The sequence below is a fragment of the Petromyzon marinus genome, unplaced genomic scaffold, assembly GCF_048934315.1.
Source record: "Petromyzon marinus isolate PM22_M1 ecotype Great Lakes invasive population unplaced genomic scaffold, UKy_Petmar_22M1.pri1.0 PM_Scaffold_117, whole genome shotgun sequence".
NCBI lineage: Eukaryota > Metazoa > Chordata > Hyperoartia > Petromyzontiformes > Petromyzontidae > Petromyzon > Petromyzon marinus.
Genome location: NW_027423077.1, coordinates 204,045 through 276,133, shown reverse-complemented (window position 1 = coordinate 276,133; position 72,089 = coordinate 204,045). Strand labels below are relative to the sequence as shown.

The window sequence follows — 72,089 nt, the reverse complement described above, 5'->3', positions numbered from 1 at the left end:
CTTCCTCACACCTACACTCACTCACACTTACACTCCCTCACACCTACACTCCCTCACACCTACACTCCCTCACACTTACACTCACTCACACTCACACTCCCTCACACCTACACTCCCTCACACCTACACTCCCTCACACCTACACTCCCTCACACTTACACTCCCTCACACACTCACACCTACACTCCCTCACACCTACACTCCCTCACACCTACACTCCCTCACACCTACACTTCCTCACACTTACACTCTCTCACATTTACACTCCCTCACTCCTACACTCACTCACACTTACACTCCCTCACACCTACACTCCCTCACACCTACACTCCCTCACACTTACACTCACTCACACTCCCTCACACCTACACTCCCTCACACCTACACTCCCTCACACTCACACTCCCTCACAACTACACTCCCTCACACTTACACTCCTTCACACCTACCCTCCCTCACACTTACACTCCCTGACCTACACGCCCTCACACTTACACACCCTCACACCTACACTCCCTCACACTTACAATCCCTCACACTTACACTCCCTCACACCTACACTCCCTCATACCTACACTCCTTCACACCTACACTCCCTCACACCTACACTCCCTCACACTTACACTCCCTCACACTTACACTCCCTCACAACTACACTCCCTCACACTTACACGCCCTCACACTTACACTCCCTCACACCTACACTCCCTCACACTTACATTCCCTCACACCTACACTCCCTCACACCTACACTCCCTCACACCTGCACTCCCTCACACTTTCACTCCCTCACACTTACACTCCCTCACACCTGTACTCCCTCACACTTACACTCCCTCACACCTGCACTCCCTCACACTTACACTTCCTCACACCTACACTTCCTCACACTTACACTCCCTCACACTTACACTCCCTCACACCTGCACTCCCTAACACCTACACTCCCTCACACCTACACTCCCTCACACCTACACTCCCTCACACTTACACTCCCTCACACACTCACACCTACACTCCCTCACATCTACACTCTCTCAAACTTACACTTCCTCACACCTACACTCCCTCACACCTACACTCCCTCACACCTGCACTCCCTCACACTTTCACTCCCTCACACTTACACTCCCTCACACCTGTACTCCCTCACACTTACACTCCCTCACACCTGCACTCCCTCACACTTACACTTCCTCACACCTACACTTCCTCACACTTACACTCCCTCACACTTACACTCCCTCACACCTGCACTCCCTCACACCTACACTCCCTCACACCTACACTCCCTCACACCCACACTCCCTCACACTTACACTCCCTCACACACTCACACCTACACTCCCTCACATCTACACTCTCTCAAACTTACACTCCCTCACACCTACACTCCCTCACACCTACACTCCCTCACACTTACACTCCCTCATCTACACGCCCTCACACTTACACTCCCTCACCTACACTCTCTCACACTTACACTCCCTCACACTTACACTCCCTCACACATACACTTCGTCACACCTACACTTCCTCACACCTACACTCCCTCACATTTACACTCCCTCACACCTACACTCCCTCACACCTACACTCCCTCACACCTACACTCCCTCACACTTACCCTCACTCACACCTACACTCCCTCACACCTACACTTCCTCACACACTCACACCTACACTCCCTCACATCTACACTCCCTCACACACTCACACCTACACTCCCTCACACTTACACTCCCTCACACCTACACTCCCTCACACCTACACTCCCTCACACCTGCACTCCCTCACACTTTCACTCCCTCACACTTACACTCCCTCACACCTGTACTCCCTCACACTTACACTCCCTCACACCTGCACTCCCTCACACTTACACTTCCTCACACCTACACTTCCTCACACTTACACTCCCTCACACTTACACTCCCTCACACCTGCACTCCCTAACACCTACTCTCCCTCACACCTACACTCCCTCACACCTACACTCCCTCACACTTACACTCCCTCACACACTCACACCTACACTCCCTCACATCTACACTCTCTCAAACTTACACTTCCTCACACCTACACTCCCTCACACCTACACTCCCTCACACCTGCACTCCCTCACACTTTCACTCCCTCACACTTACACTCCCTCACACCTGTACTCCCTCACACTTACACTCCCTCACACCTGCACTCCCTCACACTTACACTTCCTCACACCTACACTTCCTCACACTTACACTCCCTCACACTTACACTCCCTCACACCTGCACTCCCTCACACCTACACTCCCTCACACCTACACTCCCTCACACCCACACTCCCTCACACTTACACTCCCTCACACACTCACACCTACACTCCCTCACATCTACACTCTCTCAAACTTACACTCCCTCACACCTACACTCCCTCACACCTACACTCCCTCACACTTACACTCCCTCATCTACACGCCCTCACACTTACACTCCCTCACACCTACACTCTCTCACACTTACACTCCCTCACACTTACACTCCCTCACACATACACTTCGTCACACCTACACTTCCTCACACCTACACTCCCTCACATTTACACTCCCTCACACCTACACTCCCTCACACCTACACTCCCTCACACCTACACTCCCTCACACTTACCCTCACTCACACCTACACTCCCTCACACCTACACTTCCTCACACACTCACACCTACACTCCCTCACATCTACACTCCCTCACACACTCACACCTACACTCCCTCACCCCTACACTCCCTCACAACTACACTCCCTCACACTTAAACTGCCTCACACCTACACTCCCTCACACTTACACTTCCTCACACACTCACACCTACACTCCCTCACACCTACATTCACTCACACTTACACTCACTCACACCTACACTCCCTCACACCTACACTCCCTCACACTTACACTCCCTCACACCTACACTCCCTCACACTTACACTTCCTCACACCTACACTCACTCACACTTACACTCCCTCACACACTCACACCTACACACCCTCACACCTACACTCCCTCACACTTACACTCCCTCACACCTACACTCCCTCACACCTACACTCTCTCACACTTAAACTCCCTCACACCTACACTCCCTCACACTTACACTCCCTCACACACTCACACCTACACTCCCTTACACCTACACTCCCTCACACCTACACTCCCTCACACTTACACTCCCTCAAACTTACACTCCTTCACACCTACACTCCCTCACACCTACACTCCCTCACACTTACACTCCCTCACCTACACGCCCTCACACTTACACTCCCTCACACCTACACTCCCTCACACTTACACTCCCTCACACTTACACTCCCTCACACCTACACTCCCTCACACTTACACTCCCTCACACTTACACTCCCTCACACCTACACTCCCTCACACTTACACTCCCTCACACTTACACTCCCTCACACACTCACACCTACACTCCCTCACACCTACACTCCCTCACACCTACATTCCCTCACACTTCCAGTCCCTCACCTACACGCCCTCACACTTACACTCCCTCACACCTACACTCCCTCACACTTACACTCCCTCACACTTACACTCCCTCACACCTACACTCCCTCACACTTACACTCCTTCACACTTACACTCCCTCACACCGACACTCCCTCACACTTCCTCACACCTATACTCACTCACACTCACACTCCCTCACACCTACACTCCCTCACACCTACACTCCTTCACACCTACACTCCCTCACACTTACACTCCCTGACCTACACGCCCTCAAACATACACTCCCTCACACCTACACTCCCTCACACTTACACTCCCTCACACTTACACTCCCTCACACCTACACTCCCTCACACTTACACTCCCTCACACCTACACTCCCTCACACTTACACTCACTCACACGCCCTCACACTTATACTCCCTCACACCTACACTCCCTCACACTTACACTCCCTCACACTTACACTCCCTCACACCTACACTCCCTCACACTTACACTTCCTCACACCTACACTTCCTCACACTTACACTCCCTCACACTTACACTCCCTCACACCTGCACTCCCTCACACCTACACTCCCTCACACCTACACTCCCTCACACTTACACTCCCTCACACACTCACACCTACACTCCCTCACATCTACACTCTCTCAAACTTACACTTCCTCACACCTACACTCCCTCACACCTACACTCCCTCACACCTACACTCCCTCACACGTACACTCCCTCATCTACACGCCCTCACACTTACACTCCCTCACACTTACACTCCCTCACACTTACACTCCCTCACACTTACACTTCCTCACACCTACACTTTCTCACACCTACACTCCCTCACATTTACACTCCCTCACACCTACACTCCCTCACACCTACACTCCCTCACACCTACACTCCCTCACACTTACCCTCACTCACACCTACACTCCCTCACACCTACACTTCCTCACACACTCACACCTACACTCCCTCACACCTACACTCCCTCACACACTCACACCTACACTCCCTCACCCCTACACTCCCTCACAACTACACTCCCTCACACTTAAACTGCCTCACACCTACACTCCCTCACACTTACACTTCCTCACACACTCACACCTACACTCCCTCACACCTACATTCACTCACACTTACACTCACTCACACCTACACTCCCTCACACCTACACTCTCTCACACTTACACTCCCTCACACCTACACTCCCTCACACTTACACTTCCTCACACCTACACTCACTCACACTTACACTCCCTCACACACTCACACCTACACACCCTCACACCTACACTCCCTCACACTTACACTCCCTCACACCTACACTCCCTCACACCTACACTCTCTCACACTTAAACTCCCTCACACCTACACTCCCTCACACCTATACTCCCTCACACTTACACTCCCTCACCTACACGCCCTCACACTTACACTCCCTCACACCTACACTCCCTCACACTTACACTCCCTCACACTTACACTCCCTCACACCTACACTCCCTCACACTTACACTCCCTCACACTTACACTCCCTCACACCTACACTCCCTCACACTTACACTCCCTCACACTTACACTCCCTCACACACTCACACCTACACTCCCTCACACCTACACTCCCTCACACCTACATTCCCTCACACTTCCAGTCCCTCACCTACACGCCCTCACACTTACACTCCCTCACACTTACACTCCCTCACACTTACACTCCCTCACACCTACACTCCCTCACACTTACACTCCTTCACACTTACACTCCCTCACACCGACACTCCCTCACACTTCCTCACACCTACACTCACTCACACTTACACTCCCTCACACACTCACACCTACACTCCCTCACACCTACACTCCCTCACACCGACACTCCCTCACACTTCCTCACACCTATACTCACTCACACTCACACTCCCTCACACCTACACTCCCTCACACCTACACTCCTTCACACCTACACTCCCTCACACTTACACTCCCTGACCTACACGCCCTCAAACATACACTCCCTCACACCTACACTCCCTCACACTTACACTCCCTCACACTTACACTCCCTCACACCTACACTCCCTCACACTTACACTCCCTCACACCTACACTCCCTCACACTTACACTCACTCACACGCCCTCACACTTATACTCCCTCACACCTACACTCCCTCACACTTACACTCCCTCACACTTACACTCCCTCACACCTACACTCCCTCACACTTACACTTCCTCACACCTACACTTCCTCACACTTACACTCCCTCACACTTACACTCCCTCACACCTGCACTCCCTCACACCTACACTCCCTCACACCTACACTCCCTCACACTTACACTCCCTCACACACTCACACCTACACTCCCTCACATCTACACTCTCTCAAACTTACACTTCCTCACACCTACACTCCCTCACACCTACACTCCCTCACACCTACACTCCCTCACACGTACACTCCCTCATCTACACGCCCTCACACTTACACTCCCTCACACTTACACTCCCTCACACTTACACTCCCTCACACTTACACTTCCTCACACCTACACTTTCTCACACCTACACTCCCTCACATTTACACTCCCTCACACCTACACTCCCTCACACCTACACTCCCTCACACCTACACTCCCTCACACTTACCCTCACTCACACCTACACTCCCTCACACCTACACTTCCTCACACACTCACACCTACACTCCCTCACACCTACACTCCCTCACACACTCACACCTACACTCCCTCACCCCTACACTCCCTCACAACTACACTCCCTCACACTTAAACTGCCTCACACCTACACTCCCTCACACTTACACTTCCTCACACACTCACACCTACACTCCCTCACACCTACATTCACTCACACTTACACTCACTCACACCTACACTCCCTCACACCTACACTCTCTCACACTTACACTCCCTCACACCTACACTCCCTCACACTTACACTTCCTCACACCTACACTCACTCACACTTACACTCCCTCACACACTCACACCTACACACCCTCACACCTACACTCCCTCACACTTACACTCCCTCACACCTACACTCCCTCACACCTACACTCTCTCACACTTAAACTCCCTCACACCTACACTCCCTCACACCTATACTCCCTCACACTTACACTCCCTCACCTACACGCCCTCACACTTACACTCCCTCACACCTACACTCCCTCACACTTACACTCCCTCACACTTACACTCCCTCACACCTACACTCCCTCACACTTACACTCCCTCACACTTACACTCCCTCACACCTACACTCCCTCACACTTACACTCCCTCACACTTACACTCCCTCACACACTCACACCTACACTCCCTCACACCTACACTCCCTCACACCTACATTCCCTCACACTTCCAGTCCCTCACCTACACGCCCTCACACTTACACTCCCTCACACTTACACTCCCTCACACTTACACTCCCTCACACCTACACTCCCTCACACTTACACTCCTTCACACTTACACTCCCTCACACCGACACTCCCTCACACTTCCTCACACCTACACTCACTCACACTCACACTCCCTCACACCTACACTCCCTCACACCTACACTCCTTCACACCTACACTCCCTCACACTTACACTCCCTGACCTACACGCCCTCAAACATACACTCCCTCACACCTACACTCCCTCACACTTACACTCCCTCACACTTACACTCCCTCACACCTACACTCCCTCACACTTACACTCCCTCACACCTACACTCCCTCACACTTACACTCACTCACACGCCCTCACACTTATACTCCCTCACACCTACACTCCCTCACACTTACACTCCCTCACACTTACACTCCCTCACACCTACACTCCCTCACACTTACACTTCCTCACACCTACACTTCCTCACACTTACACTCCCTCACACTTACACTCCCTCACACCTGCACTCCCTCACACCTACACTCCCTCACACCTACACTCCCTCACACTTACACTCCCTCACACCTACACTCCCTCCCACTTACACTCCCTCACACCTACACTCCCTCACATCTACACTCCCTCACATGTACACTCCCTCACACCTACACTCCCTCACACTTACACTCCCTCACATCTACACTCCCTCACACGTACACTCCCTCACACCTACACTTGCGCACACCTACACTCCCTCACACTTACACTCCCTCACACTTACACACCCTCCAATTTACACTACCTCACACTTACACTCCCTCACACCTACACTCCCTCACACCTACACTCCCTTACACTTACACTCCCTCACACCTACAATCCCTCACACCTACACTCCCTCACACTTACACTCCCTCACACCTACACTCCCTCACACCTACACTCCCTCACACCTACACTCCCTCACACTTACACTCCCTCACACCTACACTCCCTCACACTTACACTCCCTCACACTTACACTCCCTCACACCTACAGTAATTGTCTAACTGCCCGTCCAGACGACCGGTGCTCCCTGACCAGACCACAGTGTCCACCACCACCGCTGCTGCTGCTGCATCTCGCAGTCCCCTCCTCCCTACCTGACTTCCAGCTCGTCGCTTCGCCTCCTCCTCCTCGCTGGCTCCCTTCTTCTCGACCAGGAGAAGGGGGTTGTCAGCAGAGGCGTGGGGGGGCTCGCCATCCCCATCGGGCAATGGTCGTCTCTCTCATTAAGTAATGCACATTTAAGGTTTGTGCCACGATCGGTTAGAAGCTGCTGCGGCAGTTACATTAAAAAAAACATGGCCCTTGATGGATGCATCTGCATTCGTTTTGGCTATTTGATCTGACAGGACATAAGTTACGGGCCACCTCGTCAAGCGATTCCATCGCTACTTGAATGTACTTACTGTATCCCCATCGCGGATGTTGGCAACCGACCCAGAATGTCCAAAGCTACCAGCATCACAAACTTCATGAACTCGTGCGACCACCGTAACGGATCGCAACTGCGCCCGCTCGTGCTGTGTTGGTGGCTCGCGCTGAACGTGACCGCCGTACACGGCCACCCCCACTGCTCGACATCGATCTCCATCCTTCGCGAGTGGAATCGTGGCGCGATGGCTTAGAAATAACTCGGCTTTGGGAGAGTGAGTGGAGGTCGCTTCAGCCGGGTTACACGGAGCACGGTGTACCACGTGTCGGCAAGAATAAACTAATACACGTGTTCTGAGTAAAGGTTGTTCGGGGTTAGATAATGTAAATATAAATGCGTCGTTAACCCACCAGCACTGGACACAGCCAATTACTGAGGTTTGTCACCTTCACAAAACGTGCCAATTAGTTACTACGACATCACTAACAGGTTGTGTGTTGGAGAGTAAACCCACAACATTGACAATTTGAGTACGATGTTTCGCTGGTGATTATAACCAGCTTCATCAGGCGATTTGCCATAATTATGGGTGTGTCGGGTAGTGGTGGGTTAACGATATATTTATAGGATCTAAGTCAAAAATATTTATGATGAATAATATTAGTCGCGAAACCGACGAATATAATTAAAAGTGGGGATAATAATGCATGATTCATGTAAGGATTATTAAAATAAAACTTCAAAATATGAACCCAATGTAGGAGGACCCTCTCAGTGTGGCTCTCCTGGATAGATAGATAAGTAAATTATTATCGTGCATTGACGAGGGGCCTAGAGAGGAGGGTGATGCTTCAACCATATACTTGTGTCGACTTGGGGACATTAAAGCGGAGAATCAAACAAGACCGGCAGCAGGCAACAACATGTAATGACGCAGATGTGGCCACAAGCCCACGAGTAACGTTTATATCAGGGGTGTTAGGGTCAGGGGTTTGGGGGGGTTAGTGGTGTGGTTGTGGTTGAGTTACCAACGAGTAAGTTTATATGACGATGGTGAGGGGTCGGAGTTCGCTGTGGTTACCTGTCACCCTCTCGTGGACATATTCAGTACTCTCTTATATACTCACCGTTTAGTGGTCATCGTTCGGGTTTAGGGTCAAGGGTTACAGTCATTAGGGTTAAGGGTTTAGAGGTGAAGGTTAGAGATGAGTGGTTTGGCTATAAGTCGCCCTCTGGGGGACATCTTTGGAGTCCCGGTGCAGTACTGCACTGTACACGGTCACGTGACGCCCACTTCAGGACAAATACAAAGCTACAACAGATACATTAATAAAATAACGAAGTACCGAAGCAGACACGAGCCGCTACATATTTGTCCCTGCACATAAACGATTCAAGTGCATTCTATCAGCAGTATTGGTTGAACAACAAGTAATACTCTGGACAGGTTTTGACCCTCTTTTTATATATTTATTTTTTATATTTTTATTTTATTTTTTCAATTTATTGTTTTCTGTTTTTTGTTTTATTTATTTATTATTTAAAAAAAATGACCCTCAGTTTCATCGCTTGTATCAATGCTTGTAAAGTGCCAGATGTTACAAGCAAGGCTCCACTGTCAGCTATGGGTCCGAGTTGAGTGCAAAACTCCATGCAGCAGTGCCATGGCTCAACACCTGACCCTGTTGATGTTACAATGCAGTACACCTGCACATGATGCCTTCTTGTTCTATTCCAACAGATTATTTGTACGTGCTGCGTTGACAGTGGAGAGCAAGGACAATTAACAACAAACACGACTCAACACAATCGTCAATGACACCGTCTTCAATGGAATATAAACATTAGGCGTCTGTTTCTAAGCAATGGCCGTTGTTGCCCAGACCAGTGGCTGGTCCCTTTGAAAGCGGACACCAAAATCCCCGTGCACGAGGACCACAATCCCCGTGCAGGAGGACCACAATCCCCGTGCACGGGGGCCACAATCCCCATGCACGGGGGCCACAATCCCCGTGCACACTTCCGTAGCAGCTCCTCGCTCTTCGTGCTCAGTCCCCCCCTCCCACCCCCTGTTCCGTAGGGCAACCCATGATCTTAGAAATAGCCGAGCAACGTTTGGGAACAACACTTTACCACACTTGTCCTACTCTAAATCACTTTTGGACCTCCAATCCCTTCAAGTGTACGTGCTCTTCTTTGCACACTTTAAGTTATTTACTTACATATTGTGTTCATCTCGCCTCGTGTTCTGTGTGCTGATTGCGCGTGATGTTGATGCATGACATTGCCATTCGGAACTCAACCTTGTACACTGGACCATTTACACTAGAACCTGCACACTGGAACCTGCACACCGGAACCTGCACACTGGAACCTGCACACTGGAACCTGCACACTGGACCCTGTACACTGGAACCTGCACAGTGGACCCTGTACACTGGAACCTGTACACTGGAACCTGCACACTGGACCCTGTACACTGGAACCTACACTCCCTCACACTTACACTCCCTCACACGTACACTCCCTCACACTTACACTCCCTCACAACTACACTCCCTCACACCTACACTCCCTCACACTTACACTCCCTCACACCTACACTCCCTCACACCTACACTCCCTCACACTTACACTCACTCACACTCACACTCCCTCACACCTACACTCCCTCACACCTACACTCCTTCACACCTACACTCCCTCACACTTACACTCCCTGACCTACACGCCCTCAAACATACACTCCCTCACACCTACACTCCCTCACACTTACACTCCCTCACACCTACACTCCCTCACACTTACACTCCCTCACACTTACACTCTCTCACATTTACACTCCCTCACACCTACACTCCCTCACACTTACACTCCCTCACACCTACACTCCCTCACACTTACACTCCCTCACCTACACGCCCTCACACTTACTCTCCCTCACACCTACACTCCCTCACACCTACACTCCCTCACACCTACACTCCCTCACACTTCCACTCCCTCACCTACACGCCCTCACACTTACACTCCCTCACACCTACACTCCCTCACACTTACACTCCCTCACCCCTACACTCCCTCACACTTACACTTCCTCACACCTACACTCTCTCACACTTACACTCCCTCACACTTACACTCCCTCACACCTACACTCCCTCACACCTACACTCCCTCACACCTACACTCCCTCACACTTCCACTCCCTCACCTACACGCCCTCACACTTACACTTCCTCACACCTACACTCCCTCACACTTACACTCCCTTACCCCTACACTCCCTCACACTTACACTTCCTCACACTTACACTCTCTCACATTTACACTCCCTCACACTTACACTCCCTCACACTTACACTTCCTCAAACCTACACTCACTCACACTTACACTCCTTCACACCTACACTCCCTCACACCTACACTCCCTCACACTTCCACTCCCTCACCTACACGCCCTCACACTTACACTCCCTCACACTTACACTCCCTCACACCTACACTCCCTCACACCTACACTCACTCACACTCACACTCCCTCACACTTACATTCCCTCACACCTACACTCCCTCACACTTACACTCCCTCACACTTACACTTCCTCACACTTACACTCCCTCACACCTACACTCCCTCACACTTACACTCCCTCACACCTACACTCCCTCACACTTACACTTCCTCACACCTACACTTCCTCAAACCTACACTCACTCACACTTACACTCCCTCACACCTACACTCCCTCACACTTACACTCACTCACACTCACACTCCCTCACACTTACACTCCCTCACACTTACACTCCCTCACACTTACACTCCCTCACACCTACAGTAATTGTCTAACTGCCTGTCCAGACGACCGGTGCTCCCTGACCAGACCACAGTGTCCACCACCACCGCTGCTGCTGCATCTCGCAGTCCCCTCCTCCCTACCTGACTTCCAGCTCGTCGCTTCGCCTCCTCCTCCTCGCTGGCTCCCTTCTTCTCGACCAGGAGAAGGGGGTTGTCAGTAGAGGCGTGGGGGGGCTCGCCATCCCCATCGGGCAATGGTCGTCTCTCTCATTGAGTAATGCACATTGAAGGTTTGTGCCACGATCGGTTAAAAAAAAACATGGCCCTTGATGGATGCATCTGCAATCGTTTTGGCTGTTTCATCTGACAGGACGTAAGTTACGGGCCACTTCGTCAAGTGATTCCATCGCTACTTGGATGTACTTACTGTATCCCCATCGCGGATGTTGGCAACGGACCCAGAATGTCCAAAGCTACCAGCATCACAAACTTCATGAACTCGTGCGACCACCGTAACGGATCGCAACTGCGCCCGCTCGTGCTGTGTTGGTGGCTCGCGCTGAGCGTGACCGCCGTTCACGGCCACCCCCACTGCTCGAGATCGATCTCCATCCTTCGCGAGTGGAATCGTGGCGCGATGGCTTAGAAATAACTCAGCTTTGGGAGAGTGAGTGGAGGTCGCTTCAGCCGGGTTACACGGAGCATGGTGTACCACGTGTCGGCAAAGGGTCTTCGTGCACGAATAAACTAATACACGTGTTCTGAGTAAAGGTTGTTCGGGGTTAGATAATGTAAATATAAATGCGTCGTTAACCCACCAGCACTCGACACAGCCAATTACTGAGGTTTGTCACCTTCATAAAACGTGCCAATTAGTTACTACGACATCACTAACAGGTTGTGTTTTGGAGAGTAAACCCACAACATTGACAATTTGAGTACGATGTTTCGCTGGTGATTATAACCAGCTTCATCAGGCGATTTGCCATAATTTTGGGTGTGTCGGGTATTGGTGGGTTAACGATATATTTATAGGATCTAAGTCAAAAAATATTTATGATGAATAATATTAGTCGCGAAACCGACGAATATAATTAAAAGTGGGGATAATAATGTATGATTCATGTAAGGATTATTAAAATAAAACTTCAAAATATGAACCCAATGTAGGAGGACCCTCTCAGTGTGGCTCTCCTGGATAGATAAATAAGTAAATTATTATCGTGCATTGACGAGGAGGGGCCTAGAGAGGAGGGTGATGCTTCAACCATATACTTGTGTCGACTTGGGGACATTAAAGCGGAGAATCAAACAAGACCGGCAGCAGGCAACAACATGTAATGACGCAGATGTGGCCACAAGCCCACGAGTAACGTTTATATCAGGGGTGTTAGGGTCAGGGGTTTGGGGGGGTAGTGGTGTGGTTGTGGTTGAGTTACCAACGAGTAAGTTTATATGACGATGGTGAGGGGTCGGAGTTCGCTGTGGTTACCTGTCACCCTCTCGTGGACATATTCAGTACTCTCTTATATACTCACCGTTTAGTGGTCATCGTTCGGGTTTAGGGTCAAGGGTTACAGTCATTAGGGTTAAGGGTTTAGAGGTGAACGTTAGAGATGAGTGGTTTGGCTATAAGTCGCCCTCTGGGGGACATCTTTGGAGTCCCGGTGCAGTACTGCACGGTACACGCTCACGTGACGCCCACTTCAGGACAAATACAAAGCTACAACAGATACATTAATAAAATAACGAAGTACCGAAGCAGACACGAGCCGCTACATATTTGTCCCTGCACATAAACGATTCAAGTGCTTTATGCATCCCATCAGCCACACAACCTTCTAAGAATGCATTCTATCAGCAGCATTGGTTGAACAACAAGCAATACTCTGGACAGGTTTTGACCCTCTTTTTATATATTTTGTTTATTTTTTATTTTTCAAAAAAATATATGTCTATTTTTTATTTATTTTCTTTCCAATTTGTATTTTTTATTTATTTTATATTTTTAATATTTATTTTTGGCCCTCAGTCTCATCGCTTGTATCAATGCTTGTAAAGTGCCAGATGTTACAAGCAAGGCCCCACTCTGTCAGATATGGGTCCGAGTTGAGTGCAAAACTCCATGCAGCAGTGCCATGGCTCAACACCTGACCCTGTTGATGTTACAATGCAGTACACCTGCACATGATGCCTTCTTGTTCACAAATCTGTTCCAACAGATTATTTGTACGTGCTGCGTTGACAGTGGAGAGCAAGGACAACTAATGACAAACACGACTCAACACAATCGTCAATGACACCGTCTTCAATGGAATGTAAACATTAGGCGTCTGTTTCTAAGCAATCCCCGTTGTTGTCCAGACCAGTTGCTCGTCATTTTGACAGCGGAGACCACAATCCCCGTGCACGGGGGCCACAATCCCCGTGCACACTTCCGTAGCAGCTCCTCGCTCTTCGTGCTCAGTCCCCCCCCTCCCACCCCCTGTTCCGTATGGCAACCCATGATCTTAGAAATAGCCGAGCAACGTTTGGGATCAATACTTTACCACACTTGTCCTACTCTAAATCACTTTTGGACCTCCAATCCCTTCAAGTGTACGTGCTCTTCTTTGCACACTTTAAGTTATTTACTTACATATTGTGTTCATCTCGCCTCGTGTTCTGTGTGCTGATTGCGCGTGATGTTGATGCATGACATTGTCATTCGGAACTCAACCTTGTACACTGGACCATTTACACTGGAACCTGCACTCTGGAACCTGCACTCTGGAACCTGCACACTGGAACCTGTACACTGGAACCTGCACACTGGAACCTGCACACTGGAACCTGCACACTGGACCCTGTACACTGGAACCTGTACAGTGGACCCTGTACACTGGAACCTGCACACTGGACCCTGCACACTGGAACCTGTACACTGGAACCTGCACACTGGACCCTGTACACTGGACCCTGCACACTGGAACCTGTACACGAAACCCTGTACACTGGAACCTGCACACTGAATCCTACACTCCCTCACACTTACAATCCCTCAAACTTACACTCCTTCACACCTACACTCCCTCACACCTACACTCCCTCACACTTACACTCCCTCACCTACACGCCCTCACACTTACACTCCCTCACACCTACACTCCCTCACACTTACACTCCCTCACACTTACACTCCCTCACACCTACACTTCCTCACACTTACACTCCCTCACACTTACACTCCCTCACACCTACACTCCCTCAGACTTACACTTCCTCACACTTACACTCCCTCACACCTACACTCCCTCACACCTACACTCCCTCACAAATACACTCCCTCACACTTACACTCACTCACACGCACACTCCCTCACACCTACACTCCCTCACACCTACACTCCTTCACACCTACACTTCCTCACACTTACACTCCCTCACACTTACACTCCCTCACACCTACACTCCCTCAGACTTACACTTCCTCACATCTACACTCACTCACACTTACACTCCCTCACACCTACACTCCCTCACACCTACACTCCCTCACACTTACACTCACTCACACTTACACTCCCTCACACATACACTCCCTCACACTTACACTCCCTCACACCTACACTCCCTCACACTCACTCACACTCACACGCCCTCACACTTACACTCCCTCACACTTACACTCCCTCACACCTGCACTCCCTCACACTTACACTTCCTCACACCTACACTCACTCACACTTACACTCCCTCACACCTACGCTCCCTCACACCTACACTCCCTCACACTTACACTCCCTCACACCTACACTCCCTCACACCTACACTCCCTCACACCTACACTCCCTCACACTTACACTCCCTCACACACTCACACCTACACTCCCTCACACCTACACTCTCTCACACCTACACTCCCTCACACCTACACTCCCTCACACCTACACTCCCTCACACCTCCACTCCCTCACACTTACATTCCCTCACACTTCCACTCCCTCACCTACACGCCCTCACACTTACGCTCACTCACACCTACACTCCCTCACACTTACACTCCCTAAAAGTTACACTCCCTCACAAATACATTCCATCACACCTACACTCCCTCACACCTACAATCCCTCACACCTACACTCCCTCACCTACACGCCCTCACACTTACACTCCCTGACCTACACGCCCTCACACTTACACTCCCTCACACCTACACTCCCTCACACTTACACTCCCTCACACTTACACTCCCTCACACCTACACTCCCTCACACTTACACTCCCTCACACCTACACCCCCTCACACTTACAATCACTCACACTCACACGCCCTCACACTTACACTCCCTCACACCTACACTCCCTCACACTTACACTCCCTCACACTTACACTCCCTCACACTTACACTCCCTCACACCTACACTCCCTCACACCTACACTTCCTCACACCTACACTCACTCACACTCACACTCCCTCACACCTACGCTCCCTCACACCTACACTCCCTCACACTTACACTCCCTCACACACTCACACCTAAACTCCCTCACACCTACACTCTCTCACACCTACACTCCCTCACACCTACACTCTCTCACACCTACACTCCCTCACACTTACACTCCCTCACCTACACGCCCTCACACTTACGCACTCTCACACCTACACTCCCTCACACTTACACTCCCTCAAACTTACACTCCCTCACACCTACACTCCCTCACACTTACACTCCCTCACACTTACACTCCCTCACACCTACACTCCCTTACACTTACACTCCCTTATACCTACACTCCCTCACACCTACACTCCCTCACACTTACACTCCCTCACACTTACACTCCCTCACACCTACACTCCCTCACACTTAAACTCCCTCACACCTACACTACCTCACACTTACACTCCCTCACACCTACACTCCCTCACACCTACACTCCCTCACACTTACACTCCCTCACACTTACACTCCCTCACACTTACACTCCCTCACACCTACAGTAATTGTCTAACTGCCTGTCCAGACGACCGGTGCTCCCTGACCAGACCACAGTGTCCACCACCACCGCTGCTGCTGCTGCATCTCGCAGTCCCCTCCTCCCTACCTGACTTCCAGCTCGTCGCTTCGCCTCCTCCTCCTCCTCGCTGGCTCCCTTCTTCTCGACCAGGAGAAGGGGGTTGTCAGCAGAGGCGTGGGGGGGCTCGCCATCCCCATCGGGCAATGGTCGTCTCTCTCATTGAGTAATGCACATTGAAGGTTTGTGCCACGATCGGTTAAAACAAAAAAAAACATGGCCCTTGATGGATGCATCTGCAATCGTTTTGGCTATTTGATCTGACAGGACATAAGTTACGGGCCACCTCGTCAAGTGATTCCATTGCTACTTGGATGTACTTACTGTATCCCCATCGCGGATGTTGGCAACGGACCCAGAATGTCCAAAGCTACCAGCATCACAAACTTCATGAACTCGTGCGACCACCGTAACGGATCGCAACTGCGCCCGCTCGTGCTGTGTTGGTGGCTCGCGCTGAGCGTGACCGCCGTACACGGCCACCCCCACTACTCGACATCGATCTCCATCCTTCGCGAGTGGAATCGTGGCGCGATGGCTTAGAAATAACTCGGCTTTGGGAGAGTGAGTGGAGGTCGCTTCAGCCGGGTTACACGGAGCATGGTGTACCACGTGTCGGCAAAGGGTCTTCGTGCACGAATAAACTAATACACGTGTTCTGAGTAAAGGTTGTTCGGGGTAAGATAATGTAAATATAAATGCGTCGTTAACGACGCATTTATATTCATAGGATCTAAGTAAAAAAATATTCATGATGAATAATATTAGTCGCGAAAGCGAATAATATTATGATGAAAAGTGGGGATAATAATGTATGATTCATGTAAGGATTATGGAAGGTTTAAGTGAGATTATGGTTAAAGGTTGGGCATTATTTTAGCCAGTGGAATAACTGCTATCTGTTACCATCAGTACAGGGATAGAGTGTTGCCCCCTTGCGCATGTGGGTTTTCTCCACGTATAATAAACGCTGATAATCAATTGGCAAAATAAAACCTCAAAATATGAACCCAATGTAGGAGGACCCTCTCAGTGTGGCTCTCCTGGATAGATAAATAAGTAAATTATTATCGTGCATTGACGAGGAGGGGCCTAGAGAGGAGGGTGATGCTTCAACCATATACTTGTGTCGACTTAGGGACATTAAATCGGAGAATCAAACAAGACCGGCAGCAAGCAACACCATGTAATGACGCAGATGTGGCCACAAGCCCACGAGTAACGTTTATATCAGGGGTGTTAGGGTCAGGGGTTTGGGGGGGTAGTGGTGTGGTTGTGGTTGAGTTACCAACGAGTAAGTTTATATGACGGTGGTGAGGGGTCGGAGTTCGCTGTGGTTACCTGTCACTCTCTCGTGGACATATTCAGTACTCTCTTATATACTCACCGTTTAGTGGTCATCGTTCGGGTTTAGGGTCAACGGTTACAGTCATTAGGGTTAAGTGTTTAGAGGTGAACGTTAGAGATGAGTGGTTTGGCTATAAGTCGCCCTCTGGGGGACATCTTTGGAGTACCGGTGCAGAACTGCACTGTACACGCTCACGTGACGCCCACTTCAGGACAAATACAAAGCTACAACAGATACATTAATAAAATAACGAAGTACCGAAGCAGACACGAGCCGCTACATATTTGTCCCTGCGCATAAACGATTCAAGTGCTTTATGCATCCCATCAGCCACACAACCTTCTAAGAATGCATTCTATCAGCAGCATTGGTTGAACAACAAGCAATACTCTGGACAGGTTTTGACCCTCTTTTATATATATATTTTTTATTTTTATTTTGTTTAAAAATATATTATTTTTCAATTTTTTGTTTTTATTTATTTATCTTATATTTTAAATATTTTTTTGACCCTCAGTCTCATCGCTTGTATCAATGCTTGTAAAGTGCCAGATGTTACAAGCAAGGCCCCACTCTGTCAGATATGGGTCCGAGTTGAGTGCAAAACTCCATGCAGCAGTGCCATGGCTCAACACCTGACCCTGTTGATGTTACAATGCAGTACACCTGCACATTATGCCTTCTTGTTCACAAATCTATTCCAACAGATTATTTGTACGTGCTGCGTGTACAGTGGAGAGCAAGGACAATTAACAACAAACACGACTCAACACAATCGTCAATGACACCGTCTTCAATGGAATATAAACATTAGGCGTCTGTTTCTAAGCAATGGCCGTTGTTGCCCAGAACAGTGGCTGGTCCATTTGAAAGCGGACACCAAAATCCCCGTGCACGAGGACCACAATCCCCGTGCAGGAGGACCACAATCCCCGTGCACGGGGGCCACAATCCCCATGCACGGGGGCCACAATCCCCGTGCACACTTCCGTAGCAGCTCCTCGCTCTTCGTGCTCAGTCCACCCCTCCCACCCCCTGTTCCGTAGGGCAACCCATGATCTTAGAAATAGCCGAGCAACGTTTGGGAACAACACTTTACCACACTTGTCCTACTCTAAATCACTTTTGGACCTCCAATCCCTTCAAGTGTACGTGCTCTTCTTTGCACACTTTAAGTTATTTACTTACATATTGTGTTCATCTCGCCTCGTGTTCTGTGTGCTGATTGCGCGTGATGTTGATGCATGACATTGCCATTCGGAACTCAACCTTGTACACTGGACCATTTACACTAGAACCTGCACACTGGAACCTGCACACCGGAACCTGCACACTGGAACCTGCACACTGGAACCTGCACACTGGACCCTGTACACTGGAACCTGCACAGTGGACCCTGTACACTGGAACCTGTACACTGGAACCTGCACACTGGACCCTGTACACTGGAACCTACACTCCCTCACACTTACACTCCCTCACACCTACACTCCCTCACACTTACACTCCCTCACAACTACACTCCCTCACACCTACACTCCCTCACACTTACACTCCCTCACACCTACACTCCCTCACACCTACACTCCCTCACACTTACACTCACTCACACTCACACTCCCTCACACCTACACTCCCTCACACCTACACTCCTTCACACCTACACTCCCTCACACTTACACTCCCTGACCTACACGCCCTCAAACATACACTCCCTCACACCTACACTCCCTCACACTTACACTCCCTCACACTTACACTCACTCACACGCCCTCACACTTACACTCCCTATCACCTGCACTCCCTCACACTTACACTCCCTCACACCTACACTCACTCACACCTACACTCCCTCACACCTACACTCCCTCACATTTACACTCCCTCACACACTCACACCTACACTCCCTCACACCTACACTCCCTCACACATACACTCCCTCACACCTACACTCCCTCACACTTACACTCCCTCACACCTACACTCCCTCACACCTACACTCCCTCACACTTCCACTCCCTCACCTACACGCCCTCACACTTACACTCCCTCACACCTACACTCCCTCACACTTACACTCCCTCACACCTACACTCCCTCACACTTACACTTCCTCACACCTACACTTCCTCACACTTACACTCTCTCACATTTACACTCCCTCACACTTACACTCCCTCACACTTACACTTCCTCAAACCTACACTCACTCACACTTACACTCCCTCACACCTACACTCCCTCACACCTACACTCCCTCACACTTACACTCACTCACACTCCCTCACACCTACACTCCCTCACACATACACTCCCTCACACTTACACTCCCTCACACCTACACTCGCTCACACCTACACTCCCTCACACCTACACTCCCTCACACCTACACTCACTCACACTCACTCACACTTACACTCCCTCACACCTACACTCCCTCACACTTACACTCCCTCACACCTGCACTCCCTCACACTTACACTTCCTCACACCTACACTCACTCACACTTACACTCCCTCACACCTACACTCCCTCACACCTACACTCCCTCACACTTACACTCACTCACTCTCCCTCACACCTACACTCCCTCACACCTACACTCCTTCACACTTACACTCCCTCACACACTCACACCTACACTCCCTTACACCTACACTCCCTCACAACTACACTCCCTCACACTTACACTCCCTCACACTTACACTCCCTCACACCTACACTCCCTCACTTACACTCCCTCACACTTACACTCCCTCACACCTACACTCCCTCACACTTACACTCCCTCACACCTACACTCCCTCACACTTACACTTCCTCACACCTACACTTCCTCACACTTACACTCCCTCACACCTACACTCCCTCACACTTACACTCCCTCACACTTACACTCCCTCACACTTACACTCCCTCACACCTACACTCTCTCACATTTACACTCCCTCACACCTACACTCCCTCACACCTACACTCCCTCACACTTACACTCACTCACACTCACACCTACACTCCCTCACACCTACACTCCCTCACACTTACACTCCCTCAAACTTACACTTCCTCACACTTACACTCTCTCACATTTACACTCCCTCACACCTACACTCCCTCACACTTACACTCCCTCACACCTACACTCCCTCACACTTACACTCCCTCACCTACACGCCCTCACACTTACACTCCCTCACACCTACACTCCCTCACACCTACACTCCCTCACACTTCCACTCCCTCACCTACACGCCCTCACACTTACACTCCCTCACACCTACACTCCCTCACACTTACACTCCCTCACCCCTACACTCCCTCACACTTACACTTCCTCACACCTACACTTCCTCACACTTACACTCTCTCACATTTACACTCCCTCACACTTACACTCCCTCACACTTACACTTCCTCAAACCTACACTCACTCACACTTACACTCCTTCACACCTACACTCCCTCAAACCTACACTCCCTCACACTTCCACTCCCTCACCTACACGCCCTCACACTTACACTCCCTCACACTTACACTCCCTCACACCTACACTCCCTCACACCTACACTCACTCACACTCACACTCCCTCACACTTACACTCCCTCACACCTACACTCCCTCACACTTACACTCCCTCACACTTACACTTCCTCACACTTACACTCCCTCACACCTACACTCCCTCACACCTACACTCCCTCACACTTACACTCACTCACTCTCCCTCACACCTACACTCCCTCACACCTACACTCCCTCACACGTACACTCCTTCACACTTACACTCCCTCACACACTCACACCTACACTCCCTCACACCTACACTCCCTCACAACTACACTCCCTCACACTTACACTCCCTCACACTTACACTCCCTCACACCTACACTCCCTCACTTACACTCCCTCACACTTACACTCCCTCACACCTACACTCCCTCACACTTACACTCCCTCACACCTACACTCCCTCACACTTACACTTCCTCACACCTACACTTCCTCACACTTACACTCCCTCACACTTACACTTCCTCACACCTACACTCACTCACACTTACACTCCCTCACACCTACACTCCCTCACACCTACACTCCCTCACACTTACACTCACTCACACTCCCTCACACCTACACTCCCTCACACCTACACTCCCTCACACTTACACTCCCTCAAACTTACACTCCCTCACACCTACACTCCCTCACACCTACACTCCCTCACACTTACACTTCCTCACACCTACACTTCCTCACACTTACACTCTCTCACATTTACACTCCCTCACACCTACACTCCCTCACACTTACACTCCCTCACACCTACACTCCCTCACACTTACACTTCCTCACCTACACGCCCTCACACTTACACTCCCTCACACCTACACTCCCTCACACCTACACTCACACCTACACTTCCTCACACTTACACTCCCTCACACCTACACTCCCTCACACTTACACTCCCTCAAACTTACACTCCCTCACACTTACACTCCCTCACCTATACGCCCTCACACTTACGCTCCCTCACACCTACACTCCCTCACACCTACACTCCCTCACAATTACACTCCCTCAAACTTACACTCCCTCACACCTACACTCCCTCACACCTACACTCCCTCACACTTACACTCCCTCACCTACACGCCCTCACACTTACACTCCCTCACACTTACACTAGCTCACACTTACACTCACTTACACTCCCTCACACTTACACTCCCTCACACTTACACTCCCTCACCTACACGCCCTCACACTTACACTCCCTCACACTTACACTCCCTCACACTTACACTCCCTCACACTTACACTCCCTCACACCTACAGTAATTGTCTAACTGCCTGTCCAGACGACCGGTGCTCCCTGACCAGACCACAGTGTCCACCACCACCGCTGCTGCTGCTGCTGCATCTCGCAGTCCCCTCCTCCCTACCTGACTTCCAGCTCGTCGCTTCGCCTCCTCCTCCTCGCTGGCTCCCTTCTTCTCGACCAGGAGAAGGGGGTTGTCAGCAGAGGCGTGTGGGGGGCTCGCCATCCCCATCGGGCAATGGTCGTCTCTCTCATTGAGTAATGCACATTGAAGGTTTGTGCCACGATCGGTTAAAAAAAAACATGGCCCTTGATGGATGCATCTGCAATCGTTTTGGCTGTTTCATCTGACAGGACGTAAGTTACGGGCCACTTCGTCAAGTGATTCCATCGCTACTTGGATGTACTTACTGTATCCCCATCGCGGATGTTGGCAACGGACCCAGAATGTCCAAAGCTACCAGCATCACAAACTTCATGAACTCGTGCGACCACCGTAACGGATCGCAACTGCGCCCGCTCGTGCTGTGTTGGTGGCTCGCGCTGAGCGTGACCGCCGTACACGGCCACCCCCACTGCTCGACATCGATCTCCATCCTTCGCGAGTGGAATCGTGGCGCGATGGCTTAGAAATAACTCAGCTTTGGGAGAGTGAGTGGAGGTCGCTTCAGCCGGGTTACACGGAGCATGGTGTACCACGTGTCGGCAAAGGGTCTTCGTGCACGAATAAACTAATACACGTGTTCTGAGTAAAGGTTGTTCGGGGTTAGATAATGTAAATATAAATGCGTCGTTAACCCACCAGCACTCGACACAGCCAATTACTGAGGTTTGTCACCTTCACAAAACGTGCCAATTAGTTACTACGACATCACTAACAGGTTGTGTGTTGGAGAGTAAACCCACAACATTGACAATTTGAGTACGATGTTTCGCTGGTGATTATAACCAGCTTCATCAGGCGATTTGCCATAATTATGGGTGTGTCGGGTATTGGTGGGTTAACGATATATTTATAGGATCTAAGTCAAAAATATTTATGATGAATAATATTAGTCGCGAAACCGACGAATATAATTAAAAGTGGGGATAATAATGCATGATTCATGTAAGGATTATTAAAATAAAACTTCAAAATATGAACCCAATGTAGGAGGACCCTCTCAGTGTGGCTCTCCTGGATAGATAGATAAGTAAATTATTATCGTGCATTGACGAGGAGGGGCCTAGAGAGGAGGGTGATGCTTCAACCATATACTTGTGTCGACTTGGGGACATTAAAGCGGAGAATCAAACAAGACCGGCAGCAGGCAACACCATGTAATGACGCAGATGTGGCCACAAGCCCACGAGTAACGTTTATATCAGGGGTGTTAGGGTCAGGGGTTTGGGGGGGTTAGTGGTGTGGTTGTGGTTGAGTTACCAACGAGTAAGTTTATATGACGGTGGTGAGGGGTCGGAGTTCGCTGTGGTTACCTGTCACCCTCTCGTGGACATATTCAGTACTCTCTTATATACTCACCGTTTAGTGGTCATCGTTCGGGTTTAGGGTCAAGGGTTACAGTCATTAGGGTTAAGGGTTTAGAGGTGAAGGTTAGAGATGAGTGGTTTGGCTATAAGTCGCCCTCTGGGGGACATCTTTGGAGTCCCGGTGCAGTACTGCACTGTACACAGTCACGTGACGCCCACTTCAGGACAAATACAAAGCTACAACAGATACATTAATAAAATAACGAAGTACCGAAGCAGACACGAGCCGCTACATATTTGTCCCTGCACATAAACGATTCAAGTGCATTCTATCAGCAGCATTGGTTGAACAACAAGTAATACTCTGGACAGGTTTTGACCCTCTTTTTATATATTTATTTTTTATTTTTTCAATTTATTTTTCTATTTTTGTTTTATTTATTTATTTTATATTTAAAAAATGTTTGGACCCTCAGTTTCATCGCTTGTATCAATGCTTGTAAAGTGCCAGATGTTACAAGCAAGGCTCCACTGTCAGCTATGGGTCCGAGTTGAGTGCAAAACTCCATGCAGCAGTGCCATGGCTCAACACCTGACCCTGTTGATGTTACAATGCAGTACACCTGCACATGATGCCTTCTTGTTCACAAATCTATTCCAACAGATTATTTGTACGTGCTGCGTTGACAGTGGAGAGCAAGGACAATTAACAACAAACACGACTCAACACAATCGTCAATGACACCGTCTTCAATGGAATGTAAACATTAGGCGTCTGTTTCTAAGCAATGGCCGTTGTTGTCCAGACCAGTGGATGGTCCCTTTGACAGCGGGGACCAAAATCCCCGTGCACGAGGACCACAATCCCCGTGCACGAGGACCACAATCCCCGTGCACGGGGGCCACAATCCCCATGCACGGGGGCCACAATCCCCGTGCACGAGGACCACAATCCCCGTGCACGAGGACCACAATCCCCGTGCACGGGGGCCACAATCCCCATGCACGGGGGCCACAATCCCCGTGCACGAGGACCACAATCCCCGTGCACGAGGACCACAATCCCCGTGCACGAGGACCACAATCCCCGTGCACGAGGACCACAATCCCCGTGCACACTTCCGTAGCAGCTCCTCGCTCTTCGTGCTCAGTCCCCCCCCTCCCACCCCCTGTTCCGTATGGCAACCCATGATCTTAGAAATAGCCGAGCAAGGTTTGGGAACAACACTTTACCACACTTGTCCTACTCTAAATCACTTTTGGACCTCCAATCCCTTCAAGTGTACGTGCTCTTCTTTGCACACTTTAAGTTATTTACTTACATATTGTGTTCATCTCGCCTCGTGTTCTATGTGCTGATTGCGCGTGATGTTGATGCATGACATTGCCATTCGGAACTCAACCTTGTACACTGGACCATTTACACTGGAACCTGCACACTGGAACCTGCACACTGGACCCTGTACACTGGAACCTGCACACTGGAACCTACACTCCCTCACACTTACACTCCCTCACACCTACACTCCCTCACACTTACACTCCCTCAAACTTACACTCCCTCACACTTACACTCCCTCACACCTACACTCCCTCACACCTAAACTCCCTCACACGTACACTCCCTCACACCTACACTCCCTCACACTTACACTCCCTCAAACTTACACTCCATCACACCTACACTCCCTCACACCTACACTCCCTCACACTTACACTCCCTCACACTTACACTCCCTCACACACTCACACCTACACTCCCTCACACCTACACTCCCTCACACCTACATTCCCTCACACTTCCAGTCCCTCACCTACACGCCCTCACACTTATACTCCCTCACACTTACACTCCCTCACCTACACGCCCTCACACTTACACTCCCTCACACCTACACTCCCTCACACTTACACTCCCTCACACTTACACTCCCTCACACCTACACTCCCTCACACTTACACTCCTTCACACTTACACTCCCTCACACCGACACTCCCTCACACTTACACTTCCTCACACCTACACTCACTCACACTTACACTCCCTCACACCTACATTCCCTCACACCTACACTCCTTCACACCTACACTCCCTCACACTTACACTCCCTGACCTACACGCCCTCAAACATACACTCCCTCACACCTACACTCCCTCACACTTACACTCCCTCACACTTACACTCCCTCACACCTACACTCCCTCACATTTACACTCCCTCACACCTACACTCCCTCACACTTACACTCACTCACACTCACACGCCCTCACACTTACACTCCCTCACACCTACACTCCCTCACACTTACACTCCCTCACACTTACACTCCCTCACACCTACACTCCCTCACACTTACACTTCCTCACACCTACACTTCCTCACACTTACACTCCCTCACACTTACACTCCCTCACACCTGCACTCCCTCACACCTACACTCCCTCACACCTACACTCCCTCACACTTACACTCCCTCACACCTACACTCCCTCCCACTTACACTCCCTCACACCTACACTCCCTCACATCTACACTCCCTCACACCTACACTCCCTCACACACTCCCTCACACCTACACTCCCTCACACTTACACTCCCTCACATCTACACTCCCTCACACGTACACTCCCTCACACCTACACTTGCGCACACCTACACTCCCTCACACTTACACTCCCTCACACTTACACACCCTCCCATTTACACTACCTCACACTTACACTCCCTCACACCTACACTCCCTCACACCTAGACTCCCTCACACTTACACTCCCTCACACCTACAATCCCTCACACCTACACTCCCTCACACTTACACTCCCTCACACCTACACTCCCTCACACTTACACTCCCTCACACTTACACTCCCTCACACTTACACTTCCTCACACCTACACTCACTCACACTTACACTCCCTCACACCTACATTCCCTCACACCTACATTCCCTCACACCTACACTCCTTCACACCTACACTCCCTCACACTTACACTCCCTGACCTACACGCCCTCAAACATACACTCCCTCACACCTACACTCCCTCACACTTACACTCCCTCACACTTACACTCCCTCACACCTACACTCCCTCACACTTACACTCCCTCACACCTACACTCCCTCACACTTACACTCACTCACACTCACACGCCCTCACACTTACACTCCCTCACACCTACACTCCCTCACACTTACACTCCCTCACACTTACACTCCCTCACACCTACACTCCCTCACACTTACACTTCCTCACACCTACACTTCCTCACACTTACACTCCCTCACACTTACACTCCCTAACACCTGCACTCCCTCACACCTACACTCCCTCACACCTACACTCCCTCACACTTACACTCCCTCACACCTACACTCCCTCCCACTTACACTCCCTCACACCTACACTCCCTCACATCTACACTCCCTCACACCTACACTCCCTCACACACTCCTTCACACCTACACTCCCTCACACTTACACTCCCTCACATCTACACTCCCTCACACGTACACTCCCTCACACCTACACTTGCGCACACCTACACTCCATCACACTTACACTCCCTCACACTTACACACCCTCCCATTTACACTACCTCACACTTACACTCCCTCACACCTACACTCCCTCACACCTACACTCCCTCACAATTACACTCCCTCACACCTACACTCCCTCACACTTACACTCCCTCACACCTACACTCCCTCACACTTACACTCCCTCACACCTACACTCCCTCACACCTACACTCCCTCACACCTACACTCCCTCACACTTACACTCCCTCACACCTACACTCTCTCACACTTACACTCCCTCACACTTACACTCCCTCACACCTACAATCCCTCACACCTACACTCCCTCACACTTACACTCCCTCACACCTACACTCCCTCACACTTACACTCCCTCACACTTACACTTCCTCACACCTACACTCACTCACACTTACACTCCCTCACACCTACATTCCCTCACACCTACATTCCCTCACACCTACACTCCTTCACACCTACACTCCCTCACACTTACACTCCCTGACCTACACGCCCTCAAACATACACTCCCTCACACCTACACTCCCTCACACTTACACTCCCTCACACTTACACTCCCTCACACCTACACTCCCTCACACTTACACTCCCTCACACCTACACTCCCTCACACTTACACTCACTCACACTCACACGCCCTCACACTTACACTCCCTCACACCTACACTCCCTCACACTTACACTCCCTCACACTTACACTCCCTCACACCTACACTCCCTCACACTTACACTTCCTCACACCTACACTTCCTCACACTTACACTCCCTCACACTTACACTCCCTCACACCTGCACTCCCTCACACCTACACTCCCTCACACCTACACTCCCTCACACTTACACTCCCTCACACCTACACTCCCTCCCACTTACACTCCCTCACACCTACACTCCCTCACATCTACACTCCCTCACACCTACACTCCCTCACACACTCCCTCACACCTACACTCCCTCACACTTACACTCCCTCACATCTACACTCCCTCACACGTACACTCCCTCACACCTACACTTGCGCACACCTACACTCCCTCACACTTACACTCCCTCACACTTACACACCCTCCCATTTACACTACCTCACACTTACACTCCCTCACACCTACACTCCCTCACACCTACACTCCCTCACAATTACACTCCCTCACACCTACAATCCCTCACACCTACACTCCCTCACACTTACACTCCCTCACACCTACACTCCCTCACACTTACACTCCCTCACACCTACACTCCCTCACACCTACACTCCCTCACACCTACACTCCCTCACACTTACACTCCCTCACACCTACACTCCCTCACACTTACACTCCCTCACACTTACACTCCCTCACCTACACGCCCTCACACTTACGCTCCCTCACCCTTACACTCCCTCACACTTACACTCCCTCACACTTACACTCCCTCACACCTACAGTAATTGTCTAACTGCCTGTCCAGACGACCGGTGCTCCCTGACCAGACCGCAGTGTCCACCACCACCACCACCGCTGCTGCTGCATCTCGCAGTCCCCTCCTCCCTACCTGACTTCCAGCTCGTCGCTTCGCCTCCTCCTCCTCCTCGCTGGGTCCCTTCTTCTCGACCAGGAGAAGGGGGTTGTCAGCAGAGGCGTGGGGGGGGGCTCGCCATCCCCATCGGGCAATGGTCGTCTCTCTCATTGAGTAATGCACATTGAAGGTTTGTGCCACGATCGGTTATAAGCTGCTGCGGCAGTTACATAAAAAAAAAACATAGCCCTTGATGGATGCATCTGCATTCGTTTTGGCTATTTCATCTGACCAGGAGGCAAGTTATGGGCCACCTCGTCAAGTGATTCCATTGCTACTTGGATGTACTTACTGTATCCCCATCGCGGATGTTGGCAACGGACCCAGAATGTCCAAAGCTACCAGCATCACAAACTTCATGAACTCGTGCGACCACCGTAACGGATCGCAACTGCGCCCGCTCGTGCTGTGTTGGTGGCTCGCGCTGAGCGTGACCGCCGTTCACGGCCACCCCCACTGCTCGACATCGATCTCCATCATTCGCGAGTGGAATCGTGGCGCGATGGCTTAGAAATAACTCGGCTTTGGGAGAGTGAGTGGAGGTCGCTTCAGCCGGGTTACACGGAGCATGGTGTACCACGTGTCGGCACGAATAAACTAATACACGTGCTCTGAGTAAAGGTTGTTCGGGGTTGGATAATGTAAATATAAATGCGTCGTTAACGCCACATTTATATTCATAGGATCTAAGTCAAATAATATTTATGATGAATAATATTAGTCGCGAAGGCGAATAATATAATTAAAATTGGGGATAATGTATGATTCATGTAAGGATTATGGAAGGTTTAAGTGAGATTATGGATTAAGGTTGGGCATTATTTTAGCCAGTGGAATAACTGCTATCTGTTTCCATCAGTACAGGGATAGAGTGTTGCCCCCTTGCGCATGTGGGGTTTCTCCAGGTGCTTGGGTTTATTCCCCACATTGTATAATAAACACTCATAATCAATTGTCAACATAAAACCTCAAAATATGAACCCAATGTAGGAGGACCCTCTCAGTGTGGCTCTCCTGGATAGATAGATAAGTAAATTATTATCGTGCATTGACGAGGAGGGGCCTAGAGAGGAGGGTGATGCTTCAACCATATACTTGTGTCGACTTAAGGACATTAAAGCGGAGAATCAAACAAGACCGGCAGCAGGCAACAACATGTAATGACGCAGATGTGGCCACAAGCCCACGAGTAACGTTTATATCAGGGGTGTTATGGTCAGGGGTTTGGGGGTTAGTGGTGTGGTTGTGGTTGAGTTACCAACGAGTAAGTTTATATGACGGTGGTGAGGGGTCGGAGTTCGCTGTGGTTACCTGTCACCCTCTCGTGGACATATTCAGTACTCTCTTATATACTCACCGTTTAGTGGTCATCGTTCGGGTTTAGGGTCAAGGGTTACAGTCATTAGGGTTAAGGGTTTAGAGGTGAAGGTTAGAGATGAGTGGTTTGGCTATAAGTCGCCCTCTGGGGGACGTCTTTGGAGTCCCGGTGCAGTACTGCACGGTACACGCTCACGTGACGCCCACTTCAGGACAAATACAAAGCTACAACAGATACATTAATAAAATAACGAAGTACCGAAGCAGACACGAGCCGCTACATACTTGTCTCTGCACATAAAAGATGCAAGTGCTTTACGCATCCCATCAGCCACACAACCTTCTAAGAGTGCATTCTATCAGCAGCATTGGTTTAACAACAAGCAATACTCTGGACAGGTTTTGACCCTCAATGTCTCATCGCTTGTATCAATGCTTGTAAAGTGCCAGATGTTACAAGCAAGGCCCCACTCTGTCAGATATCGGTCCGAGTTGAGTGCAAAACTCCATGCAGCAGTGCCATGGCTCAACACCTGACCCTGTTGATGTTACAATGCAGTACACCTGCACATGATGCCTTCTTGTTCACAAATCTGTTCCAACAGATTATTTGTACGTGCTGCGTTGACGGTGGAGAGCAAGGACAACTAATGACAAACACGACTCAACACAATCGTCAATGACACCGTCTTCAATGGAATGTAAACATTAGGCGTCTGTTTCTAAGCAATGGCCGTTGTTGTCCAGACCAGTGGCTCGTCCCTTTGAGAGCGGGGACCAAAATCCCCGTGCAGGAGGACCACAATCCCCGTGCACGAGGACCACATTCCCCGTGCACGAGGACCACAATCCCCTTGCACGAGGACCACAATCCCCGTGCACGAGGACCACAATCCCCGTGCACAGCGTCCCCACGTCGACATGAAAACACGAAACGCCCCCTCCCACTGTCTACAGCGTCCCCACGTCAAAATGAGGAGGCTTACTCGTGGTCGCAGGTTGCTGATGACGGGAAAGAAAGGTGATCCGAACTCTAACCCCCAAGGACAGGTGTGCAGGTTTGTGAAACATTTCTGAGGTCTTAGGGAAAGGGAAATCCCTCAGCCCAGACAACGTCATGGGGGAAAGTCGGGATACCTCTGCTGAGGCTGCCGTGCCTCAAATCTCGGAAGGAGTCGCACCTTGTGAGTGGTTGGCTGTTTCTCTCTCCCACCTGAAGACGATTGCTTGTGGCGATCGAAACGTCGTGATCTAGTATTATTTTTTCTACCTACGTGACTTGACCGAAAGAACCAAAGAGTATGGATTCCTGCAGTCACGAAATCTTCAAATCATGTTTATAGGCAAGGGCCCTCTCTGTTAGACGTGGGTCTCAGTTCACGTAACGTGTCACGGTGGCTTACGGCAGTTGTTGTTGGTTGTGGTGACGGTGGTGCTGTTGCTGGGTGGTGGTTTCTGGTATTGGGTGGCGACTGGGGCCTGGATAGCCAGGCGGACAGGGCCGGACACGTCCGACGTTTCGTGATTTGTGCTGAACGCGCGCTCGTGGCCGCTAGGTGCCGATGGCGACTGACGGTGGAACAGTTTTTGTAAAAATCCGTGCGGTGTGCGCTGTCAAAGCCTTGCCTGAGGGGTGGTGGGGGGGATTCTGCCCCACATGAAGCCAAACTATTTTTGTTTTTATAATCATTTTTGTGACATAGACGAAAATGTATCTGCAAATATCACTGCGTATCATCTCAACGCAAAGTATTGTCATCTTAAGCATGGAAACTTTTGTATCCGTAGAATCCGAAATAAAAGTGATAAACGTGTGACGTGACCGCTGTTGTGTTCTTGGAGTCTGGGCCTAGTAACGTTCTGTGCACTGTAACCCCAACCCATGGCATCAACCGTGGCGAAGGCGACGTTATCTCCCTCGCCTGGCATGGAGGATGTCGTGGGTTCGGTGCTGGAACCTGGCGATGCCTGTTGTATATTTTGAGCTTGCGTGTTCTATCTCCGTCTGGTGATCACGTGGATTTTTCTCTGGGTCCTCCAGCGTTGCTGATAGATTAATGAGGCCTATGATCAGTGGGCATAGTATATTAACGGTTGTTAGTGTAAGCATGGCTATGTAAAGTAGGAGGGGGACAGATAGAGGGGCGACCAATTCACCATGTGTCCTGGTTGAGCCATCCAAACATTTGGTAGCCTTCAGAAAATGACGATGAACACATCGTGGTTAATGCCGCTGTGTCTTCCCATATAAAGGCCCGGTTGGTGTGTCATGCCCAGTGAGTTTTTGTTTTGCTATTCATCTTCGTGTGTATTTGTGCATGTTTTGCAGTTATTTTTTGCTGTTTACACACCAGGAACACAAACCATTGTATATATTGCATACAAGCAACCATGACACAATGTAGCAATTCATGGTTTTTATTTAATTTACGAATAAATGATTTACTGTTTAACACGTAAGCTTTCGCGACTGACGTCATCCACAATACAGGTTTTTTTGTTGTTAGATCGCGTAAATATATGTGTCAAAAAACCTGCCACCACCCGACACAGCCAATTAGTAATGTTTATCATGTAAACAGAACGTGCCAATTCGTTACTAGTAGAGCACACTGCTGTGTTGGAGAGCAAAGCCACAACATTTATAATCTGAGTACGACGTTTCGCCAGTAATAACAACGAGCTTCATCAGGTGACAGCCAGATTGGTGGAGAAATCCTCCTGTTTTGTTAAATAGAGGGGTAGATGTGATGACATCACTTGTGTGCCGTTCTTGCGCGAAGTGGGGGAGGGATGAATTAATGCATATAAATTACTGTGGGTATCCGTTGCCGTTTGAGTTATATATATATGGTAATCAATGTACATTATGCATGCGCATTATGCAAGGCCATTGTTATTGTACCTGCTGCTGATTGTGTATACTAAAATAGCCATACCAACGGTAATCACTATTGAAGCATGCTGACCTGCATTTAAACATTTTATTATTTGATGGTTCGCTTACAAAGCAGCAATTAGATACATTATTTATATACATAAATTATATACATAAATTATATACATTAATTATATACATTAATTATATACATTAATTATATGCATTATTTATATGCATTATTTATATACATTGATTATATACATTATTTATATATATATTAATTATATACATTAATTAATTCCCCCCCCCCACTCCGGCACAAGAAGAACACACAAGTGTTTTCATCACATCTACTACCCCTCTAGTTAAGGAACGAAACAGGATTTCTCCACAAATCTGGCTGCAGTCTGAAGAAGCTCATTGTCATTACTGGCGAAACGTCGTACACAGATTGTAAATGTTGTGGCTTTGCTCTCCAACAAAGCGGTGTACTGTACTAGTGACGAATTGGCATATTCTGTTTACGTGACAAACCTTACTCATTGCCTGTGTCGGGTGGTGGCGGGGTTAACGACACATTTATACACTTACGCGATCTAACCTAGAAAACCTGTATTATGGGAGTTACTTGCATAAAACATATATTTACATAATGTACAGGTGTGAAGGGTGATCTTATTAAGCCTTCCAAAATTCTTCTGAGAGATGCCCGCTTGGCAAAGGAATCTCCCGATTAACAAAACAGTCCTGCAGGCAAACACAACACACACAAACACAACACACACAAACACACACAAACACAACACACACACAAACAGGGATTAATGTGGATACTCGAGTCCGGGCAGCCCAGCAGCCCCACATGGGATTTGAAGGGCCAACCAGTGGCAGCGTGCCAATAGAATGCCTCGCTCTGGTGTCTTGAGTGCTGTTAAGGTGAATATTTAATAAGTTATTTTAATGTAGCTGCTGTTTCTTGTGCAGGAAGCGATGCACGCCGGTCAGAGGCTTTTTCAGCCCAAAGCGCACTTTGTGGAGAAGTTCTAGACGCGTACTTGGTTGTGCTATTTGTATGTTTATTGAACAGTCCGACACACGCGTTAAGAGTTTCCTGGCAAATGTCCCGATCCACCATCGAGCTTTTCCCTCAACCCTTCCCTGCCTTTCCCCTTCAACCCTCCTGGCCAATCACCTTTCAACCCATCCTCCTGCTCCTCCCATTCAGGTGTGAGGTAGATGATCCCAATTACCTAACCCACCATCCCTGGTGTAATGCGTTAGGGAATTATGTAATTAGTGAGTTATACACAATCCTGGGGTAGGATTGCCGCACATGTCTGATGATGTACTAGAAACCCTGTGTGAAGGGGAGACCTGGTGATTCAGGCAATTAACTATTAACCGTCCCTTCGTGTGTACGCATGCCGCAATGAGAGGAGAATTACTAATTTATTTCTGGGAAGTGTTTCCCAACTTCCCGACACGTAAAAAATTACATTAGGTGACAAAGTGAATACGGGGCTAATTATGCGTTCGAGTGCAAAGCCAACACCACTCAGATCCTGGGTTTGAATTGAGGTTTCAGCCACCTGTGATTAAACCGGAGTCTCAAGTATAGCGAGTTTAAGGTATTATCCTGGGCACAGATTCCTTCACGAAAAAAATACCTTTGTTCAACTCAAGTTTTCATCTAATTTGGATTTTCTAACTCTTAATATTTATGATTTCATTGGCATGTACTTACAAATACTTTGACAATAATTACACCCACACACATGGTACTAACTATGCCCCTAATGAATGTAACTTTGGCCACATTGAGTGTTAACACTCTACTTCAGGATGGCCCTGTATTGGGATGTTTGGCGAATTCTGTAAAGGCAAGTTTGGCGATTGGGAAGAATCCAGAATACCCGGGGAAAAGCCACAACACATTCGGATAAAACACAGCTCCGCACAGTTACGTTCACTCCGCTGCTGTACTGACGTCTCCTGACCAGCTCGCAATGTGCCCACTAAGGATGGCGATTGCTGCGAGCATGGATAAAGGGAGCTACTGAGTGACTTCAGATATCATTGTGATGTCACCTTCCGCGGCTGTTATGACTTAAGGTAATGCTACACACATTGCTGTGCGGGTTATGACAACGGCACTAGAATAAATATGTGTGTCAAAGTTGTGTGGTCAAAGCCGGTACCTCGAGGAACAGCCTCAGTCTGACCACAGTTCCCATCTGCTGCGGGATGGATACTTTCTCGATTCTGCAGGACAAGAACAGATGCAGCGAGTTTAGTTGCGCATCCATCGATTCTTACAAACTTCTGGCTCCAGTCCTTAACCGGTGACCATCACCAACCACAGCTTTAAGCTCGTTCAGAGACACACTGTAACGGGAGCCTGCTGTCGACAGCTGACTTCACAGTCACGTCGATCGCATCGCTACCGCCTCCCTGCAAATTGCTGTGGGTGGAAAACTGGGCTGGTCAAGAGTCTTCCAAGAGCCAAAGTTTATGATCCGCAGGGGAAAATTATGGCGGTGCAAGGACCCTTCTGTATGTACAAGTGCAATGTTACTTTGATATTAGCTGGTTACTTGACAAGGTGATTCAGTCTATTGCCACAACATAAAAACAGTAGAAAGCAAATCGTCAATGCAAGGAACACGTGCAAATATAAATGGCTTCGTGAAGGTGAGATGGAGACGAGACTGCCACCGGGCGAGAGGTACCTTGGGATGTATTCTTTCCTTAACCCATCGAGCAGCTCCCAGAGCTGATCGCCGTATTCAATCGCCATTGCATTACCTGCCACCTGCTCACACACGCCAGGAGCATGTGAACAAGTCACAGGGCAGCCTCGTCTCTATCACAATGCTTGTGCGCTGTGTTCCCGTGCGTGTACCCGTGTGTTCCTGTGCACGCGCTGTGTGCTCATGCCCGTGTGCTCTCGTGCGTACCTCCAGAAAGCTGAAGAGCACCGTGGGGGTGACATTGGCCATGGGCTCCATATCCAGGACCTGCATGAGCCAGGTCCAGCCGTGACTCATGCCGTGGGGGTGGCTCTGCGATTCACGCACATGGCACGCGTGGGGTAGGGTGGCAGGTGTGGGAGAGATTCGTCAATTTAAAATCCCATTATCGTACTTGCGCTACACAGAGCCAGTGGCTTACGATTTAAGCAAATCGCATGCAAACAATGTTACACGTACACTAGCAGAGCGAACCAAACTGTACGTGACGGAGAGAGTGAGATCCGATTCTTGATGGGGATCGTGACCCCGGATTGGCGGTGCTACCTTGTTGCCACTGGAGGGGGGCACGGGCGCGGAGATGATGGCCGCGTACATGCGCGCCATGCCCGACATTCTCTGGAGAAACAAGTCTTCGTTCTCTACTCTCCCATCCTCGAAGCGGTAACCGAGGATCCTGCGGGTGATGGGGGGAGACACGGGCGTCAAGCACACGCCACACCCACGCACAGCTCTCACCGCTCACTCCTCACCCCCCAACTACCACCGACCCCCCCCCCCACCAGATCCCTAGTGCCCTCACCTGAAAGCGTCCTCCTGGCTCTGCCCAGGCGTGGGACGAGGGAAGACGGGGCCCATGTAGGGGCACTTGCTGAGCAGGTGAGCAAGCAGGAGCTCCCCGAGGGCTGGGTGGCGGTGCCACAGTTCCACGGTGACAGCCGCGATGGGGAACACCGCCGCGTGGTTCCACCCCACCTCCTCCTCGCTCTGCTTCTGTAGTGGCAGGGACGCAGGGGGAGAGAGGGTGAGGTGAAGAAACCGGAACCGAAGACAACCAATTTGCTGTACTTATTTAGTTTGTCATAAATAACCTATCTCATTTATCTTTCCCAATTAAACGGGCAATTATGAACTTCACAAACATTGCAAGAGGAGCCCCGCTGAAAAAAAAAATTCTTGATGAGACGCATTGTGGCTTTCTGGTATAAGAAGCATCGATGAATGAACCGTGAGAATAAATGAACACACATTCAAGTGAACTGATCCTAGCAGCGAGCACACAGGCGAAGGTGAAATGCAGATGTCGGTGGATGATGGCGATGACGACGGTGGTGTCGTGGAGGTGCGTGCATGCGAGGTGCATTTGACTGCGAGGCAAGACGCGGGGGCTTTGCGAGGGGGCATGTCGACGTACCACGAGCCTCTCAGCCACCCGGTGCAGGACGTAGAGCAGGCCCTGCGGGTGGTCCGACACGCTGGTGGAGCGCGTGCCCGACACGACGGCCGTGCCGCTCAACAGCAAGTCCAGCTTGCCGGTGATGACGCGCAGGTGAGAACCTGCGCACGAGGACACGTTGGGGGGGGGCACGGGTAAAAACGGGGGGACGTGTATTATACAACAGCGCTGCACTACGGCAGTCGTGACACAGTGACTGCCGCGCAAGCTGCCCGATTGTGCGTTTACACCGCGGGAGCTGGGGCAGGCTGAGACTCGACGTTTCACGAGAGAGGGGAGGGGACGGCCCTCACCAGACGTGTTGGAGATCTGGTTGATGGGCAGTGACGAGGCCTTGGCCAGCTCGAACTTCATGACCTTGGTCTGCCCATCACACACACACACAGGTACACTCACACTATTAAAACTAAACTATGACACTAAAACTATTTGTTTTTTATTTTACTAGGTAAGGCCCACTGAGCTATATAGCTCTTTTTCAGAAGAGACTCGGCTACAACTGCTAGCTCCACGAAGTGAAATATCGCATGGATATTTATAGCAGCCAAATACTCTAAAAACACGCGTTTCTAAATGTGGAGGGAAAAACTGGAGAACCTGGAGAAAAATCCACGCAACCATGAGGAGAATACGTACACTGCAAATATACAGTAGCTGTCAGAATCGGGCATTTGAACTCACGACCCCCCCCCGCATACCTTGAGGTCCTGGTTGCCGTTGAGCTCCTTCAGTCTCTCCACCGTCTCCGCCAAGTGGCGCTGCAGCTCTTGGTGATGGCGCTGCGGGACGCTGCCCTCCGCCCAATCTCCACCCGCTGTGGCAATCAATGCAACACACAGCCCGTTAGAAGCAGGGACCCATACAACACACATTATAACCAGGGTTCCACACGCAGCCCGTTAGAAGCAGGGACCCATACAACACACATTATAACCAGGGTTCCACAAACAGCCCGTTAGAACCAGGGACCCACACAACACACATTATAACCAGGGTTCCACACGCAGCCCGTTAGAACCAGGGACCCACACAACACACATTATAACCAGGGTTCCACACGCAGCCCGTTAGAAGCAGGGACCCATACAACACACATTATAACCAGGGTTCCACACGCAGCCCGTTAGAAGCAGGGACCCATACAACACACATTATAACCAGGGTTCCACACGCAGCCCGTTAGAACCAGGGACCCACACAACACACATTATAACCAGGGTTCCACATATGGGTCATAATTACCAGGGTCCCACACATGACCGCTTATAACCAAAGACTCACACACGGTCCATTATAACCGGGGATCCACACGCAACCCGTTATAACAGAGGAAACGACGCCTCACCTTGCTCCAGCGGCTCGCACTCGCGTGCCAGACGCGGTGCATCCTCGCCACCATCACCGCTGTTCTGCAGACAGCAAACCACACCAGACCACGCTGTATTTTATAAGGGTGTGCCGCCAAATGCATTCTCATAGCTGATGAATGTTCCGACTTAAGAAAAATCAAAGCACACGTGTCTGTTTCACAGTCTATAAAGAAATTAACATTTTAGTTCATCGGACTATGAGCTTGTGGGACCAATGTTTTCCATCAGGGAATCTCTGGGCCGGTGTTAATGATCTGAGTCTCGTCAGCAGGGTATGCCTGATTGCTGTGTAGATGGGTGTCAAGGTTGCGTGTTCGGGCTAAGCCGCACGTTTGAAACATCGTAACAAACGTAGAGTCCGTAATCCCTGATATCCCCCTCCAATTAATCTAGCCTTTGCTGGGAATCCAACTGAGGTGGCTGGGTTCACAGCACAGCGTGCAAACTGCTGTGCCGAACTACCAAAGCAAGTGGCAAAACAAATGTTACGTGACAATTGGTGACCAAGCTGAGACTATAAACTCGCTACACCAAGACTCTTACCGCGATTCCAGAGAAACGCTCCTCAGTGATGATCTCGAGGATAACATTCTCAGAGCTGAACAAAAACAAAACAACAAATGATCACAATAGTGTTCGCTAGTGTCATTCTGCGTACCCTTATGCTAGCTGGAACCAACACCAGTGTACACGAGCTCTAGCTGACACTCACACTCATATATGAGCCTGCACAAAGACTCACACGTACACTACCTCACACCTACACTCCCTCACACTTACACTCACTCACAGCTACACTCCCTCACACCTACACTCCCTCACACTTACACTCCCTCACACTTACACTCCCTCACACCTACACTCCCTCACACTTACACTCCCTCACACCTACACTCCCTCACACTTACACTCACTCACACTCACACACCCTCACACTTACACTCCCTCACACCTATACTCACTCACACCTACACTCCCTCACACCTACACTCAATAACACTTACACTCCCTCACACTTACACTCCCTCACACCTACACTCCCTCACATCTACACTCCCTCACACCTACACTCCCTCACACCTACACTCCCTCACACTTACACTTGCTCACACTTACACTTGCTCACACTTACACTCCCTTAGACTTACACTCCCTCACACTTACACTCCCTCACACCTACACTCCCTCACACCTACACTCCCTCACACCTATACTCCCTGACACTTACACTTGCTCACAATAACACTTGCTCACACCTACACTCCCTCACACTTACACTCCCTCACACTTACACTTGCTCACACTTACACTCCCTCACACCTACACTCCCTCACACCTACACTCCCTCACACTTACACTCCCTCACACACTCCCTCACACTTACACTCCCTCACACTTACACTCCCTCACACTTACACTTGCTCACACTTACACTCCCTCACACCTACACTCCCTCACACCTACACTCCCTCACACTTACACTCACTCACAGCTACACTACCTCACACCTACACTCCCTCACACGTACTCACTCACACCTACACTCCCTCACACCTACACTCCCTCACAACTACACTCACTCACACCTACACTCGCTCACACCTACACTCAATAACACTTACACTCCCTCACACCTACACTCCCTCACACCTACACTCCCTCACACTTACACTTGCTCACACTTACACTTGCTCACACTTACACTCCCTTAGACTTACACTCCCCCACACTTACACTCCCTCACACCTACACTCCCTCACACTTACACTTGCTCACACTTACACTCCCTTAGACTTACACTCCCTCACACTTACACTCCCTCACACCTACACTCCCTCACACCTACACTCCCTCACACTTACACTTGCTCACAATAACACTTGCTCACACCTACACTCCCTCACACTTACACTCCCTCACACTTACACTTGCTCACACTTACACTACCTCACCCTTACACTCCCTCACACCTACACTCCCTCACACCTACACTCCCTCACACTTACACTCCCTCACACCTACACTCCCTCACACTTACACTCCCTCACACCTACACTCCCTCATACCTACAGTAATTGTCTAACTGCCTGTCCAGACGACCGATGCTCCCTAACCAGACCACAGTGTCCACCGCTGCATCTCGCAGTCCCCTCCCTACCTGACTTCCGGCTCATTGTCGCGTCGCTTCGCCTCCTCCTCGCTGGGTCCCTTCTCCTCGACCAGGAGAAGGGGGTTGTCAGCGGAGGCGTGGGGGGGCTCGCCATCCCCATGGGGCAATGGTCGTCCAGTGATGTCAAGTGGGGAGAGCGGCACAATGACCTGGCCCTCTGCCGGCGCCTCCTGTCGAGGGAATCACGTTCATGGTTTACGCACCAGGTAGAGAGTGCACACGTGCAGTGCAGTGGTAGGGGAACACAAGCTAAAGTGTGCACCAAGACGCGTATAAAGTCACGTTTGAACCATCCAATTGGCCGTTCCGATAAACGGGATTGTGCAAGATACATTGCGAGAACTGATGGACGGAATTGGTAATTGAATGGCAGCCAAAAAGGAAAGAGTACGGCCACCGCAGAGATGGATCAATGAGTTCAGTTCCCGTGCAGGAGTCGGATACATTGTGGCATTGCGTGACTGTGATGGGTGGTGATGATGTGTGTCGGGCCGTCAATTGGGAGCGGATAGAAAATAGCTGGTGATGATACGATGACAGAGGAATCATTCAACAATTGTCACTTATATAATCATCAGCCATAGTTAATCTGATGTTGGATGAAGGCCTCCCCAATCTGTCACTCCCTCTCACAGTCCGAAAATTCAAAATAATCCTCTCACAGTCCGACGATGCAAAAGAGTCTAGCTGGCACCTGCACATAAACTTATTTTATAATTCCATCTCCGTGGTGGATGTGTTCTATGCTGGTTACCATGTGGCTGAATGCACGAGATTGTGTGCTCGTGTGAGACGATGATGGTGATGATTATTACCTTTCCACATGAGGTGTCTGCACCACCTTCCTGCACCACCGGTGACGCCGTGGTGGGAGTGGATGCATCGGCGTGGTCATCAAGGCCATTCTTCACACGGTTATGCCTGCAGCGGTGTTTCTTACAATGCCTGCAATAAGTGATTCGATTTTAATATCAGCATTGAGTTCGTCCAAGCAATGGATCTCAATCTCATAAAACATCTGGCATTTCACCAAAGCCGTAGCCATGGAGTCAACATTGGGGGGGACCAAATCTTCCAGGGGGTCCCACCCCCCCAGAAAAAAAATCTAAATTTGAAACGAATTTCCTGCCTAAAATATAAAAAATAGAAACTAACATACAGGATTATTATTTATTTATTAACAATAATGTCTGATAGTGTATATTGTATTATATTGCTGTTTTTTTTATTTTTTTACTTTTTCTTGTTACATTCTATGTAATGGCAGAGATTAGTGATTTCTAAAGTACAACCATAACCACAATCATATAAACGGAAATCTATTTTATAGCAATATAATGGGGTGGACATTTTGTGTGGGGGGGGATGCGTTCCCCCCCCCCCACACAATATTTATTATAATTACGGCCTTGTATGTCACCAGTATTGGGTCAAGCAAGCCCGACTTTGGTGATGAGACACTGTCCAGTAGACAGGACTTGCTTGCTCCAATGCTGATGAAAGTTTGGGTTCTCAGAGGCAGTATTTGTTGTCACTGTGAATGGGCGCGATCAGTGCTTGGATAGGCGACCACTAAATCACAACAGGTGCTAGAGACTGCGGGGCTACAATGTGATTGGTGGACTGTGCTGAACACATCGTTGTACTGCACTTACATACTCCACCATCGCTGTCCCCCGCCTTGACAACCTCGCACTGCCCAGAGTGGTGAAGTATGGTTAAATAACCCCCACGACCCATACGGTGTGGGGAGGTCCTCATCCAGCAGTAGAGTGACTTGAATAAGACGCGAGACCGTGGATAAGTTGTGGCTACGATTATAACAATGGTCACCAACCCCTCCCCCAGTGTTTACACTGCGGGGCTTTAGCGTCCGACTCACACGGAGCCCGGCGTGGGGCTTTAGCGTCCGACTCACACGGAGCCCGGCGTGGGGCTTTAGCGTCCGACTCACACGGAGTCTGGCGTGAGGCTTTAACGTCCGACTCACACGGAGCCCGGCGTGGGGCTTTAGCGTCCGACTCACACGGAGCCCGGCGTGGGGCTTTAGCGTCCGACTCACACGGAGCCCGGCGTGGGGCTTTAACGTCCGACTCACACGGAGCCCGGCGTGAGGCTTTAGCGTCCGACTCACCTCTTCTTGCTGGGACGCTCGCGCTTCGGAGTTCGGGAATAGCACGCTCCCATGGCGGGACCGTTCGTCCGCACGGGGACACGAGGGGCGAGTCGAGGCGATCGCCCTTTGGGTACCGACGAAGATCGCCGACGAGGAGGATCAAGATTGAGGAGGAGGATCAAGATTGAGGAGGAGGATCAAGATTGAGGAAGAGGAGGATCAAGATTGAGGAGGAGGAGGATCAAGATTGAGGAGGAGGAGGATCAAGATTGAGGAGGAGGAGATTCGAGCGGACGTAGGAGCGCTGCTGCTTTCCACTGCCCAGCTCCACGTCGAGTGAGGTCACGCCCACAGGCCACGCCCCGCGCCTCCCATTAGCCACGCCCCGCGTCTCCCATTAGCCACGCCCCGCGCCGCCCACAGTCCACGCCCCCCGCCGCCCACAGGCCACGCCCCGCGCCGCCCACAGGCCACGCCCCGCGCCGCCCACAGGCCTCGCCGCGCGCCGCCCACAGGCCACGCCCCGCGCCGCCCACGTGACCACCACTCGATTAATCGATTCTCAACGAATCGAGGCCTCATCGCGCCCTGATCTACTCAGGTTCGCAGCGCTATTTGGTTGAATTCCCAACTGCGGCTGTCCTATCGATGAGGGTCCGCCATGAGACGTCCCCTGTTTATTTTTCAATTGTTTTGTTTGTAAACGGAGACAGAATGACACATGATTAATAATCGACTCACGTTAACACTAACCGAGAGACATCGATTGCAACTATATGAATCGAATCGCGACCGTGGTGAAGATTGGGGCCAACGGCTCGCGAAAATGTTTTATCTCACCTGACATTGATGCCGATGGAGCGAGCAACAGTGGGCACGCGAGATCGATAGAAGATAAAATACGAAGTAGAGAGAGTGAACGGGGGGGGGGGGGGGGGTGTGGAGAGAAATCGATTACCAATTCGAATCGCGACCGTTCATCGCGACGACCCCAGGTGAATGGCCTCGTCGTGTGAGCAGTTTGCAGGCGAACGCGGGGGCCCAGCTGCTGCTGCTGCCCGCATGGCTGGGGGGGGGTTGGCAGCGCTGCTGCTGCTGCCCGCATGGTTGGGGGGGGTTGGCGGCGCTGCTGCCCGCATGGCTAGGGGGGGGTTGGCGGCGCTGCTGCCCGCATGGCTAGGGGGGTTGGCAGCGCTGCTCTGTGGCCCGGCGTGGATCAGCGCCCAGTCGCCGCTGCTGCTGCTGCTCTGCCGCTCCGAGTGTGGGGAGCCGCCTCTTCGTACGCAAGGCCTCAGGCTCGCCACTCGCTTCACGTTCGGGCATCGTTCGTAAACGACTACAATCTGATCTTTCGCGACCAATATTGTCCATAGTAGAGGACTGTGGATTGGATCGCGTGAATAGAAATCTGTCGTTAAGCCCGCCACCACCCGACATCCAATTAGTAAGGTTTGTCATGTAAACAAAACACACCAAATAGCGTGTTGGAGAGTAAACCCACAACATATTCTTGGTTTCGATATAAAGCTTTCGTGACTGCAAGGATTCATCTTCTTTGGTTCTTTCGGTAAAGTCACGTAGAATGAGAATAAAATAATAAATTGATAAAATAACAATATTCTCACGACGTTTCGGCCACAACACAAGCGGCCTTCATCAGGTGAAGGGACGAGACTGTCTGGAGGACAGCGCTGGAGTGAGAAAGCCACGCTGAGATCACGACCTTTAAGCTGTGTGAGAAGAAACAAAGCGCCTTGACAAAGGAATTAGCATAAAAATTAGCATTGAAATGGCTGAGTGATTAGCTTGTGACTGGTCACAGAAAAGGCTATGTTAAAGTTAAAGCATACACATCCGCAAAGGCACCCCTTGACAAAGGAATTAACATAGAGTTTAGCATTGAAATAGTTAAGTTAAAGCATACACATCCGCAAAGGCACCCCTTGACAAAGGAATTAGCATAGAATTTAGCATTGAAATAGCTAAGTTAAAGTATACACATCCACAAAGGCACTCCTTGACAAAGGAATTAGCATAGAATTTAGCATTGAAATAGCTGAGTGATTAGCTTGTAACTGGTCACAGAAATAGCTATGTTAAAGTCAGAGCATATACATTCACCGAGGCACCTAGTACAAATCAAACAGGAGAATTTAGCATTGAAATAACTAGGCGAATTTAGCTTTGAAATAACTGAGTGATTAGCTTGTGACTGATCACAGAAATGGCTATGTTGAAGTTAAGGCCTACACATCTGAGCTATTCACAGTAACTGGGTATACAATACAATATATAATGAATACTATATAGTGAACCAATAAAAAATACTAAAATATAAATTACCTCAATGTTATCAATAAACTCTATATTCTCCAATCAGCTAAGCTACCAACAATAAGTCGTCATATATCACAATGCTATATGGCGAAAAATGGGGGACAATTTCAACCGAGAAGATGGATTCTGGCTTAGTAACCATTGGAAAGATGTTTTAAACCATTTCCGTTCTTAATTAATTGTATTTTACAATTACCTTCAGACCGCAGCTCTTTCGCTGGCATTGACTCTTAATACCTCTCACACCACGGTTAATGGTATAGTTTACAACATGGAGTATAATAGCGCCTCGCAGCTGTCTCTCTCTCCCTCCTCTGTTCCGACCATGGATGAACTCGTCCGTCTGAACGGGGCCCGTAGCTATCCGTGGTGCTAAAGTTGAGGGTAAGAATCCACCCATTTTTTCGCCATATAGCATTGTGATATATAACAACTTATTGTTGGTAGCTTAGCTGATTGGAGAATATAGAGTTTATTGATAACATTGAGGTAATTTATATTTTAGTATTTTTTATTGGTTCACTATATAGTATTCATTATATATTGTATTGTATACCCAGTTACTGTGAATAGCTCAGATGTGTAGGCCTTAACTTCAAAATAGCCATTTCTGTGACCAGTCACAAGCTAATCACTCAGTTATTTCAATGCTAAATTCGCCTAGTTATTTCAATGCTAAATTCTCCTGTTTGATTTGTACTAGGTGCCTCGGTGAATGTATATGCTCTGACTTTAACATAGCTATTTCTGTGACCAGTTACAAGCTAATCACTCAGCTATTTCAATGCTAAATTCTATGCTAATTCCTTTGTCAAGGAGTGCCTTTGCGGATGTGTATACTTTAACTTAGCTATTGCAATGCTAAATCCTATGCTAATTCCTTTGTCAAGGGGTGCCTTTGCGGATGTGTATGCTTTAACTTTAACATAACCTTTTCTGTGACCAGTCACAAGCTAATCACTCAGCCATTTCAATGCTAAATTATATGCTAATTCCTTTGTCAAGGCGCTTTGTTTCTTCTCACACAGCTTAAAGGTCGTGATCTCAGCGTGGCTTTCTCACTCCAGCGCTGTCCTCCAGACAGTCTCGTCCCCTTCATCTGATGAAGGCCGCTTGTGTTGTGGCCGAAACGTCGTGAGAATATTGTGTTATTTTATTTTATCAATTTATTATTTTATTCTCATTCTACGTGACTTTACCGAAAGAACCAAAGAAGATATTCTTGGTTATTTCGGTAAAGTCACGTAGAAGGGAAATAATAAAATAAAACAATAACATTCTCACGACGTTTCGATTGCAACACAAGCAATCATCATCAGGTGTGAAAACCACAGCAAGAATTTATTTTTGAAAAAAGTGGCGTTTTTGTCTTAACGTTAGCACCACGGACAGCGACTAGCGGTTGTTGAGGCGGACGAGTCCATCTATGCTCGGAGCGGAGGAGGGGGGAGAGAAGGAGAATGGAATGAGGTCTGAAAGTCGGTCGAGTTAATCAATTGGCATTGTGCAGAGCAATTACTGCCCCCTTACTGCGGAAACTTGGCAGGACCCTCCAAAGGAAGGAAGATATAGTGAGGCTTTCCACGGTAAACACGTGTAGGAATAATATAATACAAATATATATTTTTTAAAGGCAAAGTGATTTCCGGCTCGAATGAGAGTTACAGAGGTACTCATCTGTGGTTTGCAGCTGAGAACCAGCGGTGGAAATTCCACATTCCTATGGTGGGGGGGGGGGGTCTGTCCATAAGGCAACGACTTGTTTTCGCTACCCAAGATAGGATTGCATGGTACAATAATATAGGATTATTGTGGACCAGGGATACCTTGTGTTGTAGTGGTAGTGCCTTATACCAATAGTCCCTACTTGCAAGCCAGCCTAGCAGCATTTAGAAAATGAATCCCGGGGTATAAGTCGCTGGGGAGTCGAGTCCGTAATGTCTGTCCTAAGCCGCTCTGCTGGCTCTCTTCTCCATGTCCCTCCCCCACGCGCACTCCTAGGATCCCTCCAGTTCCTCCTGCTCCTCCTCCCGTTCGTTGGGGCGGTGCTGCTCGCTGTGCGGTTCGCACGCGGAACGTGGCACAGAGAGAGGTCCCACGCACGGGGAGGTGAGCGGTGGCGTACTCGCCACGACTCCCTACAACTCACCACCACTCCCCACAACTCACCACCACTCCCCACAACTCACCACCACTCCCCACAACTCACCACAACTCACCACCACACCCTGCACCGCTCACCATCGCCACCACACCCTGCACCGCTCACCATCGCCACCACACCCTGCACCGCTCACCACCACACCCTGCACCACTCACCACCACCACTCCCTGCACCGCTCACCACCACTACACCCTGCACCACTCACCGCTAGAGCTGCGATATCTGATTATATGTTTTATTTGAGTGATTGATTTCCCTACCGATTACCGGTTCCATTACTCAACCAATCGGATAACAGATTCTCAGGAGTAGTTTTGTCATGTCCGATCCCGAGGGTCGTTCGCCGTCACAAATGTGCACTGCTCGCTGAAAATATTTCCAAATGGATGCTTCACGTCTCGACACGCCACCCAATGCATAACCTGAACAGCACAATTCTGGTTATATTTGGCACAATATTTGTTGCATATCAGACATTGAAATCACACGCGGCAACAAATAATTATGCCACAGTTAAATAGACACGAAAACTAAATAATTAAACTGATTCTCTTATCCCCTGCCAGGTGGCATCAGATTACCGGTGACGGAATCGCAGCTCGTCCGCACTTCGACATCAACGCCATCACCGCCATCATCGTCATCACTGTCACCTCCGCCATCGTCGCCGGCACCGCTACCCCTGGGCAATCACAAGGTCGAAAATTATGTGCGATTTGCACACTTTCATCCAACAAGTTCCACTGCTTGAGCCTAGACGTCAAAAGCTTGGTATTGGGCTTGGTGAGACCAAGATATCTGATCAAGTCGTTGAGGTCTTTTTGGTTGGGGTAGTATGGGTTTCTCTCCTCAGCTCCACCTCTGAAATTGTCATCTGGATCTACAACGTCTTCTTCGCTCTCTGACTTGCTGCTCTCTCTCCGGATGAGTGGGTACGGGTAGCTCATGGCATTGTGGCACCGGGGCGATGGATGAAGGAAAGTGATAGCAGGTGCATTCTTGACAGTCATACGTTTGAAAGGGTCCACCATGCAGAAGTAGCAGTTGCTTCAGTGGTCAGTGGGTTCTTGCCAAATTCTTGGGATAGCGAACTTTATGGCTCTCTTTTCCCCTCTGTACCATCTTACAAAAATATATATATTTCACCCATGACTGTAAGATTCTCGCAACATTTTTCATATGTTATATTTTTTCAACAACATTGAAAATTGTAAAACATTTTCAAATGTAAAACTTTTACAATTCTTTTTTTTTACAAATTTCATAACATAAAATTACGAGCAACAATTGTCCATCTTACCGTGCAGAGTTTTTTTTTAATTGCTCGCAGGTGAAATAAGGTGCCCAGGGTTTGTCTTGATCCTCGACAGGCATGTCGAAATATGGCTTGTAGTCCTCACACATCTTAGCAGATGCTTCCACAGAGTGCTTTTTCGCTCTTGTCTTGATAAATTGGCCACAGACAGAGCAAAATGCGTCTGCCGGATGCTTGCAGCCTCTTGATGCCATCTCGGAAAAATGCAGATATGTATGAACTGGTGGGCTTAAGGCTCCTGTATTTATACTACTATTTATATTACTGGAAAGTTCTAGAATGTTCTAGAAGTTACTCCAAGTTTACTCAGCACTGAATCTTTCTGGAATGTTCTGGAAAATATGTAAATTACAAAATATCACTGTCCTGGTCACAAAAGCAAAGTTTGTGGATAATGATTTCCATCTTCTCTACTTTTGAGGCATAAGCAATTAGGAAATAACACTTACTACCCAGGAACAAAAAACATTGTTACACAGTGCATTATCAGTGCTGTAGTGACTACATTATCAGTGGTGTAGTAACTACATTATCAGTGGTGTAGTGACTACATTATCAGTGACGTAGTAACTACATTATCAGTGACGTAGTAACTACATTATCAGTGGTGTAGTGACTACATTATCAGTGACGTAGTAACTACATTATCAGTGGTGTAGTGACTACATTATCAGTGCTGTAGTGACTACATTATCAGTGGTGTAGTAACTACATTATCAGTGACGTAGTAACTACATTATCAGTGACGTAATAACTTCATTATCAGTGGTGTAGTGACTACATTATCAATGGTGTAGTGACTACATTATCAGTGGTGTAGTAACTACATTATCAGTGACGTAGTAACTACATTATCAGTGACATAATAACTTCATTATCAATGGTGTAGTGACTACATTATCAGTGGTGTAGTAACTACATTATCAGTGACGTAGTAACTACATTATCAGTGGTGTAGTAACTACATTATCAGTGACGTAGTAACTACATTATCAGTGGTGTAGTGACTACATTATCAGTGACGTAGTGACTACATTATCAGTGGCATAGTAACTACATTATCAGTGGTGTAGTAACTACATTATCAGTGACGTAGTAACTATATTATCAGTGACGTTGTAACTACATTATCAGTGGCATAGTGACTACATTATCAGTGGTGTAGTAACTACATTATCAGTGGTGTAGTGACTACATTATCAGTGACGTAGTAACTACATTATCAGTGACGTAGTAACCACATTATCAGTGACGTAGTAACTACATTATCAGTGACGTAGTGACTACATTATCAGTGACGTAGTGACTACATTATCAGTGACGTAGTGACTACATTATCAGTGACGTAGTAACTACATTATCAGTGGTGTAGTGACTACATTATCAGTGACGTAGTAACTACATTATCAGTGACGTAGTAACCACATTATCAGTGACGTAGTGACTACATTATCAGCTCAGGGGGTGCGGCAAGGTGAGGCCCCAATATTTGATTTGTCTCGCACGGTCGCACCCCAGAGGCTATGAGACATCGCGGCTCCTCTTGCCCTAATCACATCATCCGTACGCTCACGGTCGCAAACATTTAATGCTGTAGGAGGCGCTCCATCTTCACAAAATGCAGCCACCACAGCTCCGTAGTCCTAGTTACCTCTTTGTAACATCACGTTACTGCTCTTAACTGAATTTAAATAAAACGTGGAACGTAAATGGACTCATTTTCATTTTTAAAAAAATTACGTGAACTGCGTTGTCAATAACTTTTTTGTTGTTCTTTGATGCCGTTGTTGAAATCAAATACCATGGTGGTTGTCAGGGGGGGGGGGCAGCTCGTAGCTTTGGCCACCAACGGGGGGAGGGGGTGCACCTCGTGCCTCCGCGCTTGCTGCCACGGTTGCTAGGAGATGTTAACTACCTCGCCTGGTAGGCAGGATGCCGTGGGTTCGATCCCCACCTTGAACCCTGCTGTATATTTGTAGTTTGCGGCGTCTCTCTCCCCGCGGTCGTGTGGATTTGTTCGTCTCCGGCTTCTCCAGCTTTCCCCCTCCACGTTTTAGAATCAACATCGTGGGGTTTAGAGTATTATTTGTGCTGCAATACATTGATGTGCGATGATATCAGCAGCCACTTCGTCGAGCCATCTGCTTTGTGAGAGCCAGGGCGCTTATCTGGTATACAATAACACTGAAAAAATAATTCTAGATTTGAAGCTTTCGTGACTGCAAGGATCCATACTCTTTGGTTCTATTCGGTAAAGTCACGTAAAAAAAATCAACAAAAAATAATAATCAAAATAATAAATAAAAAATGCCGCGACGTGTCGGCCAGCAAGTGCGGTCGACACTTGCTCCCCCCCTGTACATCGTTCATCATGCTAAGTCCTCCAATTAAATGCTATTTTTTATGCTAATTCCTTTGTCAAGGCGCTCTGCTCCCTCTCACACTGCTTAAAGGTCGCGGTCTGAGCTTGGCTCTGTTTCACTCCAGCGCTGTCCTCTAGACAGTCTGCTCCCTTCACCTGATGAAGGCCACTTGTGTTGTGGCCGAAACGTCGTGAATTTTTTTGTTGTTGTTTTTTTACGTGACTTTACCGAATAGAACCAAAGAGTACTGAAAAAATTATTTAGTTTTGCTACTGGTCGGTCTATGCAAAGCCTACGGCACTCACATTCCCGGCCGGCAATGCCGCCCCTCCGGCTGGCTGACGTCTCATCATCTCCTCCTTCCTACTAGAACCCCACACACGCGCGAAGCATTGTAATTTTTACGCAAACATTAAACACCACCCCCGCCCACCCCCGCGCCCTGGCCTTCGCAACACTGATTCACAAGTAATGATCTCACGTCATGTCCCGCTATTCAAGAACCGGGCAGGAGGAGGATTTATCCACAGCTCTGTGGCTGTCCGCCTGATGATGCTGAGTTGTAATTACAGGCGGAACGTCACGGGGCTCATATTGTAAATGCTGCAGTGGGTTTACTCTCCAACACACAACCGCTGTGTGCTGTACTGGTAACGAATTGGCCACGTTTTGTTTACGTGACACACCTTACTAATTGGCTGTGTCGGGTGGTGGTGGGTTTAACGACACATTTATATTCACACGATGTAACCCAACAAAATCTACAGAGACTCCTCTACTTAGGAACTAGTTGGGTTCCATATGTCTGTTCGTATGTCGATTCGTTCGTAAGTCCAACTTTACTCCTGTCGATTCCAAACATGTTGTATGGCGTGTACACTTAACCCGGGAATGGCATTAAAAGTTATATAATCTCATTTAGATGTAGATGCCACTGGTTTTTCACGTTCTGCAGATGTAGATGCCACTAGTTCTTAATGTTCTACAGATGTAGATGCCACTGGTTCTTCACGTTCTGCAAATGTAGATGCCGCTAGTTCTTCATGTTCTACAGATGTAGATGCCACTGGTTTTTCATCTTCTGCAGATGTAGATGCCACTGGTTCTACAGATGTAGATGCCACTGGTTCTTCATGTTCTGTGGATGTAGATGCCACTGGTTCTTCATGTTCGGTTCTTCATGTTCTGTAGATGTCACTACCGCCATCTATTGCATGGCGGTTGAACTCACGACTCTCGGTCCGAACAGGCAACTGGACACACGGACAGGTTTGTTCATATCTCTGAAAGTTCGTAATTCACATATATTCGTAAGTAGAGGAGTCCGTGTGTTATGGATAATATTCAACCACGCAATATCTCTCTATCCAATCCACTCGATCCACGCCCGACCGCCTTTGTCTCCCCCAGTAGTGATGCTGACACAACGCACCATGTCAATGGACGCACTTGAGGCCGAGTCGACCTAGGGGAGGCCCAGGATGGGTTCAGATAATCATTGCCGATGTTGGTCGTGAGCGGGAGTCGAACATCAGGTCGCCAGGGTTCGTGGCGCAGTGCGGAGCTAACCGCTACCACTAACCGCTCCCTATTTTGCCACTCACCCACCCACCCACCCACTCACCCGCTCAAGCACTCACCCACCCACTCGCCTGCACACTTACCCACTCGCTCACCCGCACACTCACCCACTCGCCCGCACACTCACCCACCCACTCACTCACTCGCCCACCCACTCGACCACACACTCGCCCACAGACTCGCCCACTCGCCCACCCACTCGCCCACCCAACTCACCCACACACTCACCCACTCGCCCACCCACTCACCCGCTCAAGCACTCACCCACCCACCCACTCGCCCGCACACTCACCCACTCGCTCACCCGCACACTCACCCACTCGCCCGCACACTCACCCACTCGCCCGCCCAATCCAACCACACACTTGCCCACTCGCCCACCCACTCACCCACTTCCCCGCACACTCACCCACCCACTCACTCACTCGCCCACCCACTCGACCACACACTCGCCCACAGACTCGCCCACTCGCCCACCCAACTCACCCACACACTCACCCACTCGCCCGCAGACTCACCCACTCGCCCACCCACTCGCCCGCCCGACTCACCCACTCGATCGCATACTCACCCACTTACCTGCACACTCACCCACCCACTCGCCCGCCCAACTCGCCCACACACTTGCCCGCAAACTCACCCACTCGCCCACCCACTCGCCTGCACACTCGCCCGCCCACTCGCTCGCTCGCTCGCTCACTCGCTCGCTCACTCGCTCACCCGTCCGCTCACCCGCCCGATCACCCGCTCACCCACTCGTCCACCCATTGACCCACCCACTCGCCCACCCATTGACCCACCCACTCGCCCACCCACTCGCCCATCCACTCGCCCACCCACTCGCCCACCAACTCGGCCCCCCACTCGGCCCCCCACTCGCCCACCCACTCGGCCAACCACTCAGCCACTCACTCGCCCACTCACTCACCCACTCACCCACTCACCCACCCATTGACCCACCCACTCGCCCACCCATTGACCCACCCACTCGCCTACCCATTGACCCACCCACTCGCCCACACACTCACCCACCCACTCGCCCACCCATTGACCCACCCACCCACCCACTCACCCAATCGCCCACCCGCTCGCCCACTCGCCCACTCGCTCACCCACCCGCTCACCCACTCGGCCACCCGCTCGCCCACTCGGCCACCCGCTCACCCACTCGCCCACCCATTGACCCACCCACTCGCCCACCCATTCACCCACCCACTCACTTGCCCACTCACCCGCCCACCATCACCGGTGAAAGTAACCGAGGCCACCACCCAAGGTCGTCAATCATCCCCACCTCCTCTTTTAGTTCCTTGCATTGCTCCATTGTTCCCGTCATCATCAACAGCACCTGGTCTCGCTGCGATATGTACAAATACACGGGACGTGTGTGTGGTGCACAAGTCTACACCTCGCTCCTTCACAGCATCACCCCCCCCCCTTCCTTCCCCCCGCCCCCCAAGAGCCCAGCGATAGACAATGAGAATAATCTATGGATTGTTAGACGCACTCAATAACCCCCCCCCTGCCCCCCGTCACGCTACGTTAAAACAAACGTTTGGGAGTGCGTCTTATGCTCCGGTAGCTGTGTACGGTGTTAACTTAATTTACACAGGGAAGACACCCGGAGTGGCGTCTTACTTTCCGGATCGTGTCTTATACTCCGGAGAATACGGGGGTAGCGATTATTCATCGATTAATGATCGATTATTTACATCAATTAGTTTTTGGCTCCAGGTACATTGCATAGAGTATTTTCGCGCCCGCGAACGAGTGTCGATTCTTCTCATTACTTTTAACCCGGCACGCGGAGGCACCCGCAGAGTTGCCGGACAATCGGCTCGGGAATCACGAGACGGAACGACACCGCCAACGCAGACAGAACGACACCACCAACGCAGACAGAATGACACCGCCAACGCAGACGGAACAACACTCCCAACGCAGACAGAACAACACTACCAACGCAGACAGAACGACACCACCAACGCAGACGGAACAAACGACACCACCAACGCAGACAGAACGACACCACCAACGCAGACGGAACGACACCACCAACGCAGACGGAACGACACCACCAACGCAGACGGAACGACACCACCAACGCAGACGGAACAAACAACACCGCCAACGCAGACGGAACAAACGACACCACCAACGCAGACGGAACAACACCGCCAACGCAGACGGAACGAACAACACCACCAACGCAGACGGAAGAAACGACACCGCCAACGCAGACGGAACAAACGACACCACCAACGCAGACGGAACGAACGACACCGCCAACGCAGACAGAACGACACCAACGCAGACGGAACAACACCGCCAACGCAGACGGAACACCACCGCCAACGCAGACGGAACAAACGACACCACCAACGCAGACGGAACGACACCACCAACGCAGACGGAACAAACGACACCACCAACGCAGACGGAACAAACGACACCGCCAACGCAGACAGAACGACACCAACGCAGACGGAACGACACCACCAACGCAGACGGAACAAACGACACCACCAACGCAGACGGAACAAACGACACCACCAACGCAGACGGAACGACATCAACGCAGACGGAACAAATGACACCAACAATCGGACAAAACGACGCAACCGAGACGACACGAAACGAAGGAGGCAGACTCTCACCCCCCTCCCTCCCTCCCTGAGATGATAAATCTCGACTCTAGAGTCCCACATCCGCAACCTCCTCCCGAATCTCGGCGTGCGGAGATGGCGAGGTGAACGCACACAGGGACTGTGCTTAGGGTTGCCACCTGTCCCGGGGTTTCCCCCCGAGATCGACCTCTCGTTATTGAAGAGGCAGCTCTGACGTCCTCCTGGGAGAGCCGAGCCCCCCCCACACCCCCTACCCCCGCTTCTGTCAGTTTGATGAGAACCGTCGTGGTAGTGGTGGTGGTGATGGTAGTGATGGTTGTGGTAGTGATGGTGGTGATAGTGATGGTGGTGATAGTGGTGGTCGCCTTGGTGGTGATGGTGGTGGTGATGATGATGGCGGTGGTGATGGTGGTGATGGCGGTGGTGATGGTGGTGATGGTGATGGCGGTGGTGATGACGGTGATTATGGTGGTGATGATGATGCACGCGGTGCACCATTTCCCACCAATCGTTGGGAGTCATTTCGGCCACGCCGCATCCACTTCGCCTCGTCGCGTCAGTCTCGTTTTCGCAACGCAGCTGACAGGATTATTTCAACGTGGGACAAAGAAAGTTGAATCGTACGGGATTATTATCGGGCAGGCTTTGCCACTCCGACGGTTTTCGCCCAACGCCGTGGAACCCCGGACTCCCAAGCCCGCCGAGCAGCGTTCCGAACAGACATCGAGCGAGAGCAACAACGGAAGCTCCGATAAGTAATGAGGCATCAACAACTCCAGAATAATGGGTGCACCTGCGTGGCCGTGTGCGATATCCTCTTGCACACGATACGTCCCGGTTTTTGTGAACTCGGAGGTGGCAACCCCCCGCCCCAAGCACCCCCGGTACAGAGGAGATGCGTTTACATCCATAGCCGGTAGTGTCCCTGAAGAGTTCCATTTGTGGCGATGGTTCCGCCCACCCCTCGGTAGCCAAGCCGCTGTCCCCCGTGTCACCCTCCGCCCCCCCCCCCCCCCCCCCCGGATGTCACATGGAACTGGCCGTTCTTCACTCTGTCGCGTTGCCCGGATTATTTTTACCACGATGCCGCGGGGGGGGGGGGGGGGTCAATGTTTACGCGTCCTTCATGACGGCGCTGGTGGCTGAACCCACCCACCCACCCACCCCGCCCCCAACATAAAGCGGAACCGGGCAGAGAAGAAAGTGAAAGGGGAAGCCGTCCAGTTGTGGCCGTGGGCCTCGAGTCGAAGGTTCCTGTTCCTGCTCTTCCGTCTCGGGCGCCGCTTTGCCCATCTCGTCCGCCCCTCCGCCCCACGCTCCCTCCATCTCGTCCGCCCCTCCGCCCCCAATTCACGGTGATTGCCAAACGAAGCCATGGCGTGATGCATGAGACGCGCGATGCTGGTTCGCATTAAGATCGAGATCCTGTACACGTGTGTGTACACGTGTGCGTGCATGCCCAACGTGACACGGGCGAGCGTCGGTTCAAATCGAGACACCGTGCGAGTCGACGAAGGTCGAGGCAGCCCCCACAATGTCTGTCTGACGCCAGCACCACTGGGCAGGCTCAACGTAAAATCTCTCCTCGCTTCTGGCGCACTCCAGGTGATGTGGTCGTAGGTGTCTGGAGATGGCATCGCGTGAGATCACGTGTCCTGTCATCATCCCCATCGTCGTCATCAATATCATCTTCCTCTCATCAACAAGCAACATCATCATCATCAATACCACGTCCATCACCAATCACCACTCTAAAAACGTTACCATCAAACATCGCCATCATCACCACCCCCGATGCCATCATCACCATTGTCATCAGCAGCATCATCACCATCTTCACCATTGTCAGCAGCATCAATACTATAACCATTGCCATCACCAGCCATCACCATCGTCATCACCACCATTATCATCAGCAGCAGCAGCAACAGCATCATAACGTATTCTTCGTTGGTGGCAAACGCAGGCTCACGAACAGAGTTTGCGACTTCCCGGACCACAGCCATTGCCCCGCTCAGTGGCAGTTGGGGGGTGGGGACCTCCCACAACCCCCTCCTCCGGTGGTGGCTGTGTGGTGGTGGCGGTGGTGGGGGCCACTGTTTAGACGTCCACCTCCCTCCCCGCTCGCCCCCCCCCCCACACTCACGCCACCCGTTGTGTTTACTTTCAGAGAGTTCAGTTTCCGAAGGTCAAAGCCTTCCACCGAGGGGCAGCGGGGGTGGGGGTTGTGTGTCTAGGGGGGTAGAATGCGGGGGTGGGGCGGGTACAGCCGAGGGGGCTCCCCCCACCCAAGGGGGGTGCCTCAGTACATGTCCTTGAAGATCTCATGCAGCAGGGGCGGCATGGCCGTGTCGGCCTCCGTGCGCCGAATGTCGTGCACCATCTGGGCGTGCTCGGCCACCAGCTGGCGCAGGTCGGAGAGCTTCTGCAGCAGCTTGGGGAAGAGGAAGGCGCTCTTGGGGTGGCTGCGCCTCAGCTGCAGGTCGAGCGCCTGCAGCACGCGCTCCTGCATCCGCTCCACGGGGCCCACGTCCAGAAGGCCCGGTCGGTCTGGGCGCGGGCAAGGGAGCGACGATTAGAAAGCGGCGAGGGAAAATTTCGCCCGGCCGAGACTTTCACGTGGCGCGCAACGCGGCAGGGAGGAGGGTGATTCAGGGGTTCGAGAAAATCCACAGGCAAGCGGGAAAGGAAGGCCCAGAGTTGCTCGCCAACAATTGTCCAAGCTCTGCCGTCCTTACAGTGGAACGTCCAACTGGGGATAGTGAGTGGTGTACACACGGCAGAGAAAACCGCGAGTTCCCCGGACAAAACGTGTTGGCCGTGAGCGGGAATCGAACTCGGGTCACTGGGTTCGTAGCGCGGCATGTTTATCGCTATAAAGACAAAGATCCCCCGTGTAGCCTTAGCATACTGCTGGGGAAAGTGCTGTGAGCGAGCACCTACGCAGGCCGGGACGTCACACGAGGGGGTGTGTGGCCAGCACCACACTCGGCCGCCTTTGTCTCCCCAGTGGCGCTTATTTTACCCACCGCACCAGGTTATACGACCACGATGAGACACACGGACATACATACACACAGACACACACACACGCGTGTACACGAAGACAAATATCCCGTAGCCCACTGTTGGCGCAAGTGCTGAAACACAGGGACACAGACGCAGAGGGAAGGCCACCGCGTGGCCTCGGTAGCACCGTGACCGCACTGCCACCTGCTGCCCGCAGCATCGCTCTGCAGCCTGCATCATCTCGTCAAGGAGAATGAAGCCAGCGAGTGTTCTTCGTGTGCTAAGGCCACCGCGAGCCACTGGGGGCCTTCAGTGCGCACCCCCCCCCCCCCCCCCCCGCCGAACGTGAAAACTGAAAACTCCCCCCAACATCATCATCATCGTGCTGTTGTCACAAACCCAACAGTGGTTTCACATGGTGTGGCGGTCCCTCACACTGATGATGTCCGATCGGCCAAAGTGCCCACCCCCCCTCCCCTCCCACGTCGACTCCAGTGGCCATCCTCGCGGCGGCGGTGGCGGTGGCTTCCGGCTGCTGCCATCTCACACAGACGACGGCGGCGGTCACCGCATCGCGTGGCGCTTGCGGACACGCTTTCTGCGGCCGTCTGGAACGCCTCTTCCTTCCCAAAAAAGGAATCAGCTGGGAGCTGTGCACTTTAAAATCGCCATCTAGATTGACAAAACTCACTTCTTTAGAGCTGCGTTTTGTGTTTAGCTTGTTGGGTCCGCGCCTGCACCCGCGATGAGCACGGGTGGCTACATTGGGCACGAAAGAAGTTCAACAAACTTGCTGCTATGCAGCTGTGCAGGCCGTCGAGACGACCGCTGTCAGCGAGCCCCCATTTGGCGTGGTGTGGCTGGGACCACACCCAGTCACCTTTGTCTCCCCGCTGAACTCATCATCGTAGTCAGTCACCTGTGCGTGACTTGTGCTCTTTGGCACCAACCTTGGTTTCAAGATATCGCACAGTCATAAACCGCACACACCCCCACAAACACATTATACAAACACGGATTACACAAACACATTGCACACACATTTACAAACATATTACACAGGTTACACACAAAGATCCCACGTATAGCCTGTAACCGCGACACTACTGCTCCCCACGGGCACATTACACACACACACAGATTACACACACACGGATTCCACGAACAGATTACACACACACGTTAACACTACAGATTGTACACACACACAGATTACTTGCACATATTACACACAAACATTACAAATACAGATTACACACACACATTGCATACACACAGATTACACACATTACACGGCTTACACATACACGTTACAAGTACAGATTACACACACACAGACTACACGTACAGAGTACACACACAGACTACACACACATACGTACAAAGATTACACTCCAGATTACACACACACAGATGACACATATTGATTAGACAAACAGATGACACACACATTACATACACAGATTACACGTACAGAATCCATATACACAGATTACACACACAGATTGCACATACACATTACACACACAGATTACATACACTGATTATACGTACAGAATCCATATACACAGATTACACATACAGATTACACACACACACATTACATACACAGATTACACATACAGATTACATACACAGATTACACGTACAGAATCCATATACACAGATTACACATACAGATGACACACACAGATTACACGTACAGAATGCATATACACAGATTACACACACAGATTACACACACACATTACACACACAGATTACACGTACAGAATACATATACACAGATTACACATACACATTACACACACACATTACATACACAGATTACACGTACAGAATACATATACACAGATTACACATACAGATTACACACACACATTACATACACACATTACACATACAGATTACACGTACAGAATCCATATACACAGATTACACATACACATTACACACACATTACATACACACATTACATACACACATTACACGTACAGAATCCATATACACAGATTACACATACACATTACACACACACACATTACACACACAGATTACACATACAGAATACATATACACAGATGACACACACACATTACATACACAGATTACACGTACAGAATACATATACACAGATTACACATACACATTACACACACACATTACATACACAGATTACACGTACAGATGACACACACATTACATACACAGATTACATGTACAGAATCCATATACACAGATTACACATACAGATTACACACACACATTGCACACACAGATTACACGTACAGAATCCATATACCCAGATTACACATACAGATTACACACACAGATTACACACACATTACATGTACAGAATCCATATACACAGATTACACATACAGATGACACACACACACATTACACACACAGATTACACGTACAGATTACACATACACATTACACATACACATTCACACACAGATTACACGTACAGAATACATATACACAGATTACATATACAAATGACACACACACATTACATACACAGATTACACGTACATAATCCATATACACATTACACATACACATTACATACACAGATTACACGTACATAATCCATATACACAGATTACACATACAGATGACACACACATTACACACACAGATTACACGTACAGAATCTTTATGCACAGATTACACATACACAGATTACACGTACAGAATCTATATGCACAGATTACACATACAGATTACACACACAGATTACACATACAGATTACACACACAGATTGCACGTACAGATTACACATACAGAATACATATACACAGATTACACACAGATTACACGTACAGAATCCATATACACAGATTACATATAAACAGATTACATACACAGATTACATATACACAGATTACACATACAGATTACACATACAGATTACACATACACAGATTACACACACACATTACACAAACACATTACATACACAGATTACACATACACATTACATACACAGATTACACACACACAGATTACACGTGCTGATTATATACACACGGAGGCCGATCTTGATACCGTTGGTACCAGTCATCGGCAAGTACACTCAGCTCCACATCATCTTGTACCGCATCAGCTCCATCTCTTCTCCAGCCCGTTTGGCCCCCTCTAGCAATCCCTTCACTTCAATCCCACTGCCCGTCACCTAACCCTCAACCCTTGCACCCCCCCCCCTCTCCATGACCGCCGTCTAACCCCCCCCCCATCCCCCGGCTCAGGATGATGGCGCTCTGGGCCTGCACCGTTCAAGAGGTGGACTTGAACATCGCCGGGGGCGATCAATCGATCAGTCAATCGGTGTCTCTCGCACAGGATGATGGCGCTCTGGGCACTATGGTGGCTAGGAGATGTTAACTACCACGCCTGGTATACAGGAGAACGTGAGTTCGATCCCGACCCTGATGCCTGTTGTGTATTTGTAGTTTGCGTGTCTCTCTCTTTCCCTGTGGTCACGTGGATTTTCTCCGGGTGCTCCGGTTTTACACTCAACATTTAGAATCAACGTCACGCGTTTAGAGAATTTGACTGCTACTCATTGTTTTTTTTCGGTAAAGTCACGTATGTAGAAATACAATAAAATTATATTGAAATAAAAACAATAACGACGTTTCGATCACAACACAAGCGATCTTCATCAGGTGTCAAGAACAAATCATGGAGGTAAATACAACAAGATGAGAGAATTCAACAAACCTAAGAAACATTATGTGAAGCACAACCAGTCAGGCCAACAACACAGACACTTCCTGGCGGACCACGAATTTCAGAAGAGTGTTAAATTTCGTGTTCAACCTCTGGATTGCACATACCAGCATAGAATGAAAAAAATACGAGGTACACAGTCAGTAGAAATACATATACAAGCTCACAAGAGGCAAGGAGGGAGGAAAGACGGACAGGGAAGCAAGGAGAGAGAGAGAGGGGGGCTGGAGGGATGAACAGAAGCCTTAAATAGGAAATAAGGTTGGGGGGAGGGGCCAGAGAGAGCGCGGCAGCTGAAACAAGCACATCTTGCACATACACAGAAGCTTCACATAATGTTTCTTGGGTTTGTTGAATTCTCTCATCTTCTTGTTGTATTTACCTCCATGATTTGTTCTTGACACCTGATGAAGATCGCTTGTGTTGTGATCGAAACGTCGTTATTGTTTTTGTTTCAATATTATTTTATTGTATTTCTACATACGTGACTTTACCGAAAAAACCTATGAGTAGCAGTCAAATTCTCTAAACGCGTGACGTTGATTCTAAATGTTGAGTGTAAAACCGGGCGTGTAGGTGAGGGAGTGTAAGTGTGAGGGAGTGTAGTTGTGAGGGAGTGTAGGTGTGAGTGTGTGAGGGAGTGTAAGTGTGAGGGAGTGTAGGTGTGAGGGAGTGTAGGTGTGTGGGAGTGTAAGTGTGAGGAAGTGTAGGTGTGAGGGAGTGTAAGTGTGAGGGAGTGTAGGTGTGAGGGAGTGTAGGTGTGAGTGAGTGTAAGTGTGAGTGAGTGTAGTGTGAGGGAGTGTAGGTGTGAGTGAGTGTAAGTGTGAGTGAGTGTAGTGTGAGGGAGTGTAGGTGTGTGTGAGGGAGTGTAAGTGTGAGGGAGTGTAGGTGTGAGGGAGTGTAAGTGTGAGGGAGTGTAGGTGTGAGAGAGTGTAGGTGTGAGGGAGTGTAGGTGTGAAGGAGTATAGGTGTGCGCAAGTGTGGGTGTGAGGGAGTTTAAGTGTGAGGGAGTGTAGATGTGAGGGAGTGTAAGTGTGAGGGAGTGTAGATGTGAGGGAGTGTAAGTGTGAGGGAGTGTAGATGTGAGGGAGTGTAAGTGTGAGGGAGTGTAGGTGTGAGGGAGTGTGTGAGGGAGTGTAGGTGTGAGGGAGTGTAGGTGTGAGGGAGTGTAAGTGGGAGGGAGTGTAGGTGTGAGAGAATGTCGGTGTGAGGGAGTTTAAGTGTGAGGGAGTGTAGATGTGAGGGAGTGTAAGTGTGAGGGAGTGTAGGTGTGAGGGAGTGTGTGAGGGAGTGTAGGTGTGAGGGAGTGTAGGTGTGAGGGAGTGTAAGTGGGAGGGAGTGTAGGTGTGAGAGAATGTCGGTGTGAGGGAGTGTAGATGTGAGGGAGCGTAAGTGGGAGGGAGTGTAGGTGTGAGGGAGTGTAAGTGTGAGGGAGTGTAGGTGTGAGGGAGTGTAGGTGTGAGGGAGTGTAGGCGTGAGGGAGTGTGTGAGGGAGTGTAAGTGTGAGGGAGTGTAGGTGTGAGGGAGTGTAGGTGTGAGGTAGTGTAGGTGTGAGGGAGTGTGTGAGGGAGTGTAAGTGTGAGGGAGTGTTGGTGTGAGGGAGTGTAGGTGTGAGGGAGTGTAGGTGTGAGGTAGTGTAGGTGTGAGGGAGTATAAGTGTGATGGAGTGTTGGTTTGAGGGAGTGTAGGTGTGAGGGAGTGTAGGTGTGAGGGAGTGTAAGTGTGAGGGAGTGTAGGTGTGAGGGAGTGTAGGTGTGAGGGAGTGTAGGTGTGAGTGTGTGAGGGAGTGTAAGTGTGAGGGCGTGTAGGTGAGGGAGTGTAAGTGTGAGGGAGTGTAGGTGTGAGTGTGTGAGGGAGTGTAAGTGTGAGGGAGTGTAGGTGTGAGGGAGTTTAAGTGTGAGAGAGTGTAGGTGTGAGGGAGTGTAGGTGTGCGGGAGTGTAAGTGTGAGGAAGTGTAGGTGTGAGGGAGTGTAGGTGTGAGTGTAAGTGTGAGTGAGTGTAGGTGTGAGGGAGTGTGGGTGTGAGGGAGTGGAAGTGTGAGGAAGTGTAAGTGTGAGGAAGTGTAGGTGTGAGGGAGTGTAAGTGTGAGAGAGTGTAGGGTGTGAGGGAGTGTAAGTGTGAGGGAGTGTAGGTGTGAGGGAGTGTAAGTGTGAGGGAGTGTAAGTGTGAGGGAGTGTAGGTGTGAGGGAGTGTAGGTGTGACGGAGTGTAGATGTGAGGGAGTGTAGGTGTGAGGAAGTGTAGGTGTGAGGTAGTGTAAGTGGGAGGGAGTGTAAGTGTGAGGTACTGTAAGTGGGAGGGAGTGTAAGTGTGAGGGAGTGTAAGTGTGAAGGAGTGTAGGTGTGCGCAAGTGTAGGTGTGAGGGAGTGTAAGTGTGAGGGAGTGTAGGTGTGAGGGAGTGTAGGTGTGAGGGAGTGTAGGTGTGACGGAGTGTAGGTGTGAGGGAGTGTAGGGTGAGGAAGTGTAGGTGTGAGGTAGTGTAAGTGGGAGGAGTGTAAGTGTGAGGTAGTGTAAGTGGGAGGGAGTGTAAGTGTGAGGGAGTGTAAGTGTGAAGGAGTGTAGGTGTGCGCAAGTGTAGGTGTGAGGGAGTGTAGATGTGAGGGAGTGTAAGTGTGAGGGAGTGTAGGTGTGAGGGAGTGTGTGAGGGAGTGTAGGTGTGAGGGAGTGTAGGTGTGAGGGAGTGTAGGTGTGAGGGAGTGTAAGTGGGAGGGAGTGTAGGTGTGAGAGAGTGTAGGTGTGAGAGAGTGAGGTGTGAGGGAGCGTAAGTGGGAGGGAGTGTAGGTGTGAGGGAGTGTAAGTGTGAGGGAGTGTAGGTGTGAGGAAGTGTAGGTGTGAGGGAGTGTAGGTGTGAGGGAGTGTTGGTGTGAGGGAGTGTAGGTGTGAGGGAGTGTAGGTGTGAGGTAGTGTAGGTGTGAGGGAGTGTGTGAGGGAGTGTAAGTGTGAGGGAGTGTTGGTGTGAGGGAGTGTAGGTGTGAGGGAGTGTAGGTGTGAGGGAGTGTGTGAGGGAGTGTAAGTGTGAGGGAGTGTAGGTGTGAGGGAGTGTAAGTGTGAGGGAGTGTAGGTGTGAGGAAGTTTAGGTGTGAAGGAGTGTAGGTGTGAGGTAGTGTAAGTGGGAGGGAGTGTAAGTGTGAGGTAGTGTAAGTGGGAGGGAGTATAAGTGTGAGGGAGTGTAAGTGTGAGGGAGTGTAGGTGTGCACAAGTGTAGGTGTGAGGGAGTGTAAGTGTGAGGGAGTGTAGATGTGAGGGAGTGTAAGTGTGAGGGAGTGTAAGTGGGAGGGAGTGTAGGAGTGAGAGAGTGTAGGTGTGAGGGAGTGTAGGTATGAGGGAGTGTAAGGGAGTGTAAGTGTGAGGGAGTGTAGGTGTGAGGGAGTGTAGGTGTGAGGGAGTGTAAGTGTGAGGGAGTGTAGGTGTGAGGGAGTGTAGGTGTGAGGGAGTGTAGGTGTGAGGGAGTGTAGGTGTGTGTGAGGAAGTGTGTGAAGGAGTGTAGGTGTGAGGGAGTTTAAGTGTGAGGGAGTGTAGGTGTGAGGGAGTGCAGGTGTGAGGGAGTGTAAGTGTAAGGGAGTGTAGGTGTGAGAGAGTGTAGGTGTGAGGGAGTGTAAGTGTGAGGGAGTGTAGGTGTGAGGGAGTGTATGTGTGAGGGAGTGTAAGTGTGAGGGAGTGTAGGTGTGAGGGAGTGTAGGTGTGACGGAGTGTAGATGTGAGGGAGTGTAGGTGTGAGGAACTGTAGGTGTGAGGTAGTGTAAGTGGGAGGGAGTGTAAGTGTGAGGTACTGTAAGTGGGAGGGAGTGTAAGTGTGAGGGAGTGTAAGTGTGAAGGAGTGTAGGTGTGCGCAAGTGTAGGTGTGAGGGAGTGTAAGTGTGAGGGAGTGTAGGTGTGAGGGAGTGTATGTGTGAGGGAGTGTAGGTGTGACGGAGTGTAGGTGTGAGGGAGTGTAGGTGTGACGGAGTGTAGGTGTGAGGGAGTGTAGGTGTGAGGAAGTGTAGGTGTGAGGTAGTGTAAGTGGGAGGGAGTGTAAGTGTGAGGTAGTGTAAGTGGGAGGGAGTGTAAGTGTGAGGGAGTGTAAGTGTGAAGGAGTGTAGGTGTGCGCAAGTGTAGGTGTGAGGGAGTTTAAGTGTGAGGGAGTGTAGATGTGAGGGAGTGTAAGTGTGAGGGAGTGTAGGTGTGAGGGAGTGTGTGAGGGAGTGTAGGTGTGAGGGAGTGTAAGTGGGAGGGAGTGTAGGTGTGAGAGAATGTCGGTGTGAGGGAGTGTAGATGTGAGGGAGCGTAAGTGGGAGGGAGTGTAGGTGTGAGGGAGTGTAAGTGTGAGGGAGTGTAGGTTTGAGGGAGTGTAGGTGTGAGGGAGTGTAGGCGTGAGGGAGTGTGTGAGGGAGTGTAAGTGTGAGGGAGTGTAGGTGTGAGAGAGTGTAGGTGTGAGGTAGTGTAGGTGTGAGGGAGTGTGTGAGGGAGTGTAAGTGTGAGGGAGTGTTGGTGTGAGGGAGTGTAGGTGTGAGGGAGTGTAGGTGTGAGGGCGTGTAGGTGTGCGGGATTGTAAGTGTGAGGGAGTGTAGGTGTGAGTGTAAGTGTGAGTGAGTGTAGGTGTGAGGGAGTGTGGGTGTGAGGGAGTGGAAGTGTGAGGAAGTGTAAGTGTGAGGGAGTGTAGGTGTGAGGGAGTGTAGGTGTGAGGGAGTGTAGGTGTGAGGGAGTGTAGGTGTGAGTGTGTGAGGGAGTGTAAGTGTGAGGGCGTGTAGGTGAGGGAGTGTAAGTGTGAGGGAGTGTAGTTGTGAGGGAGTGTAGGTGTGAGTGTGTGAGGGAGTGTAAGTGTGAGGGAGTGTAGGTGTGAGGGAGTTTAAGTGTGAGAGAGTGTAGGTGTGAGGGCGTGTAGGTGTGCGGGAGTGTAAGTGTGAGGGAGTGTAGGTGTGAGTGTAAGTGTGAGTGAGTGTAGGTGTGAGGGAGTGTGGGTGTGAGGGAGTGGAAGTGTGAGGAAGTGTAAGTGTGAGGAAGTGTAGGTGTGAGGGAGTGTAAGTGTGAGGGAGTGTAGGTGTGAGGGAGTGTAGGTGTGAGGGAGTGTAAGTGTAAGGGAGTGTAGGTGTGAGAGAGTGTAGGTGTGAGGGAGTGTAAGTGTGAGGGAGTGTAGGTGTGAGGGAGTGTAAGTGTGAGGGAGTGTAAGTGTGAGGGAGTGTAGGTGTGAGGGAGTGTAGGTGTGACGGAGTGTAGATGTGAGGGAGTGTAGGTGTGAGGAAGTGTAGGTGTGAGGTAGTGTAAGTGGGAGGGAGTGTAAGTGTGAGGTACTGTAAGTGGGAGGGAGTGTAAGTGTGAGGGAGTGTAAGTGTGAAGGAGTGTAGGTGTGCGCAAGTGTAGGTGTGAGGGAGTGTAGGTGTGAGGAAGTGTAGGTGTGAGGTAGTGTAAGTGGGAGGGAGTGTAAGTGTGAGGTAGTGTAAGTGGGAGGGAGTGTAAGTGTGAGGGAGTGTAAGTGTGAAGGAGTGTAGGTGTGTGCAAGTGTAGGTGTAAGGGAGTGTAGATGTGAGGGAGTGTAAGTGTGAGGGAGTGTAGGTGTGAGGGAGTGTGTGAGGGAGTGTAGGTGTGAGGGAGTGTAGGTGTGAGGGAGTGTAGGTGTGAGGGAGTGTAGGTGTGAGGGAGTGTAGGTGTGAGAGAGTGTAGGTGTGAGGGAGTGTAGGTGTGAGGGAGCGTAAGTGGGAGGGAGTGTAGGTGTGAGGGAGTGTAAGTGTGAGGGAGTGTAGGTGTGAGGAAGTGTAGGTGTGAGGGAGTGTAGGCGTGAGGGAGTTTGTGAGGGAGTGTAAGTGTGAGGGAGTGTTGGTGTGAGGGAGTGTAGGTGTGAGGGAGTGTAGGTGTGAGGTAGTGTAGGTGTGAGGGAGTGTGTGAGGGAGTGTAAGTGTGAGGGAGTGTTGGTGTCAGGGAGTGTAGGTGTGAGGGAGTGTAGGTGTGAGGTAGTGTAGGTGTGAGGGATTGTAAGTGTGAGGGATTGTAGGTGTGAGGGAGTATAAGTGTGAGGGAGTGTTGGTTTGAGGGAGTGTAGGTGTGAGGGAGTGTAGGTGTGAGGGAGTGTAAGTGTGAGCGAGTGTAAGTGTGAGGGAGTGTAGGTGTGAGGGAGTGTAGGTGTGAGGGAGTGTAGGTGTGAGGGAGTGTAGGCGTGAGGGAGTTTGTGAGGGAGTGTAAGTGTGAGGGAGTGTTGGTGTGAGGGAGTGTAGGTGTGAGGGAGTGTAGGTGTGAGGTAGTGTAGGTGTGAGGGAGTGTGTGAGGGAGTGTAAGTGTGAGGGAGTGTTGGTGTGAGGGAGTGTAGGTGTGAGGGAGTGTAGGTGTGAGGGAGTGTGTGAGGGAGTGTAAGTGTGAGGGAGTGTAGGTGTGAGGGAGTGTAAGTGTGAGGGAGTGTAGGTGTGACGGAGTGTAGGTGTGAGGAAGTTTAGGTGTGAAGGAGTGTAGGTGTGAGGTAGTGTAAGTGGGAGGGAGTGTAAGTGTGAGGTAGTGTAAGTGGGAGGGAGTATAAGTGTGAGGGAGTGTAAGTGTGAGGGAGTGTAGGTGTGCACAAGTGTAGGTGTGAGGGAGTGTAAGTGTGAGGGAGTGTAGATGTGAGGGAGTGTAAGTGTGAGGGAGTGTAGGTGTGAGGGAGTGTAAGTGGGAGGGAGTGTAGGAGTGAGAGAGTGTAGGTGTGAGGGAGTGTAGGTATGAGGGAGTGTAAGTGTGAGGGAGTGTAAGTGTGAGGGAGTGTAGGTGTGAGGGAGTGTAGGTGTGAGGGAGTGTAAGTGTGAGGGAGTGTAGGTGTGAGGGAGTGTAGGTGTGAGGGAGTGTAGGTGTGAGGGAGTGTAGGTGTGTGTGAGGAAGTGTGTGAAGGAGTGTAGGTGTGAGGGAGTTTAAGTGTGAGGGAGTGTAGGTGTGAGGGAGTGCAGGTGTGAGGGAGTGTAAGTGTAAGGGAGTGTAGGTGTGAGAGAGTGTAGGTGTGAGGGAGTGTAAGTGTGAGGGAGTGTAGGTGTGAGGGAGTGTATGTGTGAGGGAGTGTAAGTGTGAGGGAGTGTAGGTGTGAGGGAGTGTAGGTGTGACGGAGTGTAGATGTGAGGGATTGTAGGTGTGAGGGAACGTGTAGGTGTGAGGTAGTGTAAGTGGGAGGGAGTGTAAGTGTGAGGTACTGTAAGTCGGAGGGCGTGTAAGTGTGAGGGAGTGTAAGTGTGAAGGAGTGTAGGTGTGCGCAAGTGTAGGTGTGAGGGAGTGTAAGTGTGAGGGAGTGTAGGTGTGAGGAGTGTAGGTGTGACGGAGTGTAGGTGTGAGGGAGTGTAGGTGTGACGGAGTGTAGGTGTGAGGGAGTGTAGGTGTGAGGGAAGTGTAGGTGTGAGGTAGTGTAAGTGGGAGGGAGTGTAAGTGTGAGGTAGTGTAAGTGGGAGGGAGTGTAAGTGTGAGGGAGTGTAAGTGTGAAGGAGTGTAGGTGTGCGCAAGTGTAGGTGTGAGGGAGTTTAAGTGTGAGGGAGTGTAGATGTGAGGGAGTGTAAGTGTGAGGGAGTGTAGGTGTGAGGGAGTGTGGTGAGGGAGTGTAGGTGTGAGGGAGTGTAGGTGTGAGGGAGTGTAAGTGGGAGGGAGTGTAGGTGTGAGAGAATGTCGGTGTGAGGGAGTGTAGATGTGAGGGAGCGGAAGTGGGAGGGAGTGTAGGTGTGAGGGAGTGTAAGTGTGAGGGAGTGTAGGTGTGAGGGAGTGTAGGTGTGAGGGAGTGTAGGCGTGAGGGAGTGTGTGAGGGAGTGTAAGTGTGAGGGAGTGTAGGTGTGAGGGAGTGTAGGTGTGAGGTAGTGTAGGTGTGAGGGAGTGTGTGAGGAGTGTAAGTGTGAGGAGTGTTGGTGTGAGGGAGTGTAGGTGTGAGGGAGTGTAGGTGTGAGGTCGTGTAGGTGTGAGGGATTGTAAGTGTGAGGGAGTGTAGGTGTGAGGGAGTATAAGTGTGATGGAGTGTTGGTTTGAGGGAGAGTAGGTGTGAGGGAGTGTAGGTGTGAGGGAGTGTAGGTGTGAGGGAGTGTAGGTGTGAGGGAGTGTAGGTGTGAGTGTGTGAGGGAGTGTAAGTGTGAGGGCGTGTAGGTGAGGAGTGTAAGTGTGAGGGAGTGTAGTTGTGAGGGAGTGTAGGTGTGAGTGTGTGAGGGGAGTGTAAGTGTGAGGGAGTGTAGGTGTGAGGGAGTTTAAGTGTGAGAGAGTGTAGGTGTGAGGGGAGTGTAGGTGTGCGGGAGTGTAAGTGAGAGAGAGTGTAGGTGTGAGGGAGTGTAGGTGTGAGTGTAAGTGTGAGTGAGTGTAGGTGTGAGGGAGTGTGGGTGTGAGGGAGTGGAAGTGTGCGGAAGTGTAAGTGTGAGGAAGTGTAGGTGTGAGGGAGTGTAAGTGTGAGGGAGTGTAGGTGTGAGGGAGTGTAGGTGTGAGGGAGTGTAAGTGTAAGGGAGTGTAGGTGTGAGAGAGTGTAGGTGTGAGGGAGTGTAGGTGTTGAGGTAGTGTAAGTGGGAGGGAGTGTAAGTGTAAGGGAGTGTAGGTGTGAGAGAGTGTAGGTGTGAGGGAGTGTAGATGTGAGGGAGTGTAGGCGTGAGGGAGTTTGTGAGGGAGTGTAAGTGTGAGGGAGTGTTGGTGTGAGGGAGTGTAGGTGTGAGGGAGTGTAGGTGTGAGGTAGTGTAGGTGTGAGGGAGTGTGTGAGGGAGTGTAAGTGTGAGGGAGTGATGGTGTGAGGGAGTGTAGGTGTGAGGGAGTGTAGGTGTGAGGGAGGTGTGTGAGGGAGTGTAAGTGTGAGGAGTTGTAGGTGTGAGGGAGTGTAAGTGTGAGGGAGTGTAGGTGTGACGGAGTGTAGGTGTGAGGAAGTTTAGGTGTGAAGGAGTGTAGGTGTGAGGTAGTGTAAGTGGGAGGGAGTGTAAGTGTGAGGTAGTGTAAGTGGGAGGGAGTATAAGTGTGAGGGAGTGTAAG

At 50.2% G+C, this 72,089-nt stretch overlaps 1 protein-coding gene and 1 long non-coding RNA gene across 6 annotated transcripts; one reads left to right on the top strand and one right to left on the bottom strand.

Annotated features, from left to right (window-relative positions):
* Positions 1 to 33,709: 33,709 nt before the first annotated feature.
* LOC142922602 (mRNA export factor GLE1-like) lies at positions 33,710 to 44,415 on the bottom strand. Of its 2 annotated transcripts, XM_076063421.1 has the most exons (14): positions 44,067 to 44,413; positions 42,748 to 42,877; positions 41,921 to 42,102; positions 40,306 to 40,360; positions 39,738 to 39,801; positions 39,091 to 39,206; positions 38,686 to 38,755; positions 38,351 to 38,493; positions 37,739 to 37,929; positions 37,483 to 37,612; positions 37,144 to 37,248; positions 36,916 to 36,998; positions 36,385 to 36,448; positions 33,710 to 34,933 (listed from the first exon to the last, which is right to left on the bottom strand). In XM_076063421.1, the coding sequence occupies exons 1-14, from the start codon at positions 44,117 to 44,119 to the stop codon at positions 34,865 to 34,867; spliced, it is 1,455 nt and encodes a 484-aa protein (XP_075919536.1). In that variant the 5' UTR covers positions 44,120 to 44,413; the 3' UTR covers positions 33,710 to 34,864. The 2 variants fall into 2 exon arrangements, with proteins under 2 accessions (XP_075919536.1, XP_075919537.1); XM_076063422.1 differs by lacking the exon at positions 36,916 to 36,998 and having other exon boundaries at positions 44,067 to 44,415.
* A 193-nt stretch (positions 44,416 to 44,608) lies between these two features.
* Positions 44,609 to 62,874, top strand: LOC142922603 (uncharacterized). Of its 4 annotated transcripts, XR_012940189.1 has the most exons (5): positions 44,609 to 45,043; positions 48,387 to 48,494; positions 49,116 to 49,246; positions 53,419 to 53,496; positions 62,703 to 62,874. It is a non-coding gene; the product is annotated as an uncharacterized LOC142922603 (long non-coding RNA). The 4 variants fall into 4 exon arrangements; XR_012940190.1 differs by lacking the exon at positions 53,419 to 53,496 and having other exon boundaries at positions 44,613 to 45,043; XR_012940187.1 differs by lacking the exons at positions 53,419 to 53,496; positions 62,703 to 62,874 and having other exon boundaries at positions 44,616 to 45,043; positions 49,116 to 51,574.
* Positions 62,875 to 72,089: the final 9,215 nt, after the last annotated feature.

Excerpts from the sequence above, each read along its gene's own strand:
- LOC142922602 (XM_076063421.1), bottom strand. The coding sequence starts at position 44,119 with ATGGGAGCGTGCTATTCCCGAACTCCGAAGCGCGAGCGTCCCAGCAAG. Across the intron at positions 42,878-44,066 it reads GAGCGTCCCAGCAAGAAGAG|GCATTGTAAGAAACACCGCT; the intron begins GTGAGTCGGACG and ends CACTTATTGCAG. Across the intron at positions 37,930-38,350 it reads GGGTGGCTGAGAGGCTCGTG|AAGCAGAGCGAGGAGGAGGT; the intron begins GTACGTCGACAT and ends CTGCCACTACAG.